The 72,089-nt window shown below is 46.6% G+C and overlaps 1 protein-coding gene across 4 annotated transcripts; it reads left to right on the top strand.

Annotated features, from left to right (window-relative positions):
• The first annotated feature begins 24,029 nt into the window (after positions 1-24,029).
• On the top strand, positions 24,030-56,222 carry GPAM (glycerol-3-phosphate acyltransferase, mitochondrial). Of its 4 annotated transcripts, none has more exons than XM_080912580.1 (22): positions 24,030-24,238; positions 28,928-29,019; positions 29,821-29,951; positions 31,205-31,327; positions 32,986-33,059; positions 34,799-34,912; positions 37,085-37,231; positions 38,290-38,386; positions 38,941-39,077; positions 39,309-39,408; positions 39,715-39,927; positions 41,317-41,430; positions 41,563-41,648; positions 42,480-42,595; positions 43,607-43,677; positions 44,495-44,759; positions 45,128-45,270; positions 47,184-47,261; positions 47,793-47,933; positions 49,529-49,718; positions 51,212-51,270; positions 53,013-56,222. In XM_080912580.1, exons 3-22 carry the CDS (start codon positions 29,850-29,852, stop codon positions 53,127-53,129), a joined length of 2,487 nt encoding a protein of 828 aa, XP_080768706.1. In that variant the 5' UTR covers positions 24,030-24,238; positions 28,928-29,019; positions 29,821-29,849; the 3' UTR covers positions 53,130-56,222. The 4 variants fall into 4 exon arrangements, with proteins under 4 accessions (XP_080768706.1, XP_080768707.1, XP_080768708.1 ...); XM_080912582.1 differs by lacking the exon at positions 24,030-24,238 and adding an exon at positions 28,110-28,244; XM_080912581.1 differs by lacking the exon at positions 28,928-29,019.
• Positions 56,223-72,089: the final 15,867 nt, after the last annotated feature.

Here is a 72,089-nt window from a genome sequence, read left to right on the forward strand (position 1 = left end):
CCTTAATGAAAATGTTTAGGAGAGGAGAGCCCATAGAGAATCCAAGTCCATTAGAGTTGTGTAGAGTAAGGCAGGAATTCTTCTGGGGGAACTGGGGAAGGGGACACTGAAGGAAAGGGACAGTTAATGAGAAGAGACATGGCTTCCTGTGTGCTGGGGGAGCAATCTGACTCAGTGCTACACCCAGCTCCCCTCACTATTTATCAGCTTTAATATTTTCACTTCTTTGAAAACCTAATTTGTTTATTTGCTTGGAATTCTGGTCATCTGTGGAAGCAACTCCTTCCACCAAGCTTTTCTTAACAGTCTTCAGGAAATATGCTAAAGTACAATTCCACGAATACAGAAGATTTTTTTTTAAATAGACAATGTAATTGGGTGTAATACATGGTCGATGAATTAATCTCAATGACACATGTGGCATATGTGTGTGTGCATGTGTGTGTTTGTGTGTATAAACATGTGAGTGCATGTGCTTGTGTGTGCATGTGTTTTTACGTGTGCGTGTATGTGTATGTGTGTGTGTGTAGATGATTCACTGGGTAAACTGCTAACTGCAGAAACATGAGGGCTCAGCTTACACTAGAGAGTCAGATGTGCGAACATCTGTGATCAGCACTACAGGGAGCAGGCCGACCCCGCAGACCCGGCAGGCTTGCTCGCCGTCCCGTCAGTCCAGATAGTGAGATAGTGAGTTCATGGCTGGCGGCAGAGGAAGGTACTAGACTCTGAGACTGACCTTTGGCCATTCACAGGAGGCAGCAAACTGAGGCAAAAAGTGGTGTGGCTTCCTGCCCTCATGACACATGGCACATCACGCAAGTCATAAGTTCATTAAAGGGGTCCTTAGTGAACATACATGTGCCATATCCTCCAAATGCACAAACGTGTACATACCACACAGACACACAGACATACACAGACATACACCCACTCCTATACACACACCCACACACACACATACCCCCACACATATATAGATACATGCACCTATACACACACATACACAATACATATACACTCATATACACACCAAAACATATTCATACACACACATGCACACTCATATACATGCAAACATACACACATATCCCCCCCCACACATATACACACATACCTATACACACACACATATACACACACATCCATATACACACACACATACCCATATATAAACACACACACCCATATATACACACACACACCCATATATACACATACACACATATACACACAAATCTCTAACACATATCCACACACACCCATACACACACACTCATATATACACACATACCCCCACACATATATAGGCACATAGAACCATATACCCCACATACATACACACCCATATACATACCCTCATACACACACATATACACCCATATGTAGACACGTGCACACACACATGCACACACATACATGCACACAAACATGACATAAATTTGATCTTTAGTTTCTCAGTGTTCACTTCTTGTAGGCAGGCCCCTGGACAGTGTGGCTCTGCTCCACCCCCTGATCTTCCACTTGACTTCTCATCACCCCTGTGTGATTCTTTGCTTTGTTCTCTTTAGACAAGCACACAACTTCACAGCAAGTCTGGTCACTGGCCCTGACTTTGGCTCTCTTCCACTAAGGACCCCTTTAATGAACTCATGTCTCCTGTGATGTGCCATGAGGACAGGAAGCCACACCATTTTTTGCTGCCTCTTGTGATGGCCATGACTCTGGAAGACATACTTGGTGGATGGATGGCTATTCCCATGGCAGAATGGTCCTATTTATGTTCCTTTCAGTGTTCAGCTGTAACCCAGCAGCATCAGCTAAAGGTTTATGTCCCCATGGTATTGGGGGACATTTCTCACAGAGTTGGCATGACAAGGCCATTATGCAACTCCAGGTCAGCTGGGCCTCCAGAACCCATCCTCTTCACGGCAAGTCTTTTATCTTAAAGGTTAGTGCTACCTTGGGAAAGAATTGTGGCTGAAAAGGACAGAGAGACTACAAATGGGAGAGTTAGCTCCAAGAAGAGATGGTGGGAGGACCATCTTAAAGGACTGAGTTCAAGTGTCCCTGACCCCATCAGCATCACCAACAGGGAGCTGCAGACCCCGTGTCAAACATGCTTGCCCTCTGTTGACCCCTACATTGCTCAGCCCCACTCAAGTCTTTCCCAGATGCCCAGAGGCAGTGAGACAGAACTCTTGGCAAAGTCGACACAGCCAGGCCACGAGCCTAGAGCTCCATGTGACCCCTGGGATGCTCAGCACAGCCACCCTCACAGAGAATGGGGCTATTGAGCTTGGAGCCTCGCCCCCCTCCCCCGCCCCGTTAGAAAATTCCTACCAGACGAAGCCAAGAAGACACCCCACCCCCACTCACCCCTGTGCAGCATCATTAAATTATAACGAGCCCTAAAACTGCCTCCGGAAGCCTGGGTCTGCCTCTTCTCATGCTCCAAAGCTTGTGATTGGCTGACCAGGCTCAGCCTAGCAGGCCTTATCTCTGGCTGGTTATTATTTGATGAAAGAACCTTCCTCCTCTGCTGTTGCAAAACCATCCTGGACTGTTGGCTGCTGCCTGTGGGGTCACTGCTGTGCACCCGAAGGCCTCTAGCCTCCAGCCACACAAATAGGCCTCTGGAGGAGCTTCTAAATCACCCTCGCCTGAGGCTGTCTTCTTCTGAAGCTGTCTGTGACAGCTCTGATCATCAACTGACTGGAAATAATTCCAGACGCCACATCAAGGATACAGGTACTTGAGCAACTGCGGCATGGGGACCAGTTTCTCAGGGTATGATGGCTTTAGACAGGGGAGTGGAATGCCACAAGAAAGACATGACATGGAACCCAGGGCAGGTACAGGAAGGTAGAGGAAGCTGAGAATCGTGGCAACTCTCTCTTGGGAAGATGGTTAGTGATTTGGGTGATGTGCAGGGGTGTCTGTAATGTTGTTTGCTGCATGAGTTTGTTGGTGCCCCGAGTCATTTTTCTTGACGTCTACATACTCTTTAGACACCTGACATCTGTCGCCGTGGCTCAGATGAGATCCCAAATGGCTTTCACTTGAAACACTACTAAATGTGATTTGTAGATGGGACCTAACCTTCAAATGCTCTGCTGACTGCTAAGAAGCCAGAGCCTTTGATCTGCACCCAGGCAGAACAAAAGACCAAAAGAGAGGTGCTGGGCTGAGCACGCTCTGTCCAGTTAGTTTCTGAGTTAGCCCGCACCCTGCCTGTTCCTGCGCCATTGGATCCCAACACAGTGGTGTTTTCTGAGCTAGGGTCTGGTAGGGTGTTCTGTGATTGACAGCTTCTAGAGATGGGCTCCAGGGTAGATGGAGGGCCCGGTTGTTAGGTTAGACCTGGAGGTGGCTGAGGAAGAGAGGGCGCAGTGTTAAAACAGAGAAAGCCATTTTGTTTTAGTGGTTGAACAGGAGAGGATTCTTCCACGATCCTTTGGGGTGTTTTCTGTTTGTTTGAGAAAGGGTCTTACTAAGCATTCCTGAGCGGCCTGGAACTCTTTATGTAGACAGACCGGCTTCAGACTCACGGAGATCCACTTGCCTCAGCCTCCCAAGTACTGGGATTTAAAGTGTGTGTCACCACGTCCAGCTCCCTTGGTGTCCTAAGTCCCCCTTTCCCATGAACACCGCAGGTCAGGAAGAGCCACACAAACAGCCTTTCTCCATCACTACTTCTATGGACAGGCACATCTCTCCTGTCGTTGCGAGGTTACCTCTGCTTTGTCTGTGGCACACTCCGATGCCTGTGGTTGGCTCTACAAAGATGGAGACCTCTCCTTGGTTTTCTGCTCTGTGGGCTCCCCGGGAGCTTCTTTTGTGGGGCCCCACTGACCTTTCTGGGAGCAAAGGTCATGGGTCTGAGGAGCTCATCATATTGAATCCTGCTCCTCTTATTTGTAAGGGGCATTTGAGGGTGGAGGACAAGCCACTGCAGGGCTGATAGCTCCCTGTCCGCGTCTTCTCTGCTGTTTGGGGAACATTTCCCCATGGCCTTCCTGCCTGGCCTGGGTTCTGCTTGCTCTACTGGCCTTTCCCTTCACTCTCCTCCCTGTCTTGTCAAATGGATAGTACTTGAGCTCCATGACCCCCCAGACACACCACATCACATTTAATACCGTCCCCTTAAAAGCAGCCCCACTCTGCCCCTGATCGAGGCTTGGTCAGGCAAAGGGTTCAGTAGGTTGATCTCTGATGAGCGTGCCCACTCTCCCTGCAAGCAAGCCCGGAGTGGTGAACTTCCTGGACTACTCCAGGCTGCCTTGTGATTGCTACTTTCCGATCCATTGCCTGTGCCAGACTGTCAGCGCTGCCAGGGCCGGGAGCAGGTGTGGTGTGGCAGCCAGGCCCCGGGGCAACCCGGATTCTGATGTGCAGTATCTCACTGTTCACGATGTCTAACCTGGATGGAGAACCTTTCGCTACCTGCTGATACCCCTCCAGCGTGCCTTTTACTCACTGACTCGGTCTTCACCACAAGCTGGGGAAGAAGCAGGTCAACCCATTTATCGGAGGAGTAGATAGAGCAGTGCGCGTAGCTACCCTGCTTTGTGCTCCTGGTGGGGCGCCCCGCATGCACGCATACACACACATACACACACATGCATACATGCATACACACATACACACACATGCATACACACATACACACATGCATACACACACACACACACATGAATACACACATACACACATATACACACATACACACACATGCACACACACATACACAGACATATACACACATACATACATAAGAACACACACACATATACACACATGCATACACACACATACACACTCATGAATACACACATACAAACACACACACATACACACACAAACACACACATACAAACACACACACATATACACACAAACACACACATACAAACACACACACATACACATACAAACACACACAAACACACACATAGACATACACAAACACACACATACACACACACACACCCATACACACACACACAGATATACACACACATACACACACATGCACACAGATATATACACACACATACACACACACACATACATACACATACACATACAAACATACACACACACACACACACACACGTCAGTTAATTTTTAAATGCCTTAGCTACCTCAAAGGTTGGGAACACCTAAACCTTCCCCTGCTAACCCAGGCCCAATCGAGGAAGTGGCCAGTGGCTCACCCACTGGAATTCTCACATGGCTGGCTGGCTTTCTCTACTGCAGCTCCTGCATCCCATCCTTCTACCCCGAGTCATGGTGTTTCTCTATCTCCTTCTTCCCAGTCCCTAGCCTGAGCAAATCTAAAGGTTCCAACCCGTCCCGTCTTCCTTTGCTCAACCACTGGCCACTGGCATCGTTACTGATCAATCAAAAAGCAATTGGGGACAGGGCCTTCAGCGTTTGGCGACACAGATTCTGATTAAATCAAAGCATTAGAATCGATCTCCAACAAGCAGATTGTAAGCCAAGGGATGGTTATAAGTTAGTGCAGTAAATGGAGATTTCAGTGTGAGCACAACCTGTCCCGTGCGTTCCGTTACCCCTTCATGCCTGAGGGCCGCGAGCGCTGACTGTGCCGGCTCGAGAGCTTGGCTGTGAGGCCTCCAAGTGAGATGATTTGCAGTCTAAACCCCTCCCTCTGTCAAGATCTGCCTCTCCCACAGAGTACACTACGCACCTCAGTTCCTGTACAGACTGAGGGAGACTCCACACCCGGCGTCACAGTAAACTATCTACGGTTGTGGTGGCCCTCACGTGCTGTGCTCTGCTCTGCTGGATCTCATTTGTCTCCTGCACTGACTGACGGGTTAACATCGCCCTGTGCACCGGAGGACCGTGCTCACTGGTTATAGCTGGAGCCGGACCTACACGTCAGGCAGATCTAGACTCAGCCCAGAGCTTTGTCACCCAACATGCTTTGGGCCCTTGGCCTTCTGGAAAATTCCTGTCAGGCAGATAATCTAGCCCTGTCTGCCTTCCTGGGGGTTCCTCCATGTAAAGAGGCCATTAGCTTCCCCTTCCTCCTCAGATCTAGCATCCGCTTAGGCCACAAATGCTTGTGGGCCTATACTATTACCTGAAGATGCCCACTCTGAGCTGTTCTCTCTTTACTCCCAGAAAATAGTTTTGGTGTATTTGCTTCTACGCTAGGGACCTCAAATTAAGGGACTGGCCTTGTCCGGTTAATCTTATTGGAATCACAGTAGATCATGGAAGGAAAAAGGTTATTTCTACCTGTAACTGAATCCTATGTTTCTCCTTGGTATTTAAGCCTTGTTTTTCCCCATCTGTAAAATGGGCACATCACTCCTTTCAGGCAATGTCTTTGAGAAAAGAGATTCTGTGGTGGACTTACTGTGTTTTCAGCACAGGGAACAGAATGAATAGGGAGGCAGAGAAAACCAGTTCCCCTTGCACAAGCTACGTGTAAACGGCACACCAGGCATTAAAAGCAGTACACAAATACGTGGGCCATCTGTGTCTTTGGAGAAGACAAAAGACTGAGAAATGAGTGGGACCCCGTGACGAAAGGGATGTTAGTGAGCTACAGCGTTTGCACACGTCACTTCAGCTAGCCTGCAGCAGTGGCCCTGCATGGGCCAAGGACCTGCTCAGTCTGCGGCTCTGTGAGTCAGAGAAAAAAGCTGCACTGAATCGTCCCTGAGACCGACTCGCTCATGCTGGCACCTAAGATGCTTTGAACAGTGCCCAAGCACATGGGGAAGTTCTGAGAACAGGAGCCTTGGAGGTGAGCCTGGAGCTGAAGCTTGGAAGATGGGTCATGGTCTCTTCCTTGGTTGCCCAGAGCCTGCCCTGGGAGTACCTGGTGCTTTTGTCTACCATCTTTTATGAACTCTCAGGCCAGGACATTAGAGACAACACTTATGAAAGTTCGTTAGCATATTTTTTTCAGACAAAAAGAGTAGCCAGGGAGGCTGTTGGAAGGAGACTGTGGGCCTCAGGCTCCTGAGCCACGCTGAAGGAGCCTCCGTGGTTCCTGTAGGGTCTACTGTGGACCCCCACCGCACCCCCACCCAGTCTCCGACAGCATGTGAATTCTTCCTTTCCTTTTCCCTACCTGGGGCTTCACTCCAGCCTTTAGCCGGGTGTTTGTCAAGCCCTGACCATTGCTTCCTGGGAACCAGGGGTAAAGGGACCTTGCAGGGGCCTGGATGTTTTAGCCAAAGATGCTGGAAGGAAACAATTCCTGGCAGGACGGGTCAGCACTGTGAATTCAAGGCACAGAACACTCGGCACTTGTATTCTGGACTTTAAACTCCTCTCTGGATGGGCCCTCAGAGGATCAGATGTTGAGAAAGGAACAAAGATGCCGTGCAGAGGAACTCTACACCCGGAGATTTCCAAAGGCAGTTCAGATGGCCCATTATTCTCCAAGGCAACCGCATGCCCGCCTCGCCCTCCACTCGGGAGAACTTGACAGCACCATTGCAGGGGGAGAGGGTGGTCCATTGTCAACATACCGTTCCCAGAACCCGATCCACCCCACTGCAGTGTCAGCCAGTGCACTTCGGATTGGGGTTCTGGGGTGTCAGGCTAGGTGTGATAATAAGAGCACTCAGTCCCTGTTCCTGGGTGCTTGCCAGGGAGCCCCAGCTGCAGCAGCTACAGCAACAGGCCTGGTTTCCCCCTTCCCTACCCGTCTGGCTCACTACACAGACCTCACTTCCCTTTGCTTTGTCTCCGCCCAGATTGGGGGTGTGGCTGTGAACTGGGCTTCAAGTATCCTGCTGTAAACCAAGGTGGTCAACCTCCCCCACTCCCTGAAACAACAAACAAAAAACCCAAACCAAGCTAAACAAAAATACAGCACCACCACTAACCACCACCTCCTTCTCCTCCTCCTCCTCCTCCTCCCCCTCCTCCTCCTCCCCCTCCTCCTCCTCCCCCTCCTCCTCCTCCCCCTCCTCCTCTTCCCCCTCCTCCTCCTCCCCCTCCTCCTCCCCCTCCTCCTCCTCCCCCTTCTCCTCCTCCCCCTCCTCTTCCTTCTCCTCCTCCTACTCCCTCTCCTCCTCCTCCTCCTCCTCCTCCCCCTCTTCCTCCTCCTCCTCCTCCCTCTCCTCCTCCCCCTCCTCCTCCTCCTCCTCCTCCTCTTCCTCCTCCTCCTCCTCCTCCTCCTCCTCCTCCTCCACCACCAATCACATAGGCTGCTCCACCCAAGGCCAGAAGTCCCCTTTCCAGTGAACTCTTAAGCTAGCCTTTTTTGCAGAGAAGGGGTAGTTACCATGCAGTATTCAAACATGGCTGGTAACACTACATAGTTTGAGTCAATTCGAAATAGCAACTTGGAAGAACAAGGGCCTGGGAAATAAAAACCAGCAGACCAGACAGCATCAGAAGGCTGGTTCCCCCTCTCCCAGCGCTGCTCCCATTTGGACCTCCACAGGGACTTGCAAGAGATGCTGAGATTTTGTTCACAAGTCCATAAGCACCTTGCAGCAGTCTTAATCCCAGCCAAGCCCCCACTGAATCACGTGTAATTGTCTTGTTCACTGACACTGAGAGTGAGCTAGCTAGGTGGGCTAGCCCACACCGGGTAGCATGGTGGACAGTCTGAGATAAAAGGGAATGAATGCACCATGGGTCTGATAAACTTCACTCTGAGTCCTTAGTACTTTGCTTCCTCGGTGTCCCTTTGGTAGATCAGCATCCCTGGCCCAGTCTAATTAGTCCCGGGACTCAGCAGCAAGGCAGAGACACCCCATTTAAGGAACTCACAGCCCAGACGACGGATGGGTCATGAACTGGAACTGCATGCAACATTGCGGAGTGGAGCAGTGCAGTGTGTCACAGGGCAACCCTGTCCCTACTTTGACTGTCACTCCCTTCTCTGCCCTGGTCAGGGCTTATCTTCTTGCTTAGCTGACCTCTCAGCTATTTCTCCAGCAACCTCCAGTGGTTCCTTCACATTCACCGACCCACATAGACAATGCCTTTCCCAGAGAATGAAGGATACACTTGCAAGGTGTGTGTATGTGTGTGTTCACGTGTGTCCAGGTGCACATGTAAGGATGTGAATGTATAGGCTAAGGTCAAATGTTGTTCCTCAGGCAGTATCCACCTAGGTTTTGAGACATGGCCTCTCTTTAGGACCCAGGACTAGTCAGTTAGGCAGGATTGGCTGAGGGAGCTCCATGCATTTGCCCGTCTCTGCCATCCCAGTGTCAGAATTACAACATGTGTAGCATCATGTTGTGGTAAATATTATTTGGGGGTTTTGTGCCTCACCTTAGATCATTTAGTTCCCCCAAAAGACACAAAAGCTCTACATTTACAGTACTAGTACAAGAAAAAAAACCCTACATTATCTCAAAAGTTTTGTCCAACATACTACTTGCTAGTCACTGAGGTTAATATGTCCAGGAATGTGTTTCATAGCATCTGGTTTCCCAAACTGGCCTGGTGACAGGGATATATTCAGTTTTTATCACTTCCTATGACACTTAGCTGGCTGGGTCAGGCAGACTTTTAAATAGAATCTACTGTCTTCTTGGTGTCCCGGGCTCCTGCATGTTTAATGCCTCGAGTATCTACTTTCTGGGCCAAACTCATGAAATTCTAAAAAGGAATTTATCCATTCCAGACAGCAGTGGAAATAAAGGCCATTGGTACCCCGTGTTATCCGGCTGCTTAATTTTTTATTGGTATTTCAAGATAAAAGGAGTTGTGTTAACCCAGGGTTGTCAGCATCCTCTTGGGTGTTGCTTAGAGACAACTGTAAAAGCTGCCGGAACTCTGCCTTAGGGTGTCTGCTGTTGGGAAGTCACAGCGTCATTAGATCAGTTCTGGGTACAGGAGATGTTTGAGGCATCTGGTTGTCTCCTTACTTTCAGTGTGCTCAAGAGCAGGGCCACCCCACTCACCAGTGCTTTAGGAAAGAGAAAACACACACCAGGCAACTCAGGTTCCAATAAGCTAAGTAGTAGTGTCTGGGGAATCGGGCTGTAGTCGGATCCTTCTGGATTAGATGTTGCTTAAAACAAGCAGGTCTTTACTCAAGTCTGTAAGGTGGGCTCCACCATGTCCACAAGGTTGGCTGTACTGCAGCAACCTCACAGAAAAAGCTCACTCTTGGACGGAGAACTGCTTGGAATCAGACTTGAGCATCTATCACACCTATAGATGTGTTTCTCTCTCTGTTGGTTCACCTCTCTCCCTCGGGACTCAAGTCTCTTGGCATGTACCACAGTGATAGGAGTTGGGGATAATTCGATACATTGGACTCTTTTAGAGGCAACTATTTTCTGCAACTTTCTACCTTAATCTCTGTGACCCTTGGCTGCTACTATTTTTAACTTGCCTGTTTAGTTAGTAGAAGTTTTCTTTGACTTATTACAGCCCACAGGTGAGTGCTTGATGTTGGCTTGCTGCCTGGCTTTGCCTTACTGTCTTCTGGAACCTTCCTTGAGTGCTTGTTCCAGAGTTGGTTTAGACTGGTGAGCACCAGGTGCCACCTGTTTGAACTGGCATAGTTGTGACTGACTTCCTTGGGCTGCTTCCCCAGAACGGTTCATTCCCCCCTCCATGCCCCCCCCCCCGTGCCGCGTCATACCCCCATGCACCCATTTCTGCCGTAGGAGGAGTCAGCAGCTGGCTACCTGCCTAGAACACAGAGGGAGGGATCAGTGGTGCTCTTACTGAGGTGTTACCATTGACCAGGTATGTGGCCTGAGCTAGTGTCTTTTAGTTTTGATTTCTTTTGGTAGTTGAGAAATTCTAGCATCTTTAGTCTTTGAAAAAGCCATACACAATTTATCATATATACACCCACTCCCCCTTCTGACACCTGCTCCTCTCAACACATCTGTTTCCCAATCAACTGCCCCCACCTCAAAATATCATACCTCACTGAGTATGTTAATGCCCATACGAGAGTGACTGTGAGGTCATCCACTAGGACTGGATATCAGCCATCAGTAGCTCCTCAATTAAGAGTAAGGTCTTGGGAACTTCATCGACCTTAGTGCTGGAACTTTCTTCTCCTCTTTTTGTCTCCCCCTCCCCCTCTCCCTCTCCCTCCCTCCCCTCTCTCTTTCTTTCTCTCTCTCTCTCTCTCTCTCTCTCTCTCTCTCTCTCTCTCTCTCTCTCTCTCCCTCTCCCACTCTCTCTCTCTCTCTCTTTTTTGAGGCAGGGTCTCACTATATCTTTCCAGTTGTCTTGGAACTCGTATTAGACCAGAATGGCCTGGAATTTACTCTGCCTCCCAAGTGTTGGGATTAAAGGTGTGTTCCACCCATCACACTTGGCTCACGCTGGAAGCTGTTACTTGGCTTGATTCTGAGCAAGTAATCACAGCTTCACATGTGCTGCTGTGTCCAGAGGAAAGCATTTCCATACTCCTCCCCATCTTTCTGACCTTATACCCCCTCTTCCTAGAGCCTTGTGTGTGAAGAAGTGTATTATCAGACTGTGTTGGGCCTTCCTTGGAAAAGCTCTTTCTCTCCGTGAAGAAAGACTTGCAGAAGATTCACAGCTTCTCTTCTCCTCCAGCACCAACGGCCATGTCCTCCCCTGAATTCTAAGGGTAGACAGGGTAGAGGCCACGCTTTGGACATCATGGTGGCTGCTGTGTTTGTTCTTCTATGGAAGGGACCCTGGTGTTTGGAACCCTGGCAGGGGGACACATGGTAGCCAAGTAAGAAGGACCTTGGTGCAAGAGTGTGTGAGACTGTGTTTTCCTCTGCACCAAGGATGCCAGAGACCTCTGGAGAATGCAGCTCTTGACACAACAAGTTCTCCCTCTAACTCCGGTCCTGACAACTACCTGGTGAACTCCAGTCTCTTTCCAGAATCTCGGCTGCCCATCAGAGCTGAGAAGCCCATGGTAGGGTCTATCTGGCTCAGAAAATTATGAAGATTAAATAATATTACATATGTAGAGCATGTAGGTACTACCATGGTGCTGTTGGTATGATGTACTGAGAGAAAAATCTATTGCCAATAATCTATACTGTTTTTGTTTGTTTTATTGAAGAAAATTTCATACAATTCATTCTGACCATATTTTCCCCTCCCCCAACTCCTCTCATGTCTTCCCCCACCTCGTCACCTCCCTATGTTAATGTGGTGGTTTGGATGAGAATGGGCCCATAGGTCTTAGTTGGTGGAACTGTTGGGGAAGGATTAGGAGGCATGCTCTTGTTGAAAGAGGTGTGTCCCTGGGGGTATAGGCTTTGAGGTTTCAAAAGATCTTTCTAGTTCTCAGTCCTTTCTTTTGCCTTGCGGTTGTGGGTCAAGATAAGAGCTCTCATCCATTCTTTTGCTCCATCATCACAGGTTGTAAACCTTTGAAACCATTATAAGCTAAATTAAAGACTCTCTTGTGTAGGTTGCCTTGGTTTTGGTGTCTCATCACATCAATAGAAAAGTAACTAAGACACTTGAGTAGGAAAGGCAAACACACAGTTAAAAGCCCAGGACTTTGGTGAGTGGAAAGGTAAGAGGCTGACACATTACTGATAAGAAAGGGAGCTTGGAGAAAGGACAATTAGAGAGGGGTTCCCAGACCCTGAGTGCTGGGACAGGTGACATCTCTTAGACACTGGGTCCCCATCCCGAGGCTGCTTTCTTGCTCAAACTTATAGGTTCATGTTTGGAAAACTGTATGAAAGTTGAAAAAATCCAGCAAAGACCTATGTGTGGTTGTAGGAGAGCTTGCTTCTTAACTGTTGCTAGTGACGACTTCTCCGGGGTCAGGGAAAGTGTTGCTCTCTGCGCTATGTCTCTAATTGCATAGGGCCACCTTGGGAGGGAATCTAATTCTCCATCTTACCAGGAAGAAGAGACTAAGTATTACATAGCACTGCTCTCTCACACTCACATACAAGCATGCACACAGGCACATGTTCATACACACACACACACACACATACACACACACACACAAGCAGATACATCCCACATAAACATCACATATACATGCTACACAGATATACCACACACATACTCTGTACATCATGCACATATATCACACATGTATTACAGATACATACTATATACCTCACATACAAATAGACTACACATACCAAGCAAAAGTCACACCATATACACCACATACACACCACACAGATGCCATGCACACTACATATATACTGCTATACATACCTTGTACAAATGTATACCATACATATATCATACCAATACACATAACACACATGTACAAACATATATCACAGATGTATCTCATACATTTCACACACATGTAGATCACACACACACATGCCATACATATAACACACATATACCACACATAGACACACACTCACATATATCTCACAGATATACACATTCTGCCCTAGCACCACCTACTCCCTTTCTGCATGCCACATATACTCCATACATACATGTGCACACACATGCTCAAACATCAGATCACTGCCTCCCTGAGCAGAGTGGCCAAGGAGGACAGGCCATTTAAGACCCAGTCCACAGTTGAGTTGCTGATGCACAGCCAACACCACAGAAACACCCTTTGTCCCTCAGACTCTGTCCATCTCAAAGTCAAGCCCAGAGCCAAGGAACTGGTGGCCCGGCCTTTTGCTTTAGCACTGATACTCTGGGTACCACTCTAAAGTACCCAAGGACTGCATACAAACCGTGCTCAGCTCCTCAATGAGATGGCAGGAGATTCCTCTGGGCTGCCTCAGAGCTTTGGGCCTCCCTTTTCTCATGACCTGTGATCTATCACTCCTCGGGTTGCTTGCTTGGGAAAGTGTCCAGGCTCAGTGACTGGGAGGGGCAGAAGTTAGTGTAACTACTTCCTGTGTTCCATCCTTCCGTGGTGGCTCCTGCTATAGAAGCCTATTCAGGTCTTTGAGGGTGTTGTGAGACCATGTCTAATTACGATGTGAACGAAATGGCCAGAGGAACTAAATTGAGTTCATCCCCACTGTGATCCTAAAGGAAGCTTACACTGGAAAGACCATAGTCCAGTCAGGTGTTCAGCTCATCCTGGTTCCTCTCAGAACCGTAAGAGTTACCTCCCCAACTGAAGTTTACCTGCCTGCTGTCTTTGTTATTTGAAGAGACTCACAGGTCGCTTGCTCAATGAGTTTCTTACACTCTCTGTGCTCTGTGCGTGTACATCTGTGCAAGTGTTCAATGTGTTCGTGTGTATGTGCATGAGCATGGGCATAGTACGTGGAAGCTAACTGTGGATGTTGGTGGTTTCTCTATTGTTCTTGACTTGTTTGAAACGAGGCCTCTCACTAGACCCTATGCTTACCAATCCAGCTAGGCCGGCTGCCCCACACAGCTGAGAAGCCTTCTCTCCACCTTGGCAGTGCTGGGATCGAAGATGTGTGCTGCGTGCCAAGCTCTGTACGTTGGGATTGAACCCAGATGATCATGTTTGATGATGCGGAGGTGGCAGATTGCCCACTGAGCCACTGCCAGAGCTTCTTTCCCTCACTTCACCTTAATTTTCCCCAGTATAACGTAGGATAAGGACTTCCCAAGGGAATAAGTAGTTGTAGCCCATGGACCAGTTTCTCCCCACTCCCTGCTTGGTAAATAAAGTTGTGCTGGTATACAGCCCCAATGATTTGCTTATAAATTATCTGTGTCCTCTTTTATACAGCAGATTTGGGCAGTTGCCACAGAGAAGATATGGTTAGCAAAGCCTAAAATTAACTATCTGGCCTGACCCCTCTTTGAAACCACATCTACTCAGTGTGGATGAGAAAAGCCAGCTTTGGAGAGTTTGGGGAGAGGATTGGTTGAGTGAGACTGTACTTAGAGAAACCTACACCCTGGGCCTGGCACTGTGTAAGTGCTCAGTAAATGGCGACCATTCACTCCCTCACGGAGCAAACATGAGTGTGGGTGACTGCCCGTCATCCTGCCGAGCAAATGCCTATGGGCTGTCCGCCCACACGGAGCTTGCAGTGTCTTGGGAGCAGATAGGGGGTGATCAAGAACAGAAGACAGCAGGTTAATTTTAGAGAGCGGTAAGTGCTGTAAACAAAATAGAGTGACACAGACTAAAATGACAAGCCCGGGACAGAAAGTTGCAAATGGAGCTAAGAGCTAAAAATAAGAATGAATCAGACATACAAATACTCGAGAAGGCGTGTTCCTGGCTGGAGGAGCCAGAAACACCGAGGCCCTGAGCCAGAGATGAGGTTAGACTGGCCCAGAAGAAAGAGGTGGCCTGGGGAGAGAGGGGAGCGTGGCAAAGGACATGAGAGGACCAGGAGTGGGGTGAAAGTTTAGAGCTTGTGTCCTGGGGAAGGGGTACAGCTCAGAAGCAGAGAAATCTGAGACAGATGAGCCAGGAGTGAAAGCACTGTGACCTCTTAGTTCTTTGGAGGAAGCAGTATTCCTCCTCGCTCCCCATTAGCTGGAGTCAGGAATGAGCAGGGGCCTCATAGGCTTCTGTTGTGGAAATCCCACCCGAGCACCCTATTGAGTTCAGCTGTCTCCTGGGGCTTTTCTCCACACAGTGGCCCTAACTCACCGGACAAATCTTTAGGACAACGCCCGGCTGGTAACTCTTTGAAATCTCTATCAGGGATCTCGGGGCTTCTCCAGGTAGAGCACTTAAGGGGCATATCGGTTAATGCGATCTCAAAGACTCCAGCGCGTTTCCAGCAACAGAAGACCACCAGATAAGCGTTCTGTCCCTAAGGCCACTCAGAATTCATGGCTCTGGTTCCCATAATTAGCATTTCCATTTTGTCTGAACTACTGAACAGGCGTGAAGGGCCTTCATGATACTATTTTACCTGTTTGAGGCTTAAAAGAAAGCTTTCGATACCATCGGTTACCCAAAATGCCCCCATGGTTGCTCATAATAACTGTGCTGTAGCTACAGCGCCACTGTATTCATGCCTTGGCAGTGAGAACGGACGTTTAGATGCCGACTGTATTAATCACTTTCCTTATTGCCATGGTAAAACACTTGGCAGAAACAACTGAGGAGTTAGGGCTGGTCAGGCTCAGAACGGAGGTGCCATCCATCCTGGAGAAGAAGGTACCACATCTGTTGGGGCTCAGTCCAGCACAGCAGGAGCAGATGATACAGCTCATTCCCATTTTAGCAGATCAGAAAGTAGCAATCTCAGCCGTAGACTGGAGACTGGGCTAAAATCTGAAGGGAGGATCATGTAGTAGATCTATTTTTAAAATCTGTAAAGGAAACTACGTACTATTTTGTAGGATAGTCATAATGGGGACACATATTCTTGAGGATGGGGCTGTGGATGATGTTGGCTTTGGACTGTCTAAGAAGAGATGGAAACATTTAAATATATGGTTTTCCAGGGGGAAATTCTGGAACCCACATGATCAGGCTCTTTACTTGGATATTACAAAGCTATGAATTATTACTTTACAAATACTATCAATAACCCTGCAGTCACTGTGCTCACAAATCAGGCATCTAAGTTTATAATCAGAAAAGGAGGATGACCTGTGGTTAAAGAAGGGGGAGCTTGTAGTCTTAAACACCCCCTTTATTAATTAGCTGGTACTGATTCTTGGATCAGTTTTCTAGTTCTTTTAAAAGTACCACACAGCACCTAGTCTATTCCAGGAACTGTCTCCGAGACAATATATAACTATATATAACTGTATATGTGTGTGTGTGTGTGTGTGTGTGTGTGTATAAATAACTGAGACAATATATAACTATATATGTGTGTGTGTGTATGTGTGTGTATTTATACACATACACACAAGGTCTCATTATAGATCTCTTAGTAATTTTCCTGAGTCCTGGGATTACATACATGGCAGATTTAAACTCTAACCCCTTATTACAGCATAAAGCATTATTATTATTATTAGCTTTGTTGTACAGATGCAGAAAAGGGGGGTGATTGGGAGAGGGAGAAAGGGAGGAGAGATAGACAGATAGATGGCAGCTAGGTAGAATTAAAGAAACAAATTGCATAAGTTGCATTTACATCACCATTCCCTCACAAAATAAAGATATATGGGTGTTTAGGCTTTAAGTATGAGTTCAGAATAATTATACTTTGGGACATGTCTGAACAGCAGCTATACCAAATTGCTGTGATGCCAAAGTACATTCCTAATTAATAACAGGATATGTATATGTGCCACCATGGTTTAGAATAATACCAGTTTGCCAGTGATATGTTGAGGCTAGTCAATTAATTGTTCTGTTTAATTACAATCTATCTGCAAGTCACTCTGGTTAAATGCACAGGGTTAATTTGTTAAATAGGCTATTTTATTTTAGGTATTCTTACCATTATTTAAAATTCACTTTATGTATGTGGACTTGTCCCAACTCTGTACAACTGAGGGTCATGTAAAATTTATCTCTGAGAAGCTGAAATTCCATTCATTCCAGGACTTGATCAACTGCTAAGGCTTTAGATAATTATTAATTCTTGGTCTAAATTGTATTTGTTCAATAGTTAATGAGCAAAGTGACCCAAAGATTCAGATGACCTACTCTAAGGACCTCACTTACAAACGACCCAGAGGAAATCCAACCTCACTGGTTTTGCCATTTATTTGCCAGTCTGTTGACTGAAATCAGGAGAATTTCTACAGCTCTGTGCATAATTTATGCATGACTCATGGAAATGTAGCAGGGGCATGTGAACAGAACAGAGCCTTTTGATGTAGTAACTATAGTGTTGTTGATAAAGATACATTGTATCATCACAGACAAAAATAAATGTGCAATGAGGTGGGCGGAGTCTTTGCCCTGAGTGACAAGTTAGGAGCGTGCTAGAGCAGACAGAGAGAACCGAAGCCTGACCTCACCCATGAGGTTGGATAATGGAAAACCCATTCCCCATTCTCTGCTTCTGTGTCGGGAGACGACTTTTTAACACAACTGATAACTGGACTGGATCTGACTAAAACCACACTCACTGTGCTTGGACTTTCTATTTCCATCTTCCTTTCTATCAGATTTGTATAATGGAATGGGCTTATTCTTCACCTTGAGTGACACATTGGTTGATGAGTAACTCACTACTTTGGAAACTATTTCATTGGGAATTTGTAACTTAAAAGCCAAAGACAGTTGCGTAGAGCTTGTTTTAAATGGCAAAGTGAATACATTTCCCAAAAGAAAAATCTTTGAGCTTTTCTGTGTGTTTGAAAGTAATTAAGCCATATTTACTCAGACGTATGCTAAAAAAGAAAGTGAGTGTTGATTATATTTGGTCAATCTTCTTCCTAATTAGATGGAATGAGTGAGGTCCTAGTTTTCTGATGCAGGCTGATGCAGGGAGAGGGAGGATAAAGACAAGACCATCTCTGGCCACCTCTTGTTCTTTCTTTAAGTGTTTGAAAAGTCCTCTCATGATTATTGGGCAGAGGCGTTCCAATCCCATCTTCACATGGGCTTTGCTCACAATCCAGGGCCGACACAGTCCACGGCCTCACACTCACCTTCTGAATGCTGACATCTGGGGACCCAGCATCTAGTCTCTTTTGTACTTACATTGCCTCCGGATGCTGGTAGGGATGTGGAATAGCCAGGAAGTCCACTGCCATCTTCCTCCATCGTGAGAAGAAGCAGCGTGCTCAGGAAGTGCACAGTATCCTTCTTGAGGAACAGGAAGAAGTTGATTAGTTATTTTCTGTTGTCTCTATAAAGCACAGCAGCCAAGGCAGCCCACAGAAGGAAGGGTTTATTTGGGAATATGATTCCAGAGGGGCTTGAAGCTCTCATGAAGGGAAGGATGGCCGCTGGGGCAGGAAGCTGAGAGCTCACATCATCCGCCACAACCTTGAAGCTAAAAGAGCAAACTGGAAATGATGTAAGGATTTACAACTGATGTACTTCCTCCAAAAGGCTGTACCATCCACCTCTACCCCCCCCCCAATGACACTAACAATTGGGAACCAAGAGTGCAAACGCCTGAGACCATGGGACCATTTCTCATTCAAACCAACACTAGAGGCCAGGGCAGCTAATTTCAGAGACAGGATGAGAAGAAACTGAGGATGGGGTGTTGGGGAGTTAGGTAAAGGCAAACATGGACAGGTAGTGGAAAAAATGTTTAAGACATTAGTGTATAGGGGTGATTGAATACGTTTTAGTGAGTTGGAATAGGGATTGGGAGAGATGCGTGTCTGACACAGCCCGCGTGGCCTCTTTAAATGGCTGCTCGGGATGAGGTGAGGAGGGAATGCTGGAGGGAATCATTGGGAAGGCAGAGAGTGGGAGAACTAGACGTGGGGATTCACATTCAGGATGTTGGTATCCCAGACAAGAGACGTGGGTGGCAAGGTAGAGCAGGAGGGATGGGAGAGAGGTGAATGATGTGTTCTTGGCACGTTAGAGTATCACTGATGGATTTCAAGTTGGATTGGTTATGGGAAGAAACCTAGGATGATACTGAAGTTCCTGGTCATATAAGTGGAGTATACAGGGTAGAATTAAAGAATCAGGCCTGCAGAAGACATTGAGAGACTATACCCAGTGAGTAGAGAGGGCTTTAGGAGGGTATGGGTTGCCAAGCTGAGCCTTTATGCTGGGCTTCAAATTGTTCCGTAGGCCATCACAACTCATACAAGAGTAGAACAGTTCCTTTGAAGGTGTTCTAGTCTACTAGGATCATTCTGGGGGACGCGATGCTTACTTTCTTTCATTCCTACAAGCATCTGACTTTCACCAAATAGCTTACCCAGCATCTTTCAAGATGCAAACTTCAGAGGTTCAGTCTTAAGCAATATTTAGGAACAAAAGATTTTTCCTAAGCAACATGTTATCTTCAGAGGTGCAATTCTGAGCCCAGCAAAGATGACAACTTGCCCTGTGTTAGCGTGTGTAATGGCCTGGCTTCTTAGAGGTTCTGGGATGTCTTCATCTGTATTAAGGCCTTTGCATTATCTGAGCCCTACCGGAATTGTCCCTGGTTGTTCTGGAGGTCATTCGGGTTGCTCCCTTTCCCCCACACGCTTGGTGGGACTACTGTATCTAGTAATATGTGGACCGAACTGCCCAGTGGGTGAAGAGGTCAGAGTTCACTGCTGTGAGAATCATTGAGGTGTCTGTCAGTCCATGGCTTCCTTATGCTTGACTTGCCCAGTGATGTGCACAAGTGTAGCCTTGTAAGAAGCTTTTGCCAGCAGCATGCAGCGTGTGGCCAAATTAATCTCTGCTGTCTTTAAAAATTAGAATTGCTTATTGCCACAACATAACTCGGCCTATCCTGACTAGCTCAGAGAAAACCAACCAGAAGGGTTTGTGTGACATTTGAAATTTTGGATAAAAGGCTCTTTTCTGGTATTTAAGCTCAGGTACAACTGAGATCTTTCGAGACTGTCTCAGAGCTATGGGGATATTCATAGCAGATTTCAGCTAGCCAGAACAATGGCCACCACTGAGGAAGTCCCACCAGTGGCAGGTTCTGTGCTAATGATTTTGTATACATTATTTCATTCCCATTCCCAAATAATATAATCAGTAAATGGACCTCAGCTAATCAACATTCCAGGTGGGTGAACTGGGCCAGAGAGGGTTAAAGCAGAGGCAGATGTAGGAAGAGTTTCACAGCCCTCACTGGACTCTCAGACATTCTGCTATAAAGGTGTGTGTGTGTGTGTGTGTGTGTGTGTGTGTGTATGTGTGTGTGTGTATGTATGTTTGAAAGTGTGCATGTGTATGTGCATGTGTGTGAGTGTATGTATGTGAGTGTGTGTGTGTGTGTGTGTGTGTGTGTGTGTTATGTGTGTTGGGATGGGGAGCTTTGATCTCCCAATGAACCATTCAGTTCTTCAGTTAACTCTGAAGCGAGAGTGCTCTGTGCTCTTCAGGGCCATCATGAAAGGATCTGTTCTCAGGCTATGGAGATGACATCTCAGCCATTGCTACCAGGCTATGTAAGACTTAGTGGCCTGCTTTCTGGAGTCAGAAAGATCTAAATTCTCATGAGGACCCTGCCACTTAACTACATTCACTGAATGTCACTCCGTGCCTCACTTTCCCCTTCTGGAAGTTAGACTTATTAGTAGTTCCTAGCTTGTGGGGCTGTGTGAAGGATGAGTCCTTCATTTCCATTTTTGGGGTCAGATCCTTTTTGTTTCCTTCCCTGTTGTCCAGTGTATACTGGGGAAACAATGAGACAGGATCCCCAGAAGCTTGCTTTTGGGGCTCATGGGAAGGCTGGACAGTGTTTAGAGTGCTGAGAAAGGAAAGGCAGGCTCTGCTCTTCTTGCTGGGTGGTGGCTCTAGTTTAGATTCCTCTTGGCAGCTCTTTTCCTCTGTCACAGTTGGCTCTGTCCAGACCTTGGGAGCATAGTTTGTGTTCTTGCTAAGCTCTGGTTGCCTCATAAGCCTTTTGTTCTTTCAACAATTTCTGGAACTGTCTAAGTGTTTCTCTGTGTGAAAGTCCTACTCTCAAGCTCTCTGGCATGCACCGTTTCTCCCCGTGGTCCATGGCTGAGAGGCCAGCCTGATACAGTGTCTGTAGTGTGCCTAGAACTGTGCTTGGCATGTAGCAAGTGCCGGATAAAGGAGCGTACAAAATAAACCTACTGCCCACAAGCTCCTGCGCTGCCAACTTGCCCCAGGCACACTTCTGGGAACATCAACGCTCCCTCCCGGGGCCACTGCCCACTTCTTCCAGATTGTTCACATCTGTAGCCCTACCTGTCTGTTGGCTCTTACCTAATCCAGTAAGGTAAGAGAGATGTAACCGCCACCACAGCACTCATATCATCATATGCAACACTTTTTAAGATTTTAAATTCTGTGTGGCTTATTCATCTGGTTCTGACTTTCCAGTCCTCCTCTGCAGCTTCCCACTCCAGACTGGCCTTGGCCCAGCTCTCTGGCTCTGTCTTCCCTCTGGGTCTGCCATGTTCCTTTGACTCCTGCTCAGGGATTCTCTGTTCTCCTTTCAAGGGGAGGTAGTTCTCACTGTGGCTAAGTGTGCAGCCCTCCACCCGGAAAGCCTGACTGTCACTGGGGTTTCTGGCTTTCCTAAGATTCTCCGCTCTGTGATGCTCTTTGAGCAGAGATGAAACAAAGTATAGAAGGTGAGCAATAGATGAAACAAAGTATAGAAGGTGAGCAGAAGACATCGCAGGTGGTGCTCCGGGAACAGAGGGCACTGAGGAAGGCAAGGCCCTCCTGGGATTAGGGCAGATGAGGTCAGAGAGATGATCATATGGGAAAATATGTTGGTTCCACGGAGCAGACAATAGCCAGATTATCTCTATGTTGACCTGTTTTTTAGATAGGTTTCTCCATTCTTGAAGTTTCAGGAGCTGCCAAAGGGTTTATTTCCTGTCCAGGACATCGGCATTGGCAAGCTTGTTTTTATGCACTTACTTAATTTAATTTATTTATTTATATTTATTTTGACACAGGGGTTAGGCAGCCCAGGTGAGTCCTGAGCTTACTACGTAGCTCAGAGCAAGCTTGAGTTCTCAATCCGAAGGCCGAGATTACATAATGTGCCATAATGCCAGAGTTGAATTATCTCTTAACAGAGGGGATAATAATAAGGTGTCTGTTCTCTATCAGAAAGCTAGATACAAACCGTGTGATCTAGAAATGTGTTTAGAATGTCGTCCAGGGCCAGACAGACAAGTCTTAGATCCTGATTTTATTCTTAGGACCAGTAAGCAAGGCCCTGCAGTTCCTTCCTGCAGCTGCTGCTTTATCGGGCAGGACCCACCATCAGCGAGTCTGGTGATACCTAGTGAGCAACCTGACCACCCCGAGGCGGATCCCCTCCATGTGCTGTGCCATGGACTCTTCAGTCCTCCTTCCCACTCCGGTGTCAAGAAACACTAGATTCTTCATTTGACAGGACCACATTCGTGCCTGACAATTTCATTTTTCTCCCACTAACACTTAGTGAGATGCTTGGTACAAAACAGACTCCTAGTGGGTTGTGAGTGAGCGATTGTTGAATTAGCTCACCTTTAAGCCACTGCCCAGAATTCAAAAGTGATCACTTTTAGAAGTCTGTCTTTGTCCCTGAGTATGCATGTTGTGTGGGGGGACCAGGTAGAAGCCTTTCATTTATGCTGGTCTCCTCATCCTTGCCTGGGCCGTGTGCCCTTAAGAGCTCTTTCTTCTGTGATGATCTACCATGTGGGCCTTCCTCAAGGCTCCAAAGATACACTATCCTGAAGGACCTGCTGCCTGCTCTGTCTGCTCTTAAACAGAGGCCCAGCTTGCCTTACCCCCAAGTCCAGAAGTTTGTACGACTTTCGTCCTGTTTACCTCAAAACTTGTAAAAAAACCTAATGTTTGAAGCTGGATAACTGGTTTGGGGCTCTGGGCTGGGCCCACTTTTCATGGTGCAGCCTTTTGGAGGCTCTTTCATTTTTCTAGGAGTCATAATAGTCATTATTTGCTGCTCAGAACTATTCAGACTTGATATGTGATTCTTTAAACCAACAATGGTGTGATGGGTGTATAAATCCAAAGGTACGTGTAGTTACAGGTTTTCAGCAAACACCGTATCTAACACGGGAATCCTCCTTTGACATTATTTAGAGCTTAATCTATTTATTCATCTGGTGATGGAGCAACTTTCGGGGAAAGTGAGGTCCTTGCAGTGCTTCGAATGTGTTCAAAGTGAGTCAGGGATGTTTAGTCCCCTACGGCATGAGGTAGCTTCTGAGAGACATTACGTCCACCCTTCCCACTGCCAGCCCTTAGCCTGTTTCCCATGTCCTTCTCTTGTGTATGTGTGTGTGTGTGTGTGTGTTTATTTTGTCCAACTGGTTGAACCATTCTAGCAGCAAGAAACTTGCCCACAATTAAAGTCAAAGCAGATGTGCCTTTGCTGGCGAGTGACAGAATCATGTCACATGTTAGTGGCTCATAGGTAAGAACCTGTGGGCAGCTAGGCAGCTACAGCAGGAAGCAGGGTGCAGCAATGCCTGCTGTGTCCCTTTAACTGGGAGAGCAGTGCTGGGGCAATCCTCACAGTTGCTTTTCTTTTAGGTCACATTGCCCTGGACTACTAGGTCACGTGATCTTCTTGGCTGCAGCAACAGTTGCAATATTCTGGAATGAGATTATCATAATTGGCTTAGACAACCTTGTTTCATTCCTTTCTTAGAGTCTCCCAAAAGATCATCCTGAATAAAACCAGAGGGAAAGAAAAGATATTAAACCAGCGGCTCTCTCAGGGAGAGAGACTAGGGGAATCTAGAAGCTGCAAGCCACAGAGCTAGAAGCCGTTTTGAATCTTTCTGGGAACAATTATTAAACAGGAGTTGAGTAAGTATGCCGGATGATAGACTCTAGAGAAGAAGGTCTGTCTTGTTAAAACTATTTTTACAGCGGAGTTCCTGGCATAATGCAGTGGCTTTATAAATATTTACCGAATCTGAATACCCAAAAGGAGCCTGGAGAAAAGATGGGGGGGGGGGGAGCATGGGCCTCTTCATCATTCTATGATGAAGATCTCTTCTAGTGGAATTTTCTAGAATAATTGTTGTATTTTAGATCAAGCAATGCCATGGCTACTATGAGACTGGGTTTTTGAATTCAGTTAATACTATTGGTTTGTGGAGAAATATATACATTTGTGGATCAGTATCCAGGTGGATCAGTAGCAACTGGAACAAATGTCTTCAGGTTCCTTTAGATCACCAAGGGAAGCCTTTTAAAGAGGGACTATTCAACAGGCAGTGTAAATACTGGGAGAATGTAGATCTTAGTGTGAGAAAAGCTTGAATTCCAGTCCTTTCTCCTTCACCTTCTGTCTCTGTGTAGTTGTCTTCTCTGCTCTGGTCACACATGTTAGTTATATATACTATAAACTGCACAGTGTATCGTTTTAGTTTTGTTGTAAGTAGTCTGCTATCTTTCAGAGGTTACTTTAAAAAAAATTTACGCTGGGGTCCTTAAGCTCCTGTAACTCCTTTGTGTAGATTCAGATTTCAATATATAGCATTTTGTTGTTTGCCTGGAAGTCAGTGACAGTTCTTACAGCCTGGTTCTACAAGATATGACTTCTTTCAGTGTGTAGCTTTCTCCTTCCCTCAGGGATATCTATCACATGTACCCAGCCCAAGTCCCCGGATGCCATTCCTGTTCATTACTTATTTCTGGCTTCCCAGTGCTGCATTATACCAAGTTCTGACACAGTGTTTTAAAGTAATTTATTTTACTTTTTGGTAACTTTTAACCTGCTGTTAATTCATCATAGGTGTGTATGTACATGTTTATATATTTTACAAAATCTCAATGCTTTTACAGGGTCTGGGTTTGGTTTGAATTTTCTTTTTTTGAAGAAGGTGTCTCTTGTGGCCTAGCTGGCATTAAAGTCACCTTATAGTAGAGGATGACTTTGAACTTCTGACCCTCTGCCTCTTCCTATGTGCAGGCATTCAAGGTCTGTATTGCCACACCTACTCTTATGTGGTGCTGTAGATGGAATGGGTGACTTCATGCATGTTACCATGTCTTTCCTTTACTTGCTATTAACTATATCTCTAGCATTCTCGATTTATGGGACTCCCCATTTCTGCTGTGTATCACTCTTTCCTGTTATTTTCTTTTTGCATGAAATTTTGAATGCAAAATTTCAATTTGATAACACTGAGAATTTCAGTTTGTGAGATGCAGGGTATTTTAAAATTTTATTCCCTGTAAGCATTCTCATGCTTTATTCTTGGTGATTGCTTTTGCAATCGGCCAAGGGCTAGGGGGCGGGACTGGGTTTTAAGATTTGTTAAACATGACCACAATATGACTTTATTGTAGGGCTAATTTTGCTCTGCCACTGAGGTGAGATCATTTATGTCATGAACGAGGTTTCCAGCCTCTTTGAAGATGAGAATCTTCTAACCCTGACTTGTAGGAACAAGAATAGTTTCTATCTTGTGCAAGCCACAGTGAGTGTTATGTCTTCTCTTCATGTTTCTGTGTCATTCTTCCCTGCATGTGGATAGCTTCCTGACATGTGCTGCAGGTCTCTATGGCTCCGTTTGCCACATAGCCTTTTCCTTTCTGGTCCTCAGCTCCAGCTTTGACACCCATAGTCTCTCAATTCTCTTCTTTTCAGTCTAACCTAAACGTCTTCGAGTTCCTTCTTTCTGGAACTGTCTCTAGGTGAAAAACCAATGTAATCACAGAGCTCAGCACACTGTGTTCCTCCCCTGGGGACTGTCCATCTCAGGTACACGGCGTCCCGATTTTTGAATGTCACTGTTCTATACTGCCTGTTTGGTTTTTGTTGTATTAAACAAGGCAGAAAATTCACCCCTGTTGCTCCACTTTGACTGGCTAGACTGGTTACTATAAATCACTCTGCCGATAAAATAGATTGCTTAGGGTGCCACCAGTTTCCAAAACAATTTTTTGTTATGTAATCAGAACTTAGCATGGCAACCCACATTTGTATGTATGGCAACTCTTGTGCAAGAAGAGACACCATGACTTTCCACATGGCTTACATTTTAGAATTTCTCTGTCATTCTTTTTAATTCATTTCTCTTCGTCTTTATCAATCTAAGGCTTTTCTTCTTGTTTTCCTTCCATAGTTTTGTTTTGTTAGGGCCCCATATCCTGTGTACAAAATTTCACAATGTTTTGGGATACAAAATTATTCTTTGTAGCCAATATACATTCCTTGAGAGCCTTAGTGAAGTATGTTTGTTTGTTTGTTTTGCTAAGGTACGTGTGAGGCTAAATCAAGGTAGGATCCTTGCTTATTCTATGAATACCCACTTCTACTCTCTGGGGTTGTTTCCCAGAAGAGAATATTTGCTTTGTAGGATGGGTTTATAAAGAGAAAGGTTCAAGTTAAGAGAATCTAGTTTTTCTTGTTGTGCCTCAGCTTCATGTATTTATTGGGTGCTTGCTATATTAATTAGGACCCTGATGTAAGGCACTGCCACCATGGGTTTGTGACCCTCTGGCAGTCTGATACCGATTGATGAGGACCCCAGGAGACATGGTGTTCTGGTTAATCGTTGAGATGCCATGGGGGATGTGATGACAGAGGAGAACCGGTTCAGGGACTAGAGTGCCAGGGTGAGAGGCAGAAGCAGAGAGATCACATCTCAGGGCCACAGCAGGGCCAACTGCTGGGGAACAGTGGGAGAGGAGCAGCCTCTTGGTTGTATGCCTGATGTGCTGGGCATTTGGATTCTAAGGGAGCTATGGGCATATTTTTATTGGGTTACCTGTGCATAAAGATTTGATGTGAGCAGACTAGGCCGATAGCATATAGATGGACAAGAACCAATAGCAGCGAGGACAGAGATCGTGTCTCAACCATTTCTGTGTTCCCAGATCCGACATCATATTTAATGTGGGTTGAGTGATACACCTTTTTCATTTTAAATTGCTGATGCTTTTTGATAAGCATCAGCCTGGTCAATAATGTTGGCAAATATGGAAAAAGAGCCCCTTCCTGCTCAGTGCAGTTTCATTTAAATGGCTCAAGGGAGGTAAAGAAAAGTTATTTTAATAATGTCATAGTTTGTGTGTGAAGTGTTAATGATTCATGAGTACAATACAAAGTAACTAACTTGAGCTAATTAGCATAGCATTATTTCACTCACCAATTTTTGGAGTGAGAACCTTTGAAATGTACATTTCAACACCCTTAGGAAGACAGAACACGGTCATTTAGCATAATCATCGCATACACCGCTCTGCCCAATACACCTCAAAGGAAACCATTTGAGTCTTCCTGCCTCGGCGGGTGGCTTTGTATCTTTCAAGCCTGACTGCCTGTCCTTCATTTTTTTCGCCGTAGCGGCTCGGTCACGCAGACATTTCACAGCGTTACACTTTGCAAACCTTGCCTCCTCATCCTTCACAAATTCAGCTAGGTCTCACACACAAACGGGCAAGATCACTCACAAGCACCTAAACCCACGGAGCCCGCATGGACTCCACTCCACCACATGGCCTGGTGCTGATCCGGGCGCCCAGGCTAGCTGAGGTCACACAAGGAAGATGACAGACAGACCCACCGATCGATGCAGGAAGCATGTAGCACCGGCACTGTAGCCACCAGGCTCACTCCCTGGTGTACTCAGAATCCACACCGTACCCTTCACCCAAGTGCGTTATTCAAGGTCTGGCTGGCAGCAGCCAGACGCCACTACCGCGCGCCGCCTACGTCATCGCGGCGCGCCGCTGCAGCAGGCGCAGAGCTGAAGCGCTGGCAGCTGTGGGCGGCCCGGCGCGAGCTGCCGGGCGGGTGGAGCGGAGCGCGGTGCGGGCTGCGGCTGCGGGACGCCGCTGGGCTGGAGCGCGGGGACAGGTGCGTGGGCGCCGCTCTCCCTGGGCCCGTCCGAGGCTTTGCAAGAGTCCGGGCCGGACTCTCGGGGTTCCCCTGGAGTGGGCCGGGCTCCGGGAGGGGTGGGCATGGTATTGCTCCTGGGACCCGGCTGCAGTGGCAGCACCCGTAGGGCTGCCATCCCAGCACCCTTCCTCCCGGGCATGGGGTGGGAAGCGAAACCGAGGCAGCCGGGGGGCTCCGCGAGCAGCTGGCTCCTGGGACTGCCCGCTGACAGCAGCTACACGTGATCGGGCTGAGCGCAGTGCACCCCGAGGTGTCCCGGGCGTGCTATGGAGACCCCTGCAGCTCAAGACAGCCGAGTCGGGTGGCACGGTGCCCATTTTCCAGATGGGGAAAGCAAGGAGTAGCAGTTAACCAATTTGTCCAAATTCACATGAGGGGTGTGCAGCCGGGGCCTTGAACTCCGGAGGGGCCCACTTGTCTCTGCCTGTGGCCGACTGTCAGATTTTGCCTTCTGCCCTGCTCAGCACTGCTGTCTGGAGCCTCTGGGATTTTTTTCTTTTTCTTTTATTCTCCTCCCCTCTCCTGTAAAAGAATCTGGCTTGACCTCAAGTAAACCCTGTGGGGCCGGAGGAGCGAGGCGTGGAAGTCTGTTGGCACAAGCCTCCCTTTCCTCCCCCTGATCGCCTCATTTTTTTTCTCAGGCTGCAACGTGCTCCCCCTGTTGTGTGGCCATTCTGAGCCGGAAGTTGGTAGCTGGGGGTCGAATCTTTATAATAAAGAACTTTCCCACCAGGTGCGTTGCTTTACTGGTCTCCGGTGTCAGCTGATTGCTTATGCTGACCGGCTAAGGACAGATGTTGTTTTGAGGCTAAACAGTTATCGGAGCAAATCCACGTGGGGATTGTAAAGAGTCCTAGTGTTCCTCTTAGAATAGAGAACACTGTTCTCTCACAGTAAGAGAAGAATTTAATGCTAGGTGAGGAATAGCCAACAGCTAAAATGATAAAGATTATATAAGAAGGCTTAAAAAAAAAAGCTGAGTACGCTTACACTGGAGCTGGAGACACATACAGCTCAGTGGTTAGCAGTGCTGGCTGATCTTTCAGAGGATCAGAGTGTGGTTCCCAGCACCCACATCAGGAGGCTCACAAACATGGCCTCCTCAGGCTCCCGTTTGTATATGCATATAATGCGCACATATTCATAAATAAATAGATAAATAATAAAAGGGCTTTGTCTTCATCCTCCCCAGGACTGCTCAGCTGTTAACAAAAGTGAAATAATTATTTTGTTGCAGGCCAGCATTATTACAAGTGTCTGATTATGAAGTGGCTTCATTTTTACAAGTGACTGTTCTTGTTAGTTTTGCCCAGGAAATACTGGGATATGAATGCTGACCTTTGAGATCAGGGCAGCTTAGCAGACATGTAAACTCATCAGGCCCCGTAAGCGGTCTACCATCAAGCTGTAGTTTTACTCGAACTCTGTTGGTTCATTTGATATCCTGTTACCGAGCAGATGTGTGAGGAAATCAACATTTTGAGGCCTGGTGTTGTCTCTGGATACGTCCTTGATTAGTGCTTATTTGTTACAGCACATGACTTGGGACTTGCGAGTTGTGACATGGAGGAGTCTTCAGTGACAGTTGGCACAATAGACGTTTCTTATCTGCCCAATTCGTCAGAATACAGCCTTGGCCGATGTAAACACACAAACGAGGACTGGGTAAGTTTAGGAGAAGCCTTCAGAAAAGCTCACTTCAAATGTTTGCAGTGATGTGAAGCAGAGATTCATCATCACAGGAACTGCTTCCAGCCCTTAGAGATGCTGTTTTTACAATCTGAGAATAGCTTAACATTTTTAGGAGTATTAATTGGGAAGAAAAAAAAAATGGATGGAAAATTTCAGAATAGTAATTGCATTAAAAAGCAAATTTCTTACATGGAGGCATAAACAGTAGCCATTGTTTTGTGTAGTGTGCTTATAAAGTTTTTCCTTTTAGTATCTACCACTGAACTTATATTTGGTAAGCCTGCATTTTGTAATGGAAGTGAACTCTAAAAACAGGAAACTTGTTTATTAAACTAGTTGAAAAGCACGTATTTCCTGGTGGTATTACTATTTCAGCATTACATGGAGCATTTAAAATACCTCAACAAAAGAATTATATTAATAGGTTGTTTTTAAGAAAGTCGTATCAGTGAGATCTGCAAAACAATGAACTGAAAGTTAAAGAATAACTTTAGGACAGGGTTTGACTCTGGTCAAATGATACTTCCGTGATTTAAGTTCTGGGCTTTAAATGCTCTTGGTAAGAGAATGTCGCTTGCTAAACATACTTTGTTTTTCTTCTAAAGTATTGTAAGAACACCTGCTCACTGTGTCAGGCCTCCGTGGTTTTCCCGTGGGAGGGCTGTGTGCTTTGAAAGGGCATAAGGTTGACAGAGTGCAGGGATTCAGGAGTCTGAATTCTTCATCCCACTATCAGAAGTCCCTTTGGCTTCTGGGTTACTCTTCTGTCTGCTTCTGTGAGGTTGACATTTTCAGCTTCTCATAAGAGAAGCCAGGAGTTGCTTTTGTGTACGGGGCTGTTGTTAACACAAGGAGCTTCTTTGGCTTTTGTTCCTTTTTTTGGCTGAATAATGTTCCACTGGGTAATACGGATGCCCTATTTTTCTATCCATTCATCCTGAGGTGAACATCACAGCTCTGCTAATTACACTTGTGAATGCTGTATTGAGCACGTAGCAGCTGTTGCAAACTACGATTGTTTTTAGGAAATGAACTTTTTCTTCTGTACCAACCTTTTCTCCAAGTGATGGTGGCGGAACCAGATACCTTCCGTGAAGAACACTCTGGGCACGGGCAATTACCCTGCCAACAATGGAACAGCATCATTTTCTCTGCTATGTGAAACAGACCAAGAGGATCAAAACAATGCTTGTCATTTGCATACATTTCCACCTTATGTTTACTAGGTCGACTGTGGGTTCAAACCTACCTTCTTCAGATCCGCAACGCTGAAATGGAAGGAGAGCCTCATGAGCCGGAAGAGGCCCTTCGTGGGAAGGTGCTGCTATTCATGCACGCCTCAGAGCTGGGTAAGGACCCTCCTGTTCACCATGCCTTTCTGCTGCACAGGGTTTTCAGTTTTCTGGATTTTGGTCTTAATGGATTTGACTGCTTCAGAACAGAGATCTCTGTGTATAAGTCAAACATTTTAGGTAAAGAAATGGAGTGCTCAGTACCAGTTAGGCTCTGACTTTTGCTCCCAACAGTGTCCTTGGTTTTTGTTCTTTTGTTGAGGAATAAACATGCCACACCATCGTCTGCATTCTTTGAGAAGAGCAGACAGGGTGAAAGGTGAGCTTCTCATGGCATTTGGTGGAGAGATGAGTTAGCAAATGGTTTCCTTCCCTTCCGTTCGAAGGTGAGAGTTTTGAAGGGTTGTGATAGATGTTAAGCTCTTCTGAGACGGACCAAATACTTAGGACTCAGAAACTGTTTTTACAGAGGTTGTTTATAACTTGTGAGTGCTAACTGTGCTGAGTAAATTCTCGGCAGGAGGTTCAGTTCTGAGCCTGGCATTAGGTGTTTGCTAACATTAGCAAGCTTTAGGCAGAGCCTGAGTTCTTATCCACTGTCCAGCTCTGCTAAAGAACAGGGCTTGGTAGAGATGCTCTCTTTAGACTGTGAGTGCCTCAGTGCAAGGATTTGTTACAGCTGAAGGAGCAGGAAAATTGCCAGCCCAGGAGTGTAGCCCTTTCAGATTTAGAGGGTAGTGGAAAGGAAGGTTTAAATAGAAGGTCAGGTGGCTTTTCTTTTTAGACTGGCCTCTCACCTAATTCTAATTTTGAGTGCAAGACAATACCTTAACTTGGTTCTGCACCAAACAATGTTGCAACTGCCGTGCTACAGTGTCTTGTAAGCTGGAGCTGCACAGGGAGTGACTGGGGTAGTGATTCTATGGTCTGGAGTTGGGTGGGTCTATTGTAACAGGCTATTGCTTTCTGTGTGGCAGTAGTAAGGAAGGAACTTCATTCTTCTTGGAGGTCTTCCATGCTCCTTTAAGTTGTTAGTAACTGTGTTTATACTTCTTAGTATTTGCCCCTATTCTTTGAAACCCGTTTTCTGTGGACATTAAGTGATTTTTGTATCTTGTTGACACTTTTATTTTTTGCATTTATTTTGGACTCTTTCTGTCTTGCTCACATAGCCTGTTTCCAAGGTCCCGGAAAGAGAGTGACAGGGAGCTAGCTGTACTTCCACAGCAGGTGGTCAGTCAGTTTAGGATATGGAAGGCTCTGAGATTGATTCCTCAAGTTTTGGCAGCTTCCGTTTTCTGACCCATTCAGTGGTACTAATAATTCTCTTGTGTCTTGTGGGCCAAGAGCCCAGGACTAACTGAGTATTTAGGACGATACTTTGTATTTGGGGAGCATTGAAAGCTGTGGCTTCCTGTGATAGCAGCTGATTGTGGGTCCCCGCTCTGTAGGGATGGAGGATGCAGTGGTGTGGGAAGGGAAGAGCTACCATTGCCTTTGGTTTTAGGGTTTCAATGTAAAACTTGAGTTTGCAACTGTCTTTGAAGTATAAGTTCTATTCAGTGAAACAATAAAACATGCGTTTTCTTCAATCATGTTTTGAAGCAGTGATTCCTGCTGCCATTTGATTTTAAATGTCTTCTAGAGGCATTCATGGGATTCTTGACCATCACTCCAGCTGTGAATTCATGTCTATATTCGTTTTGTTTTTATAGGAAAGGTTTTTCAACCCCAGTATCCCATCTCTGGGTTTGCGGAATGTTATTTATATCAATGAAACTCACACAAGGTAAAAAGACCTTTCTTATACTTCCAATAAGTCATAGAAGTAAAATTCTGTAATGCTAGCTAGTGTTCTTTAATCTGTACCTGTGGTTTTTAGAGTGGATGGAATGTGAGTTTTTCATACAGGGGACTTCATCTAAAGATCAGAAGTTGGACAGCCTCTGGGAGGAGTCAGGGTAATTGCTGTTCAACTGTGGGCTGTCCCCGGGTGCTGTAAATGCCACCTGTGGTATTCTTTAACATATGTAGATAATCAGCTTTTGCTAAGAAGTAGGAAGTATCTCTCTGACAAAAGATCTAGGTTTGAATGTCTCATATCTTCTGACTATTTCATAAGTCATATGATAAAAATTATAAATGTGGCCAATGAGGTAGTGGTTCTCAACCTCTGGTGCATGATCCTTTTGGGGGTCAAAAGACCCTTTAATAGTCTTCCCATAACAGGTTTCCTGCGTATTAAATATTAAATGTTCATATTATGGCTCATAACAGTAGCAAAATTACAGTTATAAAGTAGCACGGATATAATGGGGGTGGGGGGGCGTGTCTCCACACCATGAGCATGAGGAACTGTATTAAAGGGTCACTGCACTAGGAAGGTTGAGAACCACTGGCTTAGCCTAATGATCTCCTGGGACCTCCTGGGACCCATGATGCAAGGAGAGTCTTCTGTCTGCCATATGCACACACCTGTGTGTGTGTGTACACTTGCTGGCAAGCGTTCACAGTCACAAACACAGTACTTTAATAATAAAGTAAATGATTAAGAACCTGCCCACTTTGTAGAGTACTGGAGCATCTCTACTGTGTGGATGCCCTTTTTGTTAGTGTGCATCCACTGTACAGAATGTCGGGCTTTATCGTATTTTTGTGGTGCACGTACATGAAGAGGGCCTTGTCTGAGGGTGGTGAGGCCCGCTTGCCTGGATTAGAGCCTGCTTTCCATAGACCCACAGTCCAAGGCCACACATCTTTCCTGAAACACCCAGCCTTTCTGTGTTAGAAAGCACAGGTGCTGTGCTGCACACGTTCAGGCCTGTCGCACACCTGCTCATGTGCTGTTCCTGTCTTCCACTCTCAGGTGCTTGCACAATCATGCATGCACACACACTCTCTCCTCCACACACGCTCCATGTTTCAGCAGTTGCAAAGGTTCTTGGAGAGTGCTTGGGCACGTATCGTAAACCCATCTGGAAGAGTTCACTGAACACAATTGAATGCAATAGTGAGCTAAGATTTCAGGAGACAAAGACAGTAAAGGAGGAATCAGAAGACATGCAAGCAAATTAGTCACAGACAGTGCCCGAGTTACTGACCTTCAGCAGTGTCGCTGTATGCTACCACACAGTCCGAGTGCTTCTCTGTGTCCCAGCTAATCACCACACAGTCATCACCTACAAGAGAATGAATTTCCCTTAGACAGTCCTGCTCACACACAGCTAATGGGTAGCACCCCACTTCCTTGCCTTTGTAGTACCATTGATGAAGTCCGGCTTTCCTTTTGGGTTACCATTGAGCAAGATTAGACAATTTAAGCATGATAAATAATTTCTAGGTTTTAAGTTTTACCTGAGAATATATGAAAGCAATTATGCGTCAAAATGGCTGTGTAGCATCCTGACCTCTAGAGCCATTGGCTGGAATAAATGACTAGAAACTCTTTCTGTGGGTGGAAGACCACTATTCAGTGGCGGTGTGCCTGAGCACCTGCTGAGAAGGTGTGTGTGTGTATGTGTGTTACAGGCACCGGGGATGGCTGGCAAGACGCCTTTCTTACATCCTTTTTGTTCAAGAACGAGATGTCCATAAGGGCATGTTTGCCACCAGTATCACTGACAATGTCCTGAACAGCAGCAGGTGAGAGAGGGGCCACTGTTAACAAAGTGGGGACGGGGCGGATGTGGTGATGGGGGGGCCACATGGGAATTAAGCCTCTTCTGTTGGTTTCTCTGCTTCTATCTCTAGGGCAATGCTTGCATTTCTGAACATTAGCTATTGAGTCACAGAAGTCAGGAGAGGAATGTGTGGCAGAGACTGCCACTGAGGGACAGTCCTGGTTTGTGGACTGTGGAATGGCCAGGCTTCTAGAATATGGAAGTAGTCATGAGCCAGTGTTAGAGACAGGTACACACATGCCTCGGGTTCCCCATTCAATTTTCTGGAAGACCAATACTGGAGGCAACCCATTTTCTGTTTTGATAGCCCAAAGAGAAGTATTTGGTAGTTTGTCTGATGGTGTTTGAGTACTTAAACCCAAGTCCTTGCAGTAGGAAGCCATTGCTAGAATCTTTGGAAATTTGCTCTCTGAGAAACTTCCAGAGAGCCTGACACCAGCAGACTATCAAGGGAAGGAGCTTCACACCTTCATTAATGTGCACCAACCCCAGAAAAGCAACTGTCTAATGAGGCAGTGAGACACTGGAGTAGCCTCAGGGAAAAGGAAATTGGGAGGGTTAGATGATTTTGAGGTGCAGTAAATAACTTCAGGGGATTCTGAGCGAGCTAGGGGAGAGAACAGCCGGGACAGAGTTCTCTCTGAGGGAGAAATGAGCAACAGCACCTCACTGGGGACAGGGATTAGGTTGTCCACGTGGCTGCAAGCCTCCCTCAGAAGACTAGATGAAGGCAGCTGATGCTGCCTGTACTTTTAGTCCCACAGTGGCAGCCCTCCCTCCCTGCTTATCTGGATTCTAGGAGTTTCAGATAATTCTGTCTCTTGAGGGAAAAGTTATCCATCAGATGAGGGAATTCCAGAGAGCCCCTTCCAGTGTCTTAGGTCAAGAGATCACAGAGACTTCGAAGGCTAGGCAGTTTCCAAGGCCTTCCATTTACTTTTACAGAAGTTCATCTTGCTCCATATTTCAGGGGTGGTTTTCTGAGCCTCACAGTGTGGAGTTTGAGAGTTTCTCTTCTCTGCCTGAGTGGCCCACCTCGGAGGTGTAGCTGGAGTTAGAGGCCAGAGATGGGGTAACTGAAACTTGGAATTCATAATGTTTGTTTGTAGCTTTGTGGGGAGTTGTGGCTTTAACCCCAAAAGTACTAGGCACTGTAAGAACTCAGAAAAACATGTTAAATGAACTACTGAATAGTTGACAATAGAGATATCACATCAGACACCTAGAGAAGCATGCTAGGCCTGTGCCCGAAATGCTTAAAACCTTCAGTAACTGCAGCAGTGGGGTGAGCCTTTCCTGTGGCACACTCTGCCCCTCATCGGTGAGCTCTGCCTTTGTAAAGTGACGCTCAAAAGGAGGAAAGAAAAGGTAACACTAGGTCTGTTTCAGTGCTTCTCAGAGCTTTACATGCAGATCTAGTGAGGCAGAGATATAAACAAATGGCACGTGGTGATTGCTGAAGAAGAGTCATGCGCTACTTCTGACTTTTGGTGGCAGTTTGTTTTCCTTTGTTTATTATACTGGGTCACTACTAGATTGCACAATCCATTTTCATGAAGTCTGCATGTACTTTGAGTCTGTGCTGTGTCGTGGGTTATGTACACAGGGTAGCCTTCTTTTCCCTTGCTTTGTTAAAGTGTAACATTTAGTTCCATAGCAGTCAGTCAGTGATCTGAGGAGAGTCTTAGGTCTGTCCAGATTTCTAAGTGGGGCTTCGGGTGAGAACTAGGATGCCCACCATTTTAAAGGCATCATTACTGTTATGTGTGTCTGTAGGAGCATGTGTCTGTATACAGGAGGAGGCTCTGGGAATGGCCAGTCCCTTGGAGCCGTTGTGAGCTGCCCGATGTAGGTGCTGGGAATCAAACTCTGGTCTTCTGCAGGAACAACACATGTTCTTGACCACTGAGCCATGTCTCCTGGCTCTGGCCATCAGTTTTGGTCCTAACTTGTGTTTTCTCTCTTGCTGCTATACCACATATTGAAAAGACCATGTATTTTCTGCATATTAAAGTCAACAAACATTTTATTCTATTTTTCCATTATATTAATTTATGTCTGTAGTTTGGAAAAATATCAATATATCCTGTTACATAGAATCTGTTTCATTGTCTGACTTTGACTTTCAAATCAGAGTCCAAGAGGCAATTGCCCAAGTGGCTGCAGAGTTGAACCCGGACGGATCTGCCCAGCAGCAGTGCAAAGCCACCCAGAGAGTGAGAAGGAAAGCCAGGAAGATCCTTCAGGAAATGGTTGCTACCGTCTCCCCAGGGATGATCAGGTATTAGAGGGTTAGGGTCGCTGGAGGCTGGAACCAGCCTGTTTCCGACAAAGAAATTGGAGCTGTTGGATTTTTCTTTCCTCCATCAAGGGAGACATGTGAACGAAGGGTTACATGTTCAGTGTTAAATCTTCCTTGTGAGTTAGCACCCGGAGCACACGGAGGCTTTGGGCTGCTTTTACCCATGCTAGTGACTAGCATCTGGTCTGTTATGGGTGTCCTCTGTTCCCCTGAAATGGCTAAGTCAAGCCTCACACATCCGTGTCCTTAGAAGGATCCTTTTGGTCACTAAGTTAGCCTGGACGCCACCGTTGAAGTGCTTAAGTGAGAGAAACATGGTCATTGTCCAGAACCAGCAGAGACTTGTGGGACGGTGTCTGCTTTAATACCTGTTCTTCAGTTGAGATACCTAAGGGTACACACATGTGTTTTTCAATTTGCAATACGTTTTACAAGTACTTTTACAAATTTTAATTTACAATGAAATTTACAAGTACTTCTTGGTTGTAGATCCAGAAGCTGAGTGATGCAGAAGTAAACTGTGCAGATTTATAACATACACGTCTGTGTACATACAGATTCATATGCAGAAGTAAACTGTGCAGATTTATAACATACACGTCTGTGTACATACAGATTCATATGCAGAAGTAAACTGTGCAGATTTATAACATACACATCTGTGTACATACAGATTCATATGCAGAAGTAAACTGCAGATTTATAACATACGACTGTGTACATACAGATTCATATGCAGAAGTAAACTGTGCAGATTTATAACATACGTCTGTGTACATACAGATTCATATGCAGAAGTAAACTGCAGATTTATAACATACGACTGTGTACATACAGATTCATATGCAGAAGTAAACTGTGCAGATTTATAACATACATGTCTGTGTACGTACAGATTCATATGCAGAAGTAAACTGTGCAGATTTATAACATACGTCTGTGTACATACAGATTCATATGCAGAAGTAAACTGTGCAGATTTATAACGTACTCGTCTGTCTACGTACACACAGATTCAGGTGTTTTCTCTCTGTCAGGCTGACTGGCTGGGTGTTGCTAAAGCTCTTCAACAGCTTCTTCTGGAACATCCAGATTCACAAGGGTCAGCTCGAGATGGTGAAAGCTGCAACCGAGGTAGGATTTTCGTGCTCTGCCACTTCATTTTCTGATGTGTGGATTCTGTGCCCCATCACGCCGTGTCTCGTGTGTATGCAGTGCTTCCAGGATGTCTCCTCTGTGCTCTTAGCCCTTTGAACCCATTTGGAAACCCCGATCCTCCCACACCCTTTGTGAAAACTTCATAAAAATGTGTAGAATTCCTTTTGCTATTTACCTTGCAACAAACCTCAACACTAAGTCACACAATCTTGTTTTATACACAGGGACATAGAGGCACAGGTAGAGGGGAAACATCAACCCTCCTGGTTCTAGAACCCTCTGCTCATTATCATGACGAAGGCCTCCTCTCAGCTAGGTGTGGGTCAGCTTGAACTGTTGTGTGTTCCCCCACTGGTTCACTGGTTGCTTTTGTTGGAGTAGCGAGCTTCTGTGTACTCTGTAGGCACTGAGGAATTACTGGAGCGTGTTTGTAGATAGTCATTGATTGACCAGTGAAGGGTGACTGTAACCAGACAAAGTAGGACTGAAGGTTAACTGAGCCTTAACACTGTGGCTTCCTTCTGCCCTAGACAAATCTGCCACTCTTGTTTCTGCCGGTGCACAGATCCCATATTGACTACCTGCTGCTCACCTTCATCCTCTTCTGCCACAACATCAAGGCCCCGTACATTGCCTCGGGCAATAATCTCAACATCCCCATCTTCAGGTGAGTCGGCTTGATTGAAATGAAAGGTGGTAAAAAGATAGTTTTGTCAGATATATTGAAGGCTGAGGGGTGGGTGAAACCCGTCAGCTACACAGACAGGAACCCTGCGTCTCCGCTGTCAGCATCCAAGTGACACGTGTGCTTCTGTCTGGGTGCCAGTGCTTTGGAACATCTTGACATTTGAGTCTACGTTTTTCCTTATAAATAACTTGTGCATTCTTGAACTTGCAGTACCTTGATTCACAAGCTTGGGGGCTTTTTCATAAGGCGGAGGCTCGACGAAACCCCAGATGGACGCAAAGACATTCTGTACAGAGCGTTGCTCCATGGGGTGCGTATGGCCTTTAATTGTCCTCAACGCCACAGCGTTAGCTGTCACAGGAGAGCGACAGAGACGTTGGGTTTGGGAGGTTACTGCATCGTTGTGGGTGGTCATTGTGTGTGGTCACCCAAGTGCAGCTTTGCCAGGATCCCTGGCTATAATGGATGTGGGGAAATGTTAGGTTATTGGGGAAGTTATCCTGTGTTTGTGTGTGTGTGTGTGTGTGTGTGTGTGTGTGTGTGTTAGGATTTAATTGTCCTGCGCTCATCTGAGTTGCTTAGTCTTATGCTCATGTCTCATTCTCTTGTATCTCAGCATATAGTTGAGCTCCTCCGACAGCAGCAGTTCCTGGAGATCTTCCTGGAAGGCACCCGCTCCCGCAGTGGCAAGACCTCCTGTGCCCGAGCAGGGCTGCTGTCAGTGGTAGTGGATACTCTGTCGTCCAACACCATCCCTGACATACTTGTCATACCTGTGGGCATCTCATATGACCGGATCATCGAAGGTCACTACAACGGCGAGCAGTTGGTAAGGAGCCAGCCTGCACAAGGCCGTCCTGGCCTTCCCAGGTTTTACATACCTAATGACACCGTCTTGCTGATCATTTAATGACGGCACGTTGCTAAACATGGCTTTTGTTGCCAGTCTGAAACCTGCCTGGGTGGGCGTGGTGAGTTGCCTTCATCTCCTCTGTCAGCCTGTGGAAGAGTCTCATGTGGTGCTCTGAGACTCCCAAATCCCAAATGGCACACAGTCACAGAAACTACCTGCAGCTGGCAGAACCACTCCCCAGCTGAGCACGGGGCAAATCACTGTCAGCTGCTGTGGACCGTCTGAAGCAGCCCCACATCCCACACCTGGGATTAAAATGAAAACATTCTTACAGTATTTCTATGTTTTTTTTTAAGGGCACCAAAATTCTAAAATTGTCACTAAAACAGCTCTTCAAAAGAAATCTCAACATACTTCCCTTAGAGCCTTTTAGGGTTCACTTTGGTATGTGCATGCTAAGGAAGAGCTCACATGTGAGCCTGAGTGTACTCAGTTCATAAGTACTGCCCACATGTGAGCCCACATGTGAGGCATATTACCAAATGGCCTCGCCAGCTGACCAGTCTGAGTGCAGTGTGTGAGTGCCGGGGCATTCGGTTTTATTACGTACAGTGGAAGTCTTGGGCGAAGGATGTTCCTCAAAGGTTCTGTTTCCAAAGTGTCAGGAGTTTGAGGCCAATTGACAACATGAGGCTTTAAAAAGTAAGGGGTATGCCTGGGATTTTAGCTGCTAATGGCTTTCAACAGTACATGCACTTGTGGGGTGACATGTTAAATGTCTCATTAGTAGAGAGGACACCATGAGGCTGATTGGTGCTCAGCTGCTCAGTGTATCTTAGACTCTAGTGACCCCCCCCCTTCAGGTCAGTCACCTCTGTCCTCCTCAGTCCTTCGAGAGCTCTTTCCCAGGACAGTGTGCTGGTTTGTCCTTCTCTCTTCTGTAGCTGCATCTTTGTGAATTGTGTGAATGTGTACTAAATATACTAGCATAACTATTTCTTTTTGTTTAGTTTTCTTCCTTGAATGACAAAATGTATCTGTGAGCATCTTTGAACACTAGACATTTTCTGCCACGTTTGGCTAAAGCAATCAGACATGTTCACCCTGAGCCTGTGGACCCCAGGGGGCTGTGAGTGTGGCCCGAACCACTGGCTCCCACTCATTTACTTTTCTTTCTTTACTTACCATTTTTTTCCAAGTTGAAACTCAGATTTTTACTAAAAATTATTCTAGCCAAGCGTAGAGTCTCATGGCTATCTCTCAGCAGCTGGGAGGCTGCAGGAGAATTGGTTTGAATAGCATGATGAGACCCTGTCTCAAAAGAAACAGCAGCAGAACACCCTTCCTCTTCACTGTCACCTTTAGGGCAAGCCCAAGAAGAATGAGAGCCTCTGGAGTGTGGCGAGAGGCGTTATCAGAATGCTGCGGAAAAACTATGGATATGTCCGGGTGGACTTTGCACAGCCGTTTTCCTTGAAGGTGAGAGTGTGCCAAGGCACAGCCCCACAGCTTTGCTTTTTAAGCAGTTTCTTTTAACTTTTGAAGATCATCAAAATATAGTTTATATGTTGTTATGAAGGATTTTTTTTTCCCTTTTAAAAAAATTTCCAGGAATATTTAGAAGGCCAAAGTCAGAAACCTGTGTCTGCCCCCCTTTCTCTGGAGCAAGCACTGTTACCAGCAATCCTTCCTTCAAGGTAGGCTGTGGGGCCCTGTGGAAACTCAGCTGTCCTGTAATCCTCCCTGCACTGCAGGGCAGCAGGAAGAGCTCTTTCTCCTGTCTCATTGCAGTACCATTTGTGATTTGATAAAAGATGTGGAGATGTGCACTCTCCCCATCTGTCTGTCTGTCTGTCTGTCTCTGTGTGTGTGTGTGTGTGTGTGTGTGTAGGCTTTGCTTAATTATGCATAAAACCTTTTTGATTTTGTGAATATTGTTGAATTATATGATTGATGTTTTTAAATGTGTGAACTGGATTTTTATTTTATTTTATTTTTTGGTGGTTGCTTGGGTTATGTATATTGTGACATGCATACAAAAATGCTTGATAATAACTGAATTTTCTAGAACTGAAAATGCATTGCAATTTAGAGTCATAAATTTAGAGTTTTCAGCTGTTTTAAAACATTTGTTTTCTGCATTCATTCTGCTAGTTAGTTTGGAAGTGATATAGACTATTCAGTGATTAATAAATGAAGTATTCTGTCTGGACAAAAAATTAGACTCTACATTGTAGAGGAAAACAACCCAGAGAAGTATCTGTTTATCATTTAAATTTAAAATGTGTGGTGATCAGAGTTATTCATAATTTAGAAATTAGTTCTGTAGTATGTGCCTTAAGCATACAGCTGGGTGTAGCCTTGCGTATGCCAGGCCAGCAGCCGGAAGGCAGGGATATGCTATAGACCGGAGGCCGGCCTCGTCCACGCAGTGAGTTTTAGGGAGTCTGGGCAACAGAAACACATGCCATCTCACAGATAAAGGGGAAGTTGCAGTGGGGCTGCAGAGGCTGACTTAACCTTTTCAGACCGAATGACGGTGCTGCTGAACATGAAGACATGTCCAGTAACGAGTCCAGAAACACAGCAGACGAAGCCTTCCGGAGAAGGCTGATTGCAAACCTGGCCGAGCACATTCTCTTCAGTAAGTACAGCTCCACACTTTCTGCTCACACGGCACATGGAGCAGAGCAGGCAGCACTCATTTGGAACTCCACCAGGGTGGTTCTTCAGAGTCCATCACCTACTGCATGGGTTGTGACAGCGAGGGGTGGGTGGGGCTCAAAATACAACGAACACCGTAAGATGTCTGACAGAGCAGGTGCTCATCCCTGATTCTTCTGCCTTTAAAGCATGCTGTGTCGAGCTGACTTGGGTCTTACTTGGGACTGTGCCTGAACTGTTCTATGCTCTGACATCTGGGCTTATAGTGGGTATCTGAATCACCTCTGACCAAAGAGGCCTTTTGCTCAGTGAGTACTGAGTGGCTGTCTTAGCTGTAGGGTGTAGACGGAGCCCTTAGTGGTTCTACACGCTCACAACGTCTGCTTTTGTCCTGAGGCATCAGTGCCACCAGACTGACAAAGCAGCAGCTGGTGAGGCGGCCACCACCCTGCTGTCCTGAAACCCAAGTCACAGCATTGTGCACTGCAGTGCTCTTGAGGACCTGAGAGCAACACTGGTCATGACATTAATCAGTGTAGACGTTAGGACTGGAGTCCTAATGCGACTTCAGACCTACTGTTTCCCTGCTCTTGTACATTGGCTTTTACACCGTAGGGACCCACAGGGACAGGAAAATAAGGGTGCAGCCCACGGCATGCCAAGGCACAGAGTTCAGGCCCCTTTAGGGGCTCCAGAGTGGGCCTGCATGTTGGGTCTTGGTATTTCATTAAAGACACTTTGTTTACTGACTTAGTCTTTTGCTCTGGGTGAAGGTGGATCTGTCTTAGAATGTGGCCTCATGACCAGTAGTTGTTCTGAAGTTATTGTACCAGGACACTGTCAAATCCACTTGTATTTGTACTGTAAACCACACTGTCAGGGACCATAGTAGGAGAGGTGCTTAGCTCCACATGCTTCTGTTTAAAGCTAAGCGCTATCAAAGCCCGGTGAGAGTTAGAGCAAGGCCAGCTAACACTCTGCTTCTTTCCAGCCGCCAGCAAGTCCTGTGCCATCATGTCCACCCACATAGTAGCCTGTCTGCTCCTCTACAGACACAGGCAGGTACGTCTTCATGCTCCTTAATGCTTTTCGGCAGGAAGCCTGGGGGTTTGTCGGCCTGTTCTAGGCTGACACTATGAGATGAACAGAGACAGAAGCTAAGCATCCTGCCCTGAGCCTCACAGCCCAGTGAGGGAAAGGGCCAGACCTAATACAACATGGAAGGACACCATTATGGTGGCCCTAGTATGTAGATAAGGCTGTCAGGACAGTGTGCATTCTGCTGGGGAAGAGTTTCCAGGCAGTCTGCTCTTGTGTCAGAGCCCTCTGTCCTTCCACAGAGCTTGTGTAGTTCTGCTATGGGGACACCCTGTCTGTCGTGTTCATTGTGACACTCTTCTGTGTGCCGTGTTCGTTGTGACACTCTTCTGTGTGCCGTGTTCATTGTGACACTCTTCTGTGTGCCGTGTTCATTGTGACACTCTTCTGTGTGCCGTGTTCATTGTGACACTCTTCTGTGTGCCGTGTTCGTTGTGACACTCTTCTGTGTGCCGTGTTCGTTGTGACACTCTTCTGTGTGCCGTGTTCGTTGTGACACTCTTCTGTGTGCCGTGTTCATTGTGACACTCTTCAAACATGCTGGCAACTGTTTAAAGTGAAGGTAATCCTCAGGAACTCTCTGCACTGCTGTCCTGCTGCCTCTCATTCCCTTGTGCTCAGTTTGTGACATTCCTGGGGAGCAGCTTCTCAGTGCCTTTCCTACTTGCTCCTGTTGCTGGTCTGGGAGTGTCTCTGTGGGTGTCAGCAGGACGGCCATAGCAGGATGAAAATCTGGGGAAGTCAGACTTTCTGATGCCACAACCCATTTTTCTCTCTCCAGGGAATCCACCTCTCCACACTGGTGGAAGACTTCTTTGTGATGAAGGAGGAAGTCCTAGCTCGAGACTTCGACCTAGGCTTCTCTGGGAATTCAGAAGATGTAGTCATGCATGCTATTCAGCTTCTGGGGAACTGTGTCACAATCACCCACACTAGCAGGAAAGATGAATTTTTTATTACCCCCAGCACAACTGTCCCATCAGTCTTTGAACTCAACTTCTACAGCAATGGGGTACTTCATGTCTTCATCATGGAAGCCATCATAGGTAAGTTAGGGCGGGATCCCAGAGTGATCCCTGATGTCCCGTGCTCCAGCCCCTTGCTGTAGAGAATGCACCACTGGAGTTTACTCTGGTGGAAAGGTTGTCTACCAAATTACACTGCTTAGTACTGAGTTTCATACTGTAGAGGTGAATTAAGAGAGTTGTGGGGAGAACAGAGGGACCGAGCTTTCTCAGCTGGGACCTCACGGAATGGGATTCTTTGGGACTCTATTTAAATTTCTCCAGCAACTGCAGACTTTTTTTTTTTTTTTTTTTTTTCCATTTGTTAATAGGCTCTATTTGTAATTTAGAGTCAAACTATCTCTTTGAGACCCGGCACTGGTGACTCCAGGTTCCCTGTATTTCCTCAGCTTGCAGCATTTATGCCGTCCTGAATAAGAGGGGCTCCGGAGGGTCTGCTGGCGGTTCCGGCAACCTGATCAGCCAGGAGCAGCTGGTGCGGAAGGCTGCCAGTCTGTGCTACCTTCTCTCTAACGAAGGCACCATTTCCCTGGTGAGTGGAGGTGGCCCTGGGTCTTCCCAGCTTTGGGTTATTGAGTTCCTGGATGAAAGACACACAGCCGTAATATTTACAATAAGCCCTAAAAAGCACAATAGCTGGGCAGTGCCTACCCTCCATACTGTTAGAGTCTACTTTCCTATGGATAACCCCGACTTATTACTCTTCACTATGTTCCAATTGGGCAGCCCTCAGGGCCACACTTTCTTGACCCATGGCTGCTTCTCCTTCCTCCTCTTCTGTACCTTCTTCCTTGTGGTCCTCCTGTCACCCAGGCCTAAGAAACATAACCCCCACCCATATCTCTTCTGCCCAGCTATTGGCTGTTAGCATCTTTATTTATCAATCTGAAATAACTTGGGGGCATGGTCATTCATCGACTCTCTGGGGCAGCCAGTCTTAGGGGCCCCAGGTTAGCATTAGAATATAAGCAGCCAACCCACTACAGAAGTACCTCCATGCTGCCTGACCCTTTATCAATTATTTGTATAGAAGTGTGAGATGCCTTTAGCTTTCTCTCAGAACATTTGCTCATCTGTGCAGCTCTCTGCTCCACTTCTGAGTTTCAGTGACTTAAGCTAGTCTGGCCTTGACTGTCTTGGCTTTTCTTTGGCTCTGCAGGGTGAGAGGTTGTTGTAAATTCTTAGACTGTGCAGAAAGTCCTGTGTCATTTGTCAGTAACCAGCACATCTACTTGTGGGTGTTAGAACCCCAAACCATAAGTGGGTGAGCCCCAGAAATTCAGCACCTTCTCGGCTTATACATTTAGAGACTCGGAAGTGTAAGTGTTCAATTTATCATATCCCTACACTTGTTGAAGTTTACAATGCAGCCTACTAGATATTAAGTAGATTTGGGCTAGTTGAACCATGTAGGATCTATATTTGCACTGTACTGTTCTTTTTATTTCATATGACTGTATCTCAGGACATTCACAAGTGTGACCATTTTTAGTGTGGTCTTCTTGAACGTGCTGTTGGTTGACTCTTGGGTTGCCGGGTCAGGAGGGTGTGGGTAGTAGGACTCCTCAGGGGGCCTCATGTTTCTCATGGGCCTTTTTTGAATCATTGGGCTGCTGTGTTTCTTCTTTCATTACTTGTGTGGATTGTCTTTATTGTAAGATAGCTCTTGCATGGAGATCATCTTAAAACAGAAGAGACAAAATGTCCCCAAAAGACCAAGGAGTTAGTCCTTCCAGCCACTGAAGGCATTAGGCTCAGTAGCTCTCTCTGTAGTTGGAGTCACACTAAGTGTACTGCCACACATAGGAAGGGTCTGTTCCCTGGCCTTGTCATGACCATTATCAAGACAGTGGACGACGAAGATCATAGGACATTTTCATGGGAGTGAATAAGGTGGTGGAGTCTTTAAGAAAAGTGTGGGGCCAACTCACCTTTGTGGTAGGATCTTCCCCTAATAAACAGACATTTCAAGGAACCAGTCACTGGGTGAGTAGGCAGGACTTCTGGGTCAGAAAGAGGAAGAGAAGGAAGGAGAAAGGAGTGGTGCTGGTTTTGGACTGGGGATGAGGGGTGGGGAAGCAAGGAAGCAGACAGAAAAGTAGGATCCACCACTGGAGGATTTCTAACATAGAATAGTTTGTAAAATTAAGATGCTAGATTCTGTACCCAGGGATCGTGTTACCTGTTGGTTCTAAACTAAGATTGTGTGGTGTTTTCCTTCATGCAGTGACTCAGCTGAGTTCTAGAGAAAGGTATGGCAGAGCGTGGTGTGCAAGGGTGCATCCCAGTTAACCATGGGAATTTAGTATGACCCAGAGGAGAGACCCCTGGTTAAAAGGAAAGAATGTGGTCTCAGGCCTGTCCTCTGGCTGTCTGCCGGTATTAGCATGGGATGTTTTATTTAATATTTCATGCTACACACCTTTAAATGGCTTTTCTTTTTAGCCCTGCCAGACTTTTTACCAAGTTTGTCATGAGACAGTGGGAAAGTTTATCCAGTATGGCGTTCTCACAGTGGCAGAGGTAAGAGAAGCGGCCTGCCTTCATGTTCTTTATTTAGTTTCTTGCTCTTCCTTTTCTTTTTCTACCAATTACTTATTTAAAGCGTTTCTGCCAGTCATTTTAAGCAGTTTATATACTTGCTATGTGTCCAGACGGTCGTGGGGACAGTGAGAATGGGCACAGTGTTTGGGTTGTTTAATATTTTGTTTTCTTTTATAAGTGGTGTTCTCTAGATTAAAACACACTTTAATTTGATCCCCTGGCATCCAGAGGCTGACTCTGGGATGAAGTCAGGTGCTCATGTCTTATATACAGACAGACTGAGTATGGTTCAGAGGGGCTGGGGAGGCAGCTCTCCAGTCAGAAGACATGGATGTTCTATCCTGTAACTCTTCCCAGCCTCTGTCTGCCCTCCCTGCTGCCTCCCGGGCACTTAGTTTGGAAATGTGTACAAGGGATGCACAGCCGAGAGGGTCAGGCAGGCTCTGAGGAGAGCAAGCTTTATTGGAGGCCGAGTGTCTGGGAACCTTACCTTCACTGTCTCCTCCACAGCAAGAGGAACAGGAGGACGTCAGCCCTGGCCTCACAGAGCAGCAGTGGGACAAGAAGCTCCCGGAGCCTCTCAACTGGAGAAGTGACGAGGAAGATGAAGACAGCGACTTTGGTGAGGAGCAGCGAGATTGCTATCTGAAGGTACTTTGTGAGGGATTTTGGGTACAGAACAGCGAGACATTAGCTTTATGTTGCAGTCAGATAACAGAGACTGGTGACTTCTTCATGTCCAAAGTTCTTGAGAACCAGCTCTAACCAGCTCTGGTACCTTTTACTGAGTAAAGTCACTAAAAATCTGTCCCTTACATTGTGATCCTCAGCCCCTCCATGAATGCACAGGCTCACCTACCCCACCCACACCTACCCCACCCACACCTACTCCACCCCACACCTACCCCACCCCACACTACCCCACCCCACACCTACCCCACCCCACACCTACCCCACCCCACACCTACCCCACCCCACACCTACCCCACCCCACACCTACCCCACCCCACACCTACCCCACCCCACACCTACCCCACCCCACACCTACCCCACCCCACACCTACCCCACCCCACACCTACCCCACCCCACACCTACCCCACCCCACACCTACCCCACCCCACACTACCCCACCCCACACTACCCCACCCCACACTACCCCACCCCACACCTACCCCACCCCACACTACCCCACCCCACACTACCCCACCCCACACCTACCCCACCCCACACCTACCCCACCCCACACTACCCCACCCCACACTACCCCACCCCACACCTACCCCACCCCACACTACCCCACCCCACACTACCCCACCCCACACCTACCCCACCCCACACTACCCCACCCCACACTACCCCACCCCACACCTACCCCACCCCACACCTACCCCACCCCACACTACCCCACCCCACACTACCCCACCCCACACCTACCCCACCCACACCTACCCCACCCACACCTATCCCACCCCATACCTACTCCACCCCACACCTACTCCACCCCACACCTACTCCACCCCACACCTACCCCACCCCACACCTACCCCACCCCACACCTACCCCACCCCACACCTACCCCACCCCACACCTACCCCACCCCACACCTACCCCACCCCACACCTACCCCACCCCACACCTACCCCACCCCACACTACCCCACCCCACACCTACCCCACCCCACACCTACCCCACCCACACCTACCCCACCCACACCTATCCCACCCCATACCTACTCCACCCCACACCTACTCCACCCCACACTACCCCACCCCACACCTACTCTCCATGGGGCAGTGACTTTGTCTCCAAATGACACTTGGGAACGCCTCTTCCGTTTGGGTTTTACCGGTTTCACTGATGGACACTTGAATACATCATTTCTGTTCCCTGTTTTTTACATACGTGTCTATTATGCTTGGATTGCGTACCTTGGAGGGCTTCTCCCCTAGACCAGCTGTTTTAAGTGATGAAAATTTGTTACACTTCTGTCAGTCAATTAGGACGATTTACTATATGTGATTATTGAATGGACATTATTGAATGGGTCCTGTGGGAGGGAGGGAGTGCCCTGGGGAGCACTCCAGCCTCAGCTGATCTTTCAGTTAATCCTGTGCTGGAGCAGCAGGCTGCTTTCATGCAGTGCTAATGGAGGGGCATCTTCAGTACTGGGTTCTCCCAGAGTTCCCCAGCAGCTGGCTCTGCTTTCCCACGCTTCCTGTGACCTCACCGCCGCTCATGCTTTCAGGTGAGCCAGTCCAAGGAGCACCAGCAATTCATCACCTTTCTTCAGAGGCTTCTGGGGCCCCTGCTCGAAGCCTACAGCTCTGCCGCCATCTTTGTCCACAACTTCAGCGGTCCAGTTCCCGAGTCTGAGTACCTGCAGAAACTGCACAGATACCTTATCACCAGGACGGAAAGGAATGTTGCAGTGTACGGTATGGGCAGTCTCATTTTGACTTCTTTTGAAACTATTTCCTCAAACTAAAACCAAACCAAATAAACAAAAAGAAAACAAAACACCGGAAACTGGGTGATGGCAGCTCACGCCTTTAATCCCAGCACTTAGATAGCAGAGGCTGATGGGTCTCTTGGTTTGAGTCCAGCGTAATCTACCAATTGAGTTTGGAAACAAAACAAAAACCAAACTGTTGTGGATTAGTTCTAATGCAGTTTGTGTTAGTTTGGCCCCTGAAATCATGTGAGAACCACATATCTGCTGAAGGTCCCTGTCCCCAATTGGCTCTGACTGGGAAGTAAAGTTGCCAGTGGCCAGTGGCTGGGCAGGGAGACGGGTGGGACTTTTAGGATTCATAGGAAGGGACCGAGGAAGATAGGAAGAGGGATTCCTGAGAAGGGTCGGAGATGAACACACTGGAAAGGCGCAGGGGCGAGACACAGCCAAAATGTAGATGCAAGTGCCCCAGCAGGGCTGCCCTGAAGGGTCCAAGACAGCAAGGATAAAATATAGATCTAGTAAGTGTTAACTCAGGAATACCGGAGAGGAGTGTGTTAAGGCATATTAAAATATAAAGGTTATGTGTTTGTATCTTTCATTTGTGGATCCAAAATATTTGGGCTGGTGGTGAGAAGTATGCTATGCCTGCTGGGGTACATAGAGCAGATTTAATAAATTACCACTACACCAAACAAGCTAAAACCCTTCACCCCCAAAACAACAAGCCTGTTTTCCTATTATTATATAATTCCGTTAGTTTTGGGAAACTGGAAGAAAGGTGCAATTATGCTGACCTCTCATTGCACAGCTGTGCTGTGGTGTGCCATACAAACTGAGTGGTCCAGTTATGTGTTCTGTGTCTGCCTTTTGCCAGTTAACATGATGACTGTGACTCATGTATGTTACCTGTGGTCTGTCTGCTGGGCAGTGTTTACTGCATCCACGCCTCCTCCCGCCTGCCGCTGGGTGTTCCAGCCTTGTGGGCAGCTCATGTGTACCGTGCTGCCTGCACCTGTCTGAATCCACGTGGTAGGCTGGCATGGCTGGGCACACCCAGTCAGTGTTCAAGCCAGAAGAGGTATAGATAGAGTTAATCCCTTCGAGACACTGTGGGGACACCTGTCCTAGGCTCCTGACTCATCAGTGGCAAACGTGATTAGAAATCTTGTTTGCTGACCTCTAGACGTGAGCTTCCTGTGTTCATAGGCCCAACAGTCAACTCTGCGTCACTGCCCACTGTTGCCAAGCCATTATGCACAGCTGTTTGGGTCTCCCTCCTCTCCTCTCTGCCTTCTTTAGCAGACGGCAGGGTAGTTTAAGGAGATGGCAGCCATTGGAAGAAGGCTGTGGTAGGTGCCATTATCAGGAGGGAGCTTGCTTCAGTCTGGACTCCTGCTTTCCTGCTCTGTAGCCTCCCATGTGGAGGCCGTGTGCTGAGTCTGAGCACTGACAGGCCTTGTTGTCTCTCTGCAGCTGAGAGCGCCACATACTGTCTTGTGAAGAACGCTGTGAAAATGTTTAAGGACATCGGGGTATGTGTCCACCATCACGCTGCCTTTGTCTGATGTGGCTCCTCTGTTGTCCTGCCTCTGTGGGATGCAGAAGAAGCAGTTTGTGCTGGGCTAATTGGGAAAGTATTTCCCAGAGTGAGGGGTGGGGGCAGGACACGCTGAAGGCTTGTTTGAATGCCCCAGGATTTTGCTGGTTTCATATTCATTCCCAAATTATTACAGACATTAGGCAAGTTCAATGTTAACTATTCCATATTCTATTTTTTTTTTTTGCATGTTTATTAGTATTGCTAGAATTAGCCTTGAGTTTCTTTACCTTCATGTATGATGGGTTCCACAGAACTGCATGTGGCCTTTTATAAGGGACTTTTCTGACTATATTCCAATATAAGTTGTAAAACCCAAGGCACTTACTGGACTCCCTCTTTATACCTTGTCACACACCTCCATGCATGCATCTGACCCACACCTTCATGCTTGCATTTGATTCACACCTCTATGCATGCACCTGACCCATACCTCCATGCATGCACCTGCTTCACACCTCCATGCATGCACCTGACCCATGCTTCCATGCATGTACCTGACCCACACCTCCATGCATGCCCCTCTTTACACCTCCATGCATGCACCTGACCCATGCTTCCATGCATGTACCTGGCCCACACCTCCATGCATGCACCTGACCCACACCTCCATGCATGCATCTGACCCACACCTTCATGCTTGCATTTGATTCACACCTCCATGCATGCGCCTGCTTCACACCTCCATGCATGTGCCTGACCCACACCTCCATGCATGCATCTGACCCACACCTCCATGCATGCACCTGCTTCACACCTCCATGCATGCACCTGACCCACACCTCCATGCATGCACCTGACCCACACCTCCATGCATGCATCTGACTCACACCTCCATGCATGCACCTGACCCACACCTCCATGCATACACCTGACCCACACCTCCATGCATGCACCTGACCCACACCTCCATGCATGCACCTGACCCACACCTCCATGCATGCACCTGACCCACACCTCCATGCATGCTTCTGACTCACACCTCCATGCATACACCTGATTCACACCTCCATGCATGCACCTGCTTCACACCTCCATGCATGCACCTGACCCACACCTTCATGCATGCACCCGCTTCACACCTCCATGCATGCACCTGACTCACACCTCCATGCATGTACCTGACCCACACCTCCATGCATACACCTGACCCACACCTCCATGCATGCACCTGCTTCACACCTCCATGCATGCACCTGCTTCACACCTTCATGCATGCACCTGACCCACACCTCCATGCATGCACCTGACCCACACCTCCATGCATGCACCTGGCCCACAACTCCATGCATGCACCTGACTCACACCTCCATGCATACACCTGCTTCACACCTCCATGCATGCACCTGACCCACACCTCCATGCATGCACCTGACCCACACCTCCATGCATGCACCCGCTTCACACCTCCATGCATGCACCTGACCCACACCTCCATGCATGCACCTGACCCACACCTCCATGCATGCACCTGACCCACACCTCCATGCATGCACCCGCTTCACACCTCCATGCATACACCTGATTCACACCTCCATGCATGCATATGACTCACACACCCACAGCTTTGTATCTTTCTCGACCTTTTGGGCTGTGGATGTAGGTCAAGGGCTGGTAACTAATGTACTTCCTCTGCAGTTTGTTCTTCGCCTTAATTTCTCTGTTCTCTCTTTTTAGGTTTTCAAAGAGACCAAGCAAAAGAGGGTGTCTGTTTTAGAACTGAGCAGTACTTTTCTACCTCAGTGCAACCGGCAGAAACTCCTCGAATATATTCTGAGTTTTGTGGTGCTATAGGGATTTCTCAGCACCCATCTCCAGTCTGACCCAGAGTGGCAGGTTTTCTGGCATGGCCCAGCCTGCCCTACCCAAGGAGACTTCCAGGAAGACACGTGCCTTCTGTCCCCGTGGACCTGCGCTCCTCCCAACACAGACGCAGTGGCCTGTGCAGAGGACTTGGGGCTAGTGCCATCTGCGATTCATGATCACTAGGTTACTAGGTGAAATCTCAGTAAGTTATTTTGGAGTTTATTAAAGATTCACATTTTAAGTATAGCTTTTCAGGCTAGTTACTGTGATGGACATTGAGGTGTTTGTAGAACTGACTCTTCTATAGTAAGTAATCATGTTTCCTTTAAGATGACTGGGCCATTCATTCTGTCTCCATTTATCGCTGTCAACAGAAGTTATGGTTTGTATGTGAGCCCTTTCCTCTCAAGTGCTTTACTAAGGAGCAGTGCTGTCCTGAGCTGGCAGACTCATGATGTGTTTGAATAGCTGCCTGAAAACAGGTGATACTGTGTAGGTCAGGAAGCGAGGTACTGTGAGGAAAAGATACAGATTCATCAGGAAGTGAATCTGCTTGGCAAGGGTGAAGCCGTGCTTGGCCAGGAAAGTGGCATTAAAGGCTTTGCTCACGTGACAGGAGTGCCATTGAGCTGTAATGACCACAGTATTTAGAGTCCCTGCTGATGCCTGCATCCTCCTTGCCCTGGGAGGGGCAGGCACCTGCTGCTTTGGAGGAGCTGGCTTGTGGCACTCTGGCTACACACTGCTGGCCCAGGGTTTCCAGACACTGCTCACACACTGGGTGCTGCAGCCCTGTCTGGATGGCTAGTACTCAGATGGTGCACTGCGCAGCCTGTGTGGCATGCCCAGTGACCCTGCCTGGCTGGAGGCACAGACATTTATGTGGGCTGCATATCCAAATTCCATTGCCACACAATTATGAAAATTCTCCTGATTTAGTGGGTAGGCGCCCTTTTGTGAGCAAGGAGCGTGGTTGTTAGTTATTTGTGGTAATTGTGGCAATTTTTCAGTGATCATGTGACAATACAATCTCTAACTGTCTGCTGTCCATATCTATGATTTTATGGAATTATGATTTTTTATGATGAGTGTTGTATAGATGATTCGAACTTATAAAAGTGTTAGGGATGAGGTTTGCACTTCCCTGAACTTGAATTTTGAACACTAATTGTATCCTGTGAGTGATGTGTATGTTGGGGGAGGGTGGGGTCCTGCCTGGCATTACACAGTTCGTGAAGTGGCTGGTCTGGAGCTCACCGCAGTGACGCTGTGCAGTGGTGACCTCCACCCATCCCTTGTGCATGTCACGTCTCCTCTGCATCATTTCTCTGTCACCTGTAGCAACTGTGGCTGGAGTGACGTGTTCACCTTTAGCCTCTGCATTACTAACTAGGGTAGGCTGACACTTCCCTTGGCTGTACTTGGGGGACACCTGGGGATTCTGGTTTACCTCCTCTGGGGACTCAAGCATTTTGTTGGTCTCTTCTTTCTTTCCCCCCTAAATGGGGACTGGAGGTGCCCCCTGTCAGGAATCTGCAGCGCCATTGGCCTGACCTGTCAGTGGGCGTAGCTGCCCAGCCTGTCAGCTCTGCAAATAACCGCTGCTCCCCAGCTTGTGCAGAGACATGCGTGTCCCTTGTCCCTTGCTGCATTCTCCCTTTTGGTAGGTTTTCCTTTAAGGACTGCAGTTCTGCTGTTGCCTGACAATTAACTCACTGTGAGGATAGGCACGCACGCTTTTCCTGACTAACTGGTGCTTTGAAACCTTTCATAAGGAAGAAAATTATCAACCAAAGTTATGCTCTTCCTGACAAGCTGACCCTTGAGTTAATTTTAGCACAACTCATTCTTCAGTGCCTCATTATGAAAAGTACAAAAGCATCACAAGGCCGAGGTAGCCCTGTTCCCTAATAGAAACATTGTCCTTGTTTTCCAGCACTGGGTGGCTTCCTCAAGATTAAACAAACTAGGTGCTTGTATATAATCCATTACAGTTTACTGCATTTCTGTCAAATTGAAATGCATGTCCGTCAGGGGAAGACTGTGAGTCACATTTAATAAATAAAAACCTAATACTAAGCAGTATGAAGCTGCACTCTGCTTTTCAGTGAGGCTAAGCCAAGTAAGCCGGGGGGCGGGAGGGGTATTTGCTCTACAAATCCTAAGGAAAATGAAGGCAAAAACAAGTATATGTCACTTCAGCCAGGAACACACTCTACCCTCTTGACTCTGTTAAACTGTGGAAGTCAGGAGGCCGAGTGCAGAAAGTGTATCCGGGATGGCCCTGTTGGTGGGAAGCCCGGGCCTGCAGTGTGGCAAGGCCCGCATCTGCCAGGACTCAGACCCGCTGCACAGAGCTTACCCAAACTGTGTGTGACACTGCATGCCATGAACACCCTTTCAGAAGCCACAGTAATCGCTCTTTAAGCAGACCAAATGTCACAACAGTGACAGGCAGACTCTTGCATGCTTTTTGTATCACGATGCACTGTGTGCTCGGATATCTTTCCTCAGAGGAAAGAGTTAAGCACAGGAAACGGGCTGCAGCGTTTTCCTTTGTGGAAGATCTGCCGGCAACCCTGGCCTTTTTAAAACCGAGAGTAGCAGAATTAATAGAACTAATTGGGTCGATAATAAAGGTTTTAATTCAGATCTAGAAGAAAACACTGCACAGTTGAACACAGATTTTTATCTATAGATAACCGTAGTGTTTTGAAATGATAAGCCCTATCTTCGAAGTTTCTAAGACTTACTATGGGATGTAAACCTGTTTTTTAAAAACACTTTTTAGGACTTGAGAGCTGCCACCCGGCACTTAGTTTAGTATGACCAGTGACTGCTTCAAGAGACTCTTGACCTTGCTTCCCAACAGCGAAAGGGCTAACTATCTTTATGGAAGGCATTTGTTACAGTATTTGCCTGTTGTACAGAGCAATGCTAGATTGTTGTAAAAGGATTACTACTGTAAAATAGCACCGTGTGTTTCTGAGTGGCTCCGCCTTGGAAATGTGGACAAGTTTTATGCCTGATGACGGTACATCCTGAGAAGCATGGAAATGGAGCTTTGTTTTAATAAACAGAAAAAAAAAAAAACACTTGTTTCTGATGTCTTGGATTTATTGTTAAGACTCATTTTGCCCTGTTGGCTTAATTTCACGTAGAACTTTTTAAAAATATTAGGATGTAACCGGAGGTCAACTTGTGGGCTGCCCAGCCAGGATCTTACGGGCTCACATTTCTCCGATCTTGCTGAAGCATGTGGTGGTGGGGATGCCTGCTTACATCAGACACACTCTGGGTTGCTATAGCCCCATTTAGTGTGCTTTCTGGTGTCTGCTTTCATAGACACATCACAAGAAATTACTATGAAACCCTAGGTTTCCCAACCAGTTTATAATAGTTGCTCAAAAATATTAGTGTATTTTTCTAAGAATAAAGAATTTATTTTATGAAAGCACAGATATTTTGTAGCTTCTCCGAGTGTATCCAGATGTGGCCTGGCCCTAGGACTGAATCTGGGGGTGGCGGCAGACACAGGATGACTGCACTTACTCTCTGAGTCCCCGATGGCATACAGCTGTGGATGCAGGAATGTTAGCATCTGCAGTCACTCAGCCCTATCCATGTTCTTCCATGGAGGTTCTCTTCTGCCAAAGGCATGAGTCTGATTCAGCTTGAGAAAGTACATCTAAAATGGCAGAATTCAGCTTTTACTGCCAACACCTTCTGGTGTTTCCCTATAAAGGTGTATTTTGCTTTTCTCGTCTACTCAGAAGGGTCTGTTTCAGTTTCAGATTACTAATTGCTGTTTTCTTAATAAAAACCTAGTACCCATAGCAACCAGAAGATAGTTTTACATGATAGTAAAGTGTTGAAGCTAGAAGTGATAAGATGTCACCTTGGGTGTGAGATCAATTGTTGCAGTAAACATTAAAAAATATTAAATTGATTTATCTCTCTATCGGCCCTGAGGTTTCACTACTCAGGCCCAATTTTAGTTCGGAGCCACGCGCACCTCTGGCGCCTGGTCTGATCTGCTGCCAACTTGTTCACACAACTCTCTTCCCTGGTAGTTTCCTACCACATGTTCTCCGCCTCTGTCCCAGTGTGTTTCTGTACCCCAAAATCCCACATAAATACAACTCTACGGCCCGATAGCTTTTTATGCAGGTTTGTATATTTAACTCTCAATCCACAAACCCTCTACACAACAAGATTGCATCAAATAGACAAAGATACAAACTGCCCTTCTATATGAGATACTAGACCTGTAAAATCCTTAATGTTCATAGCTTTTTAACACCGATCAATCCCACCTGGGTCTAGCTGGTCCTTGGGAAACTCCATGTTGCCATGACCTTCCCCCTCTGTCCTCTGACCTCCGACCTCTCAGCCCTCTCTACCTCCCTCGCCCTGCCCAGTTACTGGCTTTCCTTTATTTTATTAATTAAAATTGGAAGGTTCAGTTGGAGTCCCGTGACTAGGCAGCCCTTTTTGAGGAAGTGGAATTAACATTAAAATACAAACAGCTTCAGGACAATCTACAATCAATCTCTGGGTCGTGGTGAGTCTGGTTTAGTTTCTGTTGTCAACTTGATACAATTTGGGAAGTGGGATTCCCCAGCTGAAGAGTTAATCTCCATCATATTAGCCTGTGGCTAGGCCTAAGGACTTGTCTAGAATGTTGATTGAGGTGTGAGAGGGCCCATTCCCCTGTGAGCTTCACTCACTGTAAGGAGAGAGCCAGTAAACAGGTTTCCACTCTGGGTTCAGTGCTTTATCACAGACCGAACGACTGGAGCAGTGTGCTCGCTGTCAGTAACGGGGATCTGGGTTTGGGTCTCAGCACTGCTGTAAAGAGCCAGGCATGGCTGCAGATGCATGTGACCCCAGTGCTGTAGGTGGTGCAGACAGGAAGATCGCTGGGCCTAACTGACTTCCAGCCTCGCTCCCAGTTCAGTGAAGATCCCATCCCAAGGGAATGAAGGGGACACTGATCAGGCAGCCAACGTCTTCCCCTGCCCTCCACGTGGGCTCATCTGTCCATATGTAATATACCATCCATGTATGCTACACACACAGACATACAAATCGGGACAGGGAGTGTTAGGGTCTGTGAAGGACTAGAACATGGTGGTCAGTGATTATGAGGTGTTGGGCCAAACCAAGTACTTAGGATGCCACTTACATGGTGTGTTCTGCAATGCTGTTACGAAATTACAAAGTAGAACGTTTGTGTTTGAAGGTCTTGCTACGTAAGGTAGTTAGTTCCTTGGCAAGATCTTTAGTAATAAGTTCAGCAAATATGCAAATTAGGGTCAGTAATTGCTTACATGACTTTGGGCATGCGATTGAATTCTCCCCTTTATGAGTTGAGGCTACCAAATGTAACTGCCGGATGAGCTACTGGAAGAACCCTTTAAATTGTCCCACAAGTATAATTTATTCTCAGAGAAAAGATGAGCTTCTTTTGTTATACTAAGTTTTCTTGAGGCAGGTTTTGACAGTGGATTCAGAAGGTCTCTTAGCTATTTCTGCTTGTCTACTGTGACAGTCACCTGTGGGAGCTCCTGGACCCATCTCTTTCTGAGTCTTCCTGCTCTGAATCTTCTTAGCCTCTGTTTAACGTGAGCCAATATGTCACGGATGACCTTCAGTTTAAAAGCTGGGACATGCTGTGAGAAACAGCCTAGCTTCTTTGCTCTCAGGAATGTTCTGGGGAGCCCGGTGCTAAGCTTCTGTTGCCCACAGCAAGTGACTCACTCGTTAGCACTCCTTTATTCTGTGTCCCCGCTGTCTCCTTTGGTCATTCACCACTGCTCCTTGGCCTTTGCTTACACAAAGACGACTTGTTGCTGACCTCTCCTGCCTTGACTGGCTCTAGGAACACCAAGCAAAGAAGCCTTAGTCTTCATTAGCCTATGTTGAGCTGATACCCTATTTTGGATGAGCAATATGAGAGCCCCAAGAGAGTGAGGGAGAGGTCTCCTCGGTTGTTTTCTTGGGAAAGGTCTACCTGCAATGGCTGGAGATATCAAAACTGAGACGAAATGTCCAGGAAGGGCTAGTACTACCCAGAGCCAACCTTGATAGCACCGAAAGATCATATGAGTGCTAAGCCCTCTTCCCACCCCAGAGCAGCACTGTATCTCCTAGGGGACAAAGACCACACCTAAGGAAAGGTCCCTAACAAAGTTGCACTTGGATGAGGCTCTGGAGAGCCTGCCCGGCTGCTGTGGAGACAGGAGAGTGACCGTAGGGCTCTCATCTAAGACACCCTCGGTCTTGAAGGAAGGAGAAGATCAGATGGTTCAAACGGGACATCTCAAAATTTCACCTCACTGAATTTGACGGATCATTAGGTGGTTCTATACAGGACCCGTATGTTGTCATGCCACTCTGGTAACGTGGTGGCTCCAGGCTAATAGTTTGTCCTGATGTTTCAAGCAAATGCAATATTGTTTCTAAGCACTTAGGAGATTTTTCTTTTCCTGTAAACTTCTGGCTATGGTTAAAGTTGTTAGGTCTACACTCCTGCCTCAGGGGTTGATGGGAAACAGAGGTGGGAGTCTATTTCTGTGTTTGCACACACCCTATGCCAAGGGTCCTTTGATCCCGGGGCTTGTGCGCTTGTTTGGTAAAACAGCCAGTGGTGTCTCTGGATGCACACACTTTTAAAAATGGAGGACAGCAGCCATTTGAGTTTGTAGATGGAGCAGTTTGCCCTTTGCACTTTGCTGTTTATAACCTCATGGAGCACAAATGACCAGCCAGTCACAGAGCTTCCCTGCTGTGCAGGCAGGAACAGCCACTTCCCATAGGACAGAAAGTGCAGGAGAGGCTTGAGGAAACTCTTCAACTTCTTCAGGGGAGCTGGCAGCTATGAGGCTGACCCTAGATTTCTTCAACCTTGCCTCCTGCGGTGTGTGTGTGTGTGTGTGTGTATTTGGATTTCAGGACTAGTGTGTTAAGTCTCAGCTGGGGTGTGGGAGGAGGAGGGGGTAAAATGGAGCTGCAAGAGAAAGAAGAAAGTTAATATTTCTTCCATAACACGATGCCCCGTGCTGAACCCAGCCCAGGGCAAAGGGGCTGCAGCTGTGGCTGTGCTTGGGGCAATCCCAGCCTCACCGCTGCAGGTGCTGATGGGCCAGTCTCATCTTTGGGATCTCAGGGAGAAGAAAAGATGGCCGATACAAGGGAAGTGCATGGGTGAGTGTCTTTTTATTGTTGTATTTTGGCACGGAGCCGAAAGTGTCCGCACAAAGTTGGACCCACAGGAACTGGTGCTAGAATCTGAAGAGAAAGCTTATCCACAGTAGCTTTGGCTTTAATTGCCTTTGTTTGCACGGTATTATGCCCAGGTGATCAAAGCATTGCTACTCAGTAGCAGAACCTGGTTAAAGCTCCCTGGGTTCAAGTCCCAGTTCTACACAGTCAGCAGCCACAGGATCCCGAATCTTTCATTCTGATGATCCATCTTCACCTAACAGGTGACCAGTGCTAGTGTGAACACGCTGGAAGCATCCCACCCTGGCTTATGATGGCAGCATTATAAATGTTAGCTTAGGGTGCTGTCTCTAAAGAGAGAACCTGGTAAACTCAGTTTTCTTCTGCCTGACCCCTCCTTCCTCCACCAGCATTTGACAAAGACATGTCCAGTCTCTGCATACATAGGCTTTGGGATTCTCCAGCCTCGTTGTGTCTTAAAGTTCTACATTAATTTTCATTTCCTTCATTCCTCTACCAGGACGCTGGGTGTGGCCATGCCGCGCCTTTTAGATCTGACCACTAGGTGGTGATAGAACTTCATCAACGGGTTCTAAGCCACAGACCCAGGTAATTAAATAAAGAAAAGAAAGGAAGAGTGGCCAAGGCCGCCCAAACAACTAGGGCGAACGTGTTCCTTGTCACTGCCAGATTTCAGGAGGGCCTCTGATGAAGTCGGGACCAGGAAAGACAAGAGACGTGGCTGAGGCGTGGGGCATGGCAGAGGGCGTTTCTTTGGCAGCTAGAAGCCCACAGGAAGCTGGAGACCCCCAGGCTGCGGGGCACCTGCTGTCTAGGAACCCTTAGGAATGAATGCTGGCAAGGGCTTCAGAAATTGAGGGGCGGGAAAGATCTTTGTTCGCTCGCCCCCATCCCCCAACTTTCCATTCTCTGGTGCCCTGGGGACTCCAAGCTCAGGGTCTGTCTTACTCCCCACTTTGGCCGGAGTGTAAATTATTTCTGAAGTCTGTGATCAGGACCTAAGTACCTCCTGGCCACCTCGAAATACCTCATTGGTGCCCACTGTATGGGAACTTGACTTTGAGCCCAGGCTTGGGCAGCTGAAACCGAGTCTCTCTGGATGAGGCTCTGGTTTTAAAAGCTCCTTTCTTTATTCATTCACAGTGTGCGTTTTACGTGGGGGCAAAGGAGCAAGCTGGATAGGGGCTATAGGGTAGATGTCTGATCAGTGGGAAAATGGGAGACCGCTAAGGAGGAACGGGGGGAAGGAACAGGGACCGGAGACAATGTGGTACACAGTTTTATTCTTCTTGCGTGTCCTTTTCTAGGTCCTCTCCATCAAAGTGAAGGAAGAGGGCTTCTGGAGCCACCGGACTATGACCGTTCTGTCCACTAGAGGGCGGAAGCGTCCTTCAGTTTAGCTTGGCGTTGGAGCCGGCTTGGAAAAGTGTTAAGTTTAGGGAGTTTCAGGGACCTCAGTCTGCAGACTGTTTTTCAGCATCCCCTTAAATCCCTTAACTCATTTCCTGCTCAGATGTGGCTGTTGTTTCCTTGGGCATTTTATGCTCAGCTCTGGTCCCACCATTGCCAGAGTGAACTCTAGGGAGGGTGGCTTTTGGCTGGAGCTTAGGGACTTGGGCTGCCTTGGGGAATGTCACTGGTTCTGAGTCAGCCCTCCTAGGTGCAACTGAGTTATTTGTTGGCTTTCCCAGGAGCCTGTGCCTCATAATGGCTCTTTCCCCAGAGCACGGACTTCCTGGACACGATAAGGCATCTTTAGCATGTTATTTAATTTTTTTCTTTCAAATTAGATTGTGTGTGTGTGTGTGTGTGTGTGTGTGTGTGTGTGTGTGTGTGTGTGTAGGGGAAGGAAGGCAGTGTGGTGATGAGTGGGTATGGAGGTCAGAGACAAGTTATTGAGTCAGTAACAGTGGGTCTCAGGAGAAGTCACAGGCTTGGCATCAAATGGCTTTACCCGCAGAGCCATGGTGTCTGCTTCTGTTCCCTCTCTAATCCTTCCAGGCCTAGCTTGATCCTCATAGCTCAGCCCCTCCATTTGGCCCTGTGTTCTGGAACCAGGCTATGAATAGGTAATGATGGCTCTCCCGATCTGAGCCCTTTCCTTCTGCTAGGCTTTTCTAGGCCAGGAAACTGGACTTAGCTGGCCTTCTGTTGTCCTCTGCCAAGCTTTAGGGAAGAGTCAGGACCAGCAGCTACACGAGCTCGTTTATAGGTTTTTCAGTCACAGTTTTATTGGCTTTTCCTCAGGGTCCTTGGAACTGGTGTTCACGGCAGGTACAGGCAGGAGTCACACACTGTAGAGACTGAGGTTGGCAGGGCTCTTGGGGACAGACCCTACATAAGCTGTTCTGTACTCAGGGCTTGACCATGGTCTCCTATGGGGTATCTGCTGACAGCCCTGCTTGTCAAAGCCACTGCAGCTAGACTGGATTGTCTTTCTGCAGGAGATGAAGCTTCTGTCTACTGAGGTCAGGCACCCTGCTTCCTGGCTCCCTAGTACCTACCCCTCACTGGTTTGGTTGTGTAGTGGGTTAGTCTGAAATGCTAATGTATCTGTTTTATAATGACATTGGCAGAGGTTTTGCACTACATGAACTTTGGAGATGAAACTTGCCCAGGACCTAAGGTCTTTGTGCAGAGCCACCATGGAACTCCATGAAATAAGTACTAAGGTTGATATTGTCTGTACCTCTGAAGCTGAGGGCCTCTGCAGACTTGGCAGTTCCTACCAGTGCATATCTCTGCTCTTCCGGAGAACAGCAGCAGAAGCTATGAGGGAAGCTGGCAGGCAAGAAGCAATTTGTCATGTGACTTTTGAGAGGAGACTCAGAGAGGTTAGGATTCTTGCTTTGAGCCACACAGCAAGGAAGCAACAGAGGCAGACTTTTGTATTATAACTTGCAGAATTCTGTCTGCAAATGGTACTGAAAGGGCTAGGGGTTCACTGGTCATGTATCTAGCCAGTCCAGCAATATTTTCTGGATGCTTAGTGTTGGCCAAAGGCTGGGAAGAGAACTCAAGGGGATGCCCAGGACATGTGACAAATCCACACAGCTGGTAACCCAAACAAGAGGCCTACATCTTGGGAAGTCTACACGTAGTAGGCCAGTACACAATTTCCTCATCTGCTTCTTGTCCTGGGAAACAGTGCTCCTCTCTTCTGAGCCAGAGTCTTGGAGACAGTTGGAATGTTTCAGTATGGAGTTTCCATGACTGGATGTTTTACTTCTTTCCTTAAAAACATCCTGTTTATCATGAAATTCCAAACACATATCCAAAATAGAGTAGTAAGGACATTATCTCATTGCCAGGACCCACCGTCCAGTCATAGGCGCCAACTATTACTGACTCTGGGTCAAATTTCCCCAGCTGGACCTACCCTGCCTCTCCCCTGCCTCTGGACTGTCTCTATGAAAATCTCCCATAGATTGCCACTTCATCAATAAATATTCAAGCTGTAGAGGAAGAAAGGGCTTTTAAAGAAAGAATCATAATCCTATGGTTGCACCTAAAACATGCACACCAATTCTAGACAATGTTCAATGTTCAGTTACCTTCTTCCTTTATAAATTGTTGGTTCAAGTTAGGATCCAGACAAGTGCCACATGTGGTTAAGCCTTTGCCTTTCTTCTGAGCTGTCATTTCCCTCTTCCTTTTCTTCCCATTGTTATAATTTGTTTGGGAAATCTGGTTGTGTCTTGGGTGGCTTCCCATTTGCATTCTGGGATCCTGTCTAGCAAACTCCTGTGCTCCCTGCATTATCTGCAAACTAGTGTATGTGTGACTCTGGAGACTTGAACACATTCTGGTTTGAGGTTTTGGAGTGCGGTATTTGGAAGCACAAATCAAAGGGCAGCCTGCTGAGTATCACATGCCCAGTGTGTGTGTGTGTGTGTATGTGTGTGTGTGTGTGTGTATGTGTGTGTGTGTGTTTATATATGCTTCTGGGAGTGATTCTCCTTTGGTCACTTCCAAAAGCCTATGCTCTGTGCCCTCAGGTTTCTCTTCGGCAAGGAATAAGTCAAAGGTGTCCTCTGAAGCTCATGGAAAACCTTAGGGAAGCAGAAAGTGGCCTCAGTCTGCAGGTAGAATTCTATGTCTCCACACAAGCCCCATTATAGAAAATAGAGAATTCTAGCCTTGAATTGTATATGTGACAGGCAGAGCAAAGGAGGTTATATTTAAAAACAGTCACAAAAGGCTAAGAAGTTTTGAACCAATGAGGAAGTTTGGAATGGAAATGTAGGGGTAGAGAAGGGCCTGTGTGTATGTGTGTGTGCATGTGTGTGAGTGTGTGTATATGAATGCATGTACGTGTGCACAAGTGTGCACACTTGTTAACCTCCATTACTAACTTCACTGGATTGGGAACAGAGACAGGCAGGTAGATCAATGGAATAGAATCAAAGACCCAGAAATGAACCTACACACCTATGGTCACTTAATCTTTGACAAAGGAGCTAAAACATTCAATGGAAAAAGGACAGCCTCTTCAACAAATGGTGCTGGTGAAACTGGCACTCAGCATGCAGAAGAATGCAAATTGATCCTTTCTTATCTCCTTGTACAAAGCTCAAGTCCAAGTGGATCAAAGATCTCCACATAAAACCAGATACACTGAATCTAATAGAACAGGAAGTGGGGAAGAGCTTAGAACACATAGGCACAGGGAAAATTTTCCTGAACAGAACACCAATGGCTTATGCTCTAAGAGCAAGAATGAACAAATGGGACCTCATGAAATTGCAAAGCTTCTGTAAGGCAAACGGCACTGTCAAAAGGACAAAAAGGCAAACAACAGGTTGCGAGAAGACCTTTACCAGTCCTACATCTGATAGAGGGCTAGTATCAATATATACAAAGAATTCAAGAAGTTAGGCACTAGAGAATCAAATAATCCTATTAAAAATGGGGTACAGAGCTAAACAAAGAATTCTCAATGGAAGAATATTGAATGGCTGAGAAGTACCTAAAGAAACGTTCAACATCCCTAGTCATCAGGGAAATGCAAATCAAAATAACCCTGAGATTCTACCTCACACCAGTCAGAATGGCTAAGATCAAAAACTCAGTTGGCAGCAGATGCTGGCGAGGATGTGGAGAAAGAGGAACACTGCTCCACTGTTGGTGGGGTTGTAAACTGGTACAACCACTCTGGAAATCAATCTGGCGATTCCTCAGAAAATTGGACATAGTCCTACCCAAAGACCCAGTTATTCCACTCCTGGGCATATACTCAAAAGAAGCTTCAACATCTAACAAGGTGGCATGCTCCACCATGTTTCTAGCAGCCTTATTCATAATAGCCAGAAGCTGGAAAGAACCCAGATATTCTTCAACAGAGGAATGGATATAGAAATTGTGGTAAATATACCCAGTGGAGTACTACTCAGCTATTAAGAACAATGAGTTCATGAAATTCCTAGGCAAATGGATGGAACTTGAAGCTATTATCCTGAGTGAGGTAACCCAGTCACAAAAGAGCACTCATAGTATGTACTCACTGATAAGTGGATACTAGCCCCAAAAGCTTGGAATACCCCAGAAACCATCCATAGAAGTTATGAAAGCTCAAAGAGAAGGAAGGCCATAAAGTGGATGCCTCAGTCTTTCTTAGAAGGAAGAACAAAACGTTCATGGGAGGAAATAAAGGACAAATAGAGGATCAGAGATTGGAGAAAAGATCATCCAGAGACTGTCTCACCTGGGGATAAACTCCATATATGCCCAATAAACTGAAGCACTATTGCTGATGCCAAGTAGTGCTTCCTGGCAAGAACCTGATATGGATGCCTCCTCAGAGGCTCTGCCAGAGCCATAAAGATACAGTTGAGATGCTTGCAGCTGACCATCAGACTGAACAGGAGGACCGCAATGAAGAAGCTAGAGAAAGGACTGAAGGAGCTGAAAGGGTTTGCAACTCTTTGGGAAGAACAACTTTATCAACTATCTAAAACCACCACAGCTCCCAGAGACTGAAACATCAACCAATTAGTTCCTATGGAGAGACCCATGGCCCAGGTGCATATGCAGCAGAGGATGGCATTTTCTGACATCAATGGGAGGAAAGGCATTTGGTCCAGTGAAGGCTTTTTTTCTCAGTGTAGGGGAACGCCAAGGTGCTAAGGTGGGAGAGGGTGGTTGGGAGAGGGAGCACCTTCATGAAGGCAATGGGGGGTGGGGGGGGGCTTGTGAGAATGGGATAACATCTAAAGTTTAAATGCAGAGAATTTCCAAAAAAAAATTTTTTTTGGGGGAAAGCTAATTACCTAGGGGGCACCCTGATAGGATGCCTCTACAGAGATCTAGAATGGCTTATACTGAATGTGGGTGTCACCATCTTATGAGCTGGGGACCAAAGTTAATAATAAAAAGACAGAAGGAGAGCAAACAAACAGGACTAGCATTCATCTCTTTCTTCCTGACCAAAGACAACTATAAAAGCTCGGCTGGTGGGCCCCAGAGGAGAAAATGATGACCTACATATCATGTCCTATTGAAAAGACAGTTGACAACCAGGAGAAGCCACCTACAGCTGGCTTTTCGGAAGATCTGACACTAGAGTGTGGGTAATTCATCTAGGGAGTCACTGAGCTGTGAACTTGCTGAAGTGTGTCTTCTGGAGGCCCTGTGCTTGGCTAACATGGTGGTGTAACAGGCAACTGAGCCAGACGTTGCAAAAGTAGCTATGGATCCGGTGTCTCCTTGCAGTGGGCCACGGCACTGCTGATGCCTGGGTCTGGTACATCTGGGATGGCCACGGCACTGCTGATGCCTGGGTCTGGTACATCTGGGATGGCCACGGCACTGCTGATGCCTGGGTCTGGTACATCTGGGATGGCCACGGCACTGCTGATGCCTGGGCCTGCCGCATCTGGGATGGCTGAACTTGCTCTCTGAGCAAACCCCAAGCTGCACGGCGGGTTCGTGTGTGTAGTGTGTCCTACATTCCAGTGCTCACTCTCCGGTGTCTAGCATTTGTTGCCGTGGGTCCTGGTGCTTCTGTGCACCCTCACCTGTCAGGACGTGGCTCGTCTTCTTTTGGAGTGCAGGTTGCTGATCTGGAAAGGGAAAGATGGTGTGGTAAAGGGGGTGCTAGAACTCTGGTTCCAGATGGGTACGGCTCTTATTCCTGGCTTTAGGTCTGCCTGTGGGATTTGGGTGATAACTCAGTCATTCTGAACCTTAGTTACCTCTTTTGCCAAATGGGGGTAAGTAGCTCATAGAATGGCTTCAAGGATTGTAAAAGGACGTAAAGAGAAGACACTTGGTACCTTCTCGTGGAAACACGCAAGCACGCAAGTGAGTTTTCCATAGCTCTTGTCATACACAGGCTGGGTGGTGCCTGTCTCTGAGCTGGTGCTCTCTATCCAGAATGGGCTGTAATACTTGACCAACAATACCAGACCTTGGGATCTGTCTTTAAGCTGCTTTTCCTATTTCCTCTCACTCCCCTCAGGCCAGACTGTCAGTCCCAGCTGCTGGCCATGGGGAACGCTGACCCCTCCACACAGAATTGTATTAGAGGTTTCCATTTCCTGCATCCCTGCCTGTTTCTAATTATGGTACCTACCCTTAATCAGATGAATGCGAACTTAAAAAATAGAAGCCACCTGGCCTCGCTGACTCGGCATGGAAACTTTCAACCTCCTTAACAACAAACATTTTGGTGATGAACTTTTGACCACAGATGCATCTTTTCCCCCTCGAACATCCTTTGCTCAAGGGCAGTACGTGGGAGTGGAGAGATGGTACTCGGGTTCGCCGTCAGGATCGAAGATGCTTTTCCGTGTGTGCCTCAGATTCCTCATCTGTAAAATGAGAGGTTCAGACCACACAACCTCTGGCATTTGTTCATTGCTTTAGTGAATTCATGCTCACAGAAAACATTTAGATTGCCTTGGTCTAGAGTTAGCTGCCAGGCACTGTGGCAGGTTCTTAGTGCCTGAGCATTGGAAGTTTGCTTCTCCAAGGTTGACCACGGGCAAGTGGTAAGGTTTGGTAACCCTTCAGGAAGGACAGTGTTGAGCAGTAACCAGACGGGTTGGTAGTTGGCAGGAAAGCATATTTCCATCTCAAAGGTGTTCTGAGGATTTCATTGCATCCTTTTGAGTTGTCCTGAGCCTATTTATCTGGAGAGTTGTTCACCATTTGATGTTCAGACTAAGGGATTTTGGGTGGTAGGGGTGAGACTTCAATGTTCTGTAAAGATCACCTATCCACTGTGAGCACATCAGCTATGGATGTATCAGACAAGTCCAGGGATCTGGCGAACATGCGTGCTGACTCATCATAAACTGTCGATCAGTTCAATGAGAAGTCTCAATGTAAACAGTGACTTTTAACTTTTTGAAACTTAGGTTTAATAATACACATTGCATATTTATAAATCACCAAGTCGAGCATTGGCTAGCAGTCTTTAGAACGTGTGTGTTTCAGCTCCTCCTCTAAGTACTCTGCCATCTAGCAGGTGGCTTCTATAATTTCTTACAGTGCATGAAGTGTCACATAAACCTCAGGGACAGGGAAGCTATCAGAAAGGTGAGAGAACATGGCACATAGCGTTGTGCCCTTGACCTGAGGGCATGGTCACCCCGTGGTGACTGATATGAACATGCCCTGCATCCCCATTTGCTTTTGGTTTTACAAACTCAGAGATTTTCTTACAATCTCATCTCCAGTCTAGTGTGCAGTGCCCTCTGAAACTTCAGTCTAGATCTCCCCTGGGACTACTCACAATATTATATTTTGCTCTTCTCAATCCCCATGTTTCTTATTGTTTAGAAAAATGGTTACCTGCTTAAATAGGGTCTTGGACTGACCTTCTTCTCTAAATGGTAGAACTTTAAGGGTCCACTTTGTTTCTTTCTTTCTGGAATCCTAAGAATATGAGCATATTCCATACACAAACTTATACTCATGGCATCATTGATGATTCCCTGCCTGATAGCAAGGGGACCCAATAGATCCTACAGTTTTATACTGATAAGTTCTAAGGAGACAGTTTTTTTTTTTTATCTCAGTGTAGGAAACAAATCAGATATGAAACACACCTCAGAACTTAAAGCATCTCAAGGCCATGGGGTCATTAGCCAACAGAGAAATTTACCGAAACACCTGAGGTAGTTACAACAAAAAGACGGATAATCAGCAGCGTTGATGGGTAAAGAGAAAATACAAATCCCACACATTCCTTGGAGGAATTACAAAGAGTCCAGTGCTTTTGAAAACAACCTTGTAGTTTCTCAAAAGGTTAAATAATAGTAGCATGGTGTTGGCATAAGAACAGAAAAGTAGATGGGACAGAAGGGTATAACTATAACTTCACAATATGGTCAGTTGATCTTTATGGATATCAAGAAAAGGCATGGAGAAGGGACTGGTGCACCAAAAAGTACTGTGGGAAAACTGGGTCGAAGGTGATCAATGGGAGGTGAGAAAATATTCACAATCCATGTGTTAGATATAGGGTTAATACTCAAATAAACAGAAGATAAATGAAAAGGTTGGACACAGCTGGATTATCACCCAGCAATTCATACCTAGGTATATAGACAAGATATACTTACAGGTGAACATTCAGGGCAACGCTATTCTTCATAGCCCCAAAGAAGAAATAAGTCCCCACAACTCTACCACCTATGAATACATCAACAAAATATGTTCTATCTGTACAATAGAGCAGTAGCTACCCTTTACAAGAAAGTATTGATAGAGTCTATAACAGGAGCAAACTTTAAATATGTTATTCTCTGTAATTGCAAATCTTAGAAACAAAGACAAATGAAATATAGGATTCTATCTACAAGAAGTATCCACTACGGGAAAAAAAAATCTATACAGACAGACAGACACAGATCAGCTATATTCAATGTGTGGGAAGAAGGAAGAAAGGGCTACATCTCCCCTGTGTATGAGGTCTTTTTATAAAACAATAACAAAACAGTTCTGAAATTATAATGATTATGATTTTATAATTCACATAAACATTAAAAAGCATTGAGAAGTATCATTTAAAATAGGTGAATTCCAGACCAGCCAGAGATACACAGTGAGACCCCATATAAAAAATTTAGTGTGTGTGTGTGTGTGTGTGTGGTGTTGGAGGAAATAGAGAATGATACACACACACACACACGTATATATTGTATGTGTGCATGTATATGGTAGGTAGGCAGATGATACATGGATAGATATGCATATAGGTGGACAGATAGGTGGTAGATATAGATAGGTAGATAGATAGGTATTTAGATAGATAGATAGATAGATAGATAGATAGATAGATAGATAGATGATAGATAGATTGGTAGGTAGGTAGAAAGGTAGGTAGGTAGATAGGTAGATAGATAGATAGATAGATAGATAGATGATAGATAGATTGGTAGGTAGGTAGAAAGGTAGGTAGGTAGGTAGGTAGATAGGTAGATAGATAGATAGATAGATTGATTGGTAGGTAGGTAGAAAGGTAGGTAGGTAGGTAGATAGGTAGATAGATAGATAGATAGATAGATAGATAGATAGATAGATAGATAGATAGATGATTGATTGGTAGGTAGGTAGAAAGGTAGGTAGGTAGATGGGTAGATAGATAGATAGATGGGTAGATAGAAAGATAGACAGATAGACAGATAGACAGATAGATGAATTGCCCTTTGAATCTGGGAGTAAGCATGTTCAGTGCTTACTGTTTACTTGTCATTTTCTAATGTGTGCAGATAGCAACCACAGAAACACTCAAGTATTAAAGTCATTTTGTTCATTGTGGTGATCTCAAGACTAGTCAGTTTTGCTTATGTGTCAGGTCTCTATCTCCTTTAACTATTTTATTTGGAAATTGTTTTGGGGAAGAAAAATATAATCATCTCAATGTCAAGGACAAATACATAATTTGTTGGTTTGACCATGTTGTTCTCGGAGGCCAGCTGTGGGGTAGAAATGGGCAGTGAGTGTTGTTAGATTTCCAGGTGAAACATCTCAAAGCCCAGAGAGTAACAGTAGCAAAGGAGACTTTTAAAGGAATGAGGACATCTGTTGCTTAAGAATTGAAATGGCTATCACCCATAATCACCTGTAAGAGCAATTTAAAATGCCTTGAACATTTTGACTCCTGCCTTGTGTGAAGCTGTTGCTAATTCTCCCACTCCCCCGGGGAAATATAAACATCTACCTGTTCCTCTGAGGTTATCATGACAAGCCAAAATTCAGTTCCACCGATCCATTTATTGGGACCACTCACAAGGAGCTTAGGGAAGAGGTTAAGGACAGGTGTGTGCATGAGCCCAAAGCAGCCATGGTAAAAAGCTCACACAGTGTGGGCTTTGGCTTCCCCATAGTCAGATGGAGTGGGTCTCCTCTCCCTTAGCCTTCCCAGCATGTACTGTCGTATCTTCTGGAGACCCTGAGAGCACATGTAACTAGGGTGGAAATTCGTCAGAACAATGGTGAAGACAGTCTGGAAGCTGAAGTGAGGATCTGATAACTCTGTCCACCTGCTCCTCTGTGAGGGATGTCAACATTCCACGTCACGCCAACAGTCACGTCAGACTATAAAATGGACACAGCTGATCTCATGATCTCATGGTGGTGGGGTGGCTCAGTCTACAGCATTTGTCTTGTGAGAGCTTCCTCTTCCTGAGCTGTCACTGGCTTTAGAGTGGAACTCTTCAGGGGTTGGTGCAGAGAGACCAAGGAAGTGCC

This window comes from Micromys minutus (assembly GCF_963924665.1).
Source record: "Micromys minutus genome assembly, chromosome: 2".
NCBI lineage: Eukaryota > Metazoa > Chordata > Mammalia > Rodentia > Muridae > Micromys > Micromys minutus.

Coding starts and splice junctions, on each gene's coding strand:
- GPAM (XM_080912580.1), top strand. CDS start 29,850: ATGGAGGAGTCTTCAGTGACAGTTGGCACAATAGACGTTTCTTATCTG. Junction 41,431..41,562: donor CACAGCCGTTTTCCTTGAAG/GTGAGAGTGTGC, acceptor AAAAATTTCCAG/GAATATTTAGAAGGCCAAAG. Junction 47,934..49,528: donor AGCGAGATTGCTATCTGAAG/GTACTTTGTGAG, acceptor TCATGCTTTCAG/GTGAGCCAGTCCAAGGAGCA.